Source organism: Taudactylus pleione, unplaced genomic scaffold (genome assembly GCF_031769625.1).
Source record: "Taudactylus pleione unplaced genomic scaffold, aTauple2 ptg001428l, whole genome shotgun sequence".
In the NCBI taxonomy this organism is placed as follows: domain Eukaryota; kingdom Metazoa; phylum Chordata; class Amphibia; order Anura; family Myobatrachidae; genus Taudactylus; species Taudactylus pleione.
Window position 1 is genome coordinate 551,956 of NW_028285827.1, and position 72,089 is coordinate 624,044.

At 45.6% G+C, this 72,089-nt stretch overlaps 1 protein-coding gene across 1 annotated transcript; it reads left to right on the forward strand.

The window, feature by feature from the left end:
* The first annotated feature begins 21,034 nt into the window (after window positions 1-21,034).
* On the forward strand, window positions 21,035-56,077 carry LOC148442635 (uncharacterized). The gene is made up of 10 exons (XM_088463696.1): window positions 21,035-21,207; window positions 23,983-24,031; window positions 27,864-28,013; window positions 30,497-30,562; window positions 32,403-32,492; window positions 33,893-33,943; window positions 50,505-50,546; window positions 51,506-51,580; window positions 53,803-53,845; window positions 55,928-56,077. The coding sequence occupies exons 1-10, from the start codon at window positions 21,175-21,177 to the stop codon at window positions 55,986-55,988; spliced, it is 660 nt and encodes a 219-aa protein (XP_088319822.1). The 5' UTR covers window positions 21,035-21,174; the 3' UTR covers window positions 55,989-56,077.
* Window positions 56,078-72,089: the final 16,012 nt, after the last annotated feature.

Below are 72,089 nucleotides of genomic sequence, written 5' to 3' on the forward strand. Positions count from 1 at the left end.
CCTGGCTGTGCCTCATGCTGCTCCTTATTATATTCCTGGCTGTGCCTCATGCTGCTCCTTATTTTATTCCTGGCTGTGCCTCATGCTGCTCCTTATTATATTCCTGGCTGTGCCTCATGCTGCTCCTTATTATATTCCTGGCTGTGCCTCATGCTGCTCCTTATTATATTCCTGGCTGTGCCTCATGCTGCTCCTTAATATATTCCTGGCTGTGCCTCATGCTGCTCCTTATTATATTCCTGGTTGTGCCTAATGCTGCTCCTTATTTTATTCCTGGCTGTGCCTCATGCGGCTCCTTATTATATTCCTGGCTGTGCCTCATGCGGCTCCTTATTATATTCCTGGCTGTGCCTCATGCTGCTCCTTATTATTTTCCTGGCTGTGCCTCATGCTGCTCCTTATTATATTCCTGGCTGTGCCTCATGCTGCTCCTTATTATATTCCTGGCTGTGCCTCATGCTGCTCCTTATTATATTCCTGGCTGTGCCTCATGCTGCTCCTTATTATATTCCTGGCTGTGCCTCATGCTGCTCCTTAATATATTCCTGGCTGTGCCTCATGCTGCTCCTTATTTTATTCCTGGTTGTGCCTAATGCTGCTCCTTATTTTATTCCTGGCTGTGCCTCATGCGGCTCCTTATTATATTCCTGGCTGTGCCTCATGCGGCTCCTTATTATATTCCTGGCTGTGCCTCATGCTGCTCCTTATTATATTCCTGGCTGTGCCTCATGCTGCTCCTTATTTTATTCCTGGCTGTGCCTCATGCTGCTCCTTATTTTATTCCTGGCTGTGCCTCATGCTGCTCCTTATTATATTCCTGGCTGTGCCTCATGCTGCTCCTTATTTTATTCCTGGCTGTGCCTCATGCGGCTCCTTATTATATTCCTGGCTGTGCCTCATGCTGCTCCTTATTATATTCCTGGCTGTGCCTCATGCTGCTCCTTAATATATTCCTGGCTGTGCCTCATGCTGCTCCTTATTATATTCCTGGCTGTGCCTCATGTGGCTCCTTATTTTATTCCTGGCTGTGCCTCATGCAGTTCCTTATCATATTCTTGGCTGTGCCTCATGCGGCTCCTTATATTATTCCTGGCTGTGCCTCATGCGGTTCCTTATTTTATTCCTGGCTGTGCCTCATGCGGCTCCTTATTATATTCCTGGCTGTGCCTCATGCTGCTCCTTATTTTATTGCTGGCTGTGCCTAATGCTGCTCCTTATTTTATTCCTGGCTGTGCCTCATGCTGCTCCTTATTTTATTCCTGGCTGTGCCTCATGCGGCTCCTTATTATATTCCTGGCTGTGCCTCATGCGGCTCCTTATTATATTCCTGGCTGTGCCTCATGCTGCTCCATATTATATTCCTGGCTGTGCCTCATGCTGCTCCTTATTTTATTCCTGGCTGTGCCTCATACTGCTCCTTATTATATTCCTGGCTGTGCCTCATGCTGCTCCTTATTTTATTCCTGGCTGTGCCTCATGCGGCTCCTTATTATATTCCTGGCTGTGCCTCATGCTGCTCCTTATTATATTCCTGGCTGTGCCTCATGCTGCTCCTTATTATATTCCTGGCTGTGCCTCATGCTGCTCCTTATTTTATTCCTGGCTGTGCCTCATGCGGCTCCTTATTATATTCCTGGCTGTGCCTCATGCTGCTCTTTATTATATTCCTGGCTGTGCCTCATGCTGCTCCTTATTTTATTCCTGGCTGTGCCTCATGCTGCTCCTTATTATATTCCTGGCTGTGCCTCATGCTGCTCCTTATTATATTCCTGGCTGTGCCTCATGCGGCTCCTTATTTTATTCCTGGCTGTGCCTCATGCTGCTCCTTATTATATTCCTGGCTGTGCCTCATGCTGCTCCTTATTTTATTCCTGGCTGTGCCTCATGCTGCTCCTTATTATATTCCTGGCTGTGCCTCATGCGGCTCCTTATTTTATTCCTGGCTGTGCCTCATGCTGCTCCTTATTTTATTCCTGGCTGTGCCTCATGCTGCTCCTTATTATATTCCTGGCTGTGCCTCATGCGGCTCCTTATTATATTCCTGGCTGTGCCTCATGCGGCTCCTTATTTTATTCCTGGCTGTGCCTCTTGCTGCTCCTTATTTTATTCCTGGCTGTGCCTCATGCGGCTCCTTATTTTATTCCTGGCTGTGCCTCATGCTGCTCCTTATTTTATTCCTGGCTGTGCCTCATGCTGCTCCTTATTTTATTCCTGGCTGTGCCTCATGCTGCTCCTTATTTTATTCCTGGCTGTGCCTCCTGCGGCTCCTTATTATATTCCTGGCTGTGCCTCATGCGGCTCCTTATTATATTCCAGGCTGTGCCTCATGCGGCTCCTTATTTTATTCCTGGCTGTGCCTCATGCTGCTCCTTATTTTATTCCTGGCTGTGCCTCATGCGGCTCCTTATTTTATTCCTGGCTGTGCCTCATGCGGCTCCTTATTTTATTCCTGGCTGTGCCTCATGCTGCTCCTTATTTTATTCCTGGCTGTGCCTCATGCTGCTCCTTATTATATTCCTGGCTGTGCCTCATGCGGCTCCTTATTATATTCCTGGCTGTGCCTCATGCGGCTCCTTATTTTATTCCTGGCTGTGTGGAGGATGGTGAATTATTAAGGATAAAGAGGATGATAAATAATTTAGCAGGAATCTGACTGTTCTCTCCGCTACCTGCCAGACAGAGAAACCCCAAACTGTCCTGGCACAGGGTCACTGCATTGGCTATTAACCCTGCAAGGACCCCGCACTGTCCTGGCACAGGGTCACTGCATTGGCTATTAACCCTGCAAGGACCCCGCACTGTCCTGGCACAGGGTCACTGCATTGGCTATTAACCCTGCAAGGACCCCGCACTGTCCTGGCACAGGGTCACTGCATTGGCTATTAACCCTGCAAGGACCCCGCACTGTCCTGGGACAGGGCCAATGCATTGGCTATTAACCCTGCAAGGACCCCGCAGTGTCCTGGCACAGGGCCAATGCATTGGCTATTAACCCTGCAAGGACCCCGCAGTGTCCTGGCACAGGGCCAATGCATTGGCTATTAACCCTGCATGGACCCCACACTGTCCTGGCACAGGGTCATTGCATTGGCTATTATCCCTGCAAGGACCCCGCACTGTCCTGGCACAGGGCCAATGCATTGGCTATTAACCCTGCATGATCCAAGCACTGTCCTGGCACAGGGTCATTGCATTGGCTATTAACCCTGCAAGGACCCCGCACTGTCCTGGCACAGGGTATTAATCCTGCAAGGACCCCGCACTGTCCTGGCACAGAGCCAATGCATTGGCTATTAACCCTGCATGATCCAAGCACTGTCCTGGCACAGGGTTATTGCATTGGCTATTAACCCTGCAAGGACCCCGCACTGTCCTGGCACAGGGTATTAATCCTGCAAGGACCCCGCACTGTCCTGGCACAGGGCCAATGCATTGGCTATTAACCCTGCATAATCCAAGCACTGTCCTGGCACAGGGTCATTGCATTGGCTATTAACCCTGCAAGGACCCCGCACTGTCCTGGCACAGGGCCAATGCATTGGCTATTAACCCTGCATGATCCAAGCACTGTCCTGGCACAGGGTCATTGCATTGGCTATTAACCCTGCAAGGACCCTGCAGTGTCCTGGCACAAGGCCAATGCATTGGCTATTAACCCTGCAAGGACCCCGCAGTGTCCTGGCACAGGGCCAATGCATTGGCTATTAACCCTGCATGGACCCCACACTGTCCTGGCACAGGGTCATTGCATTGGCTAATATCCCTGCAAGGACCCCGCACTGTCCTGGCACAGTGCCAATGCATTGGCTATTAACCCTGCATGATCCAAGCACTGTCCTGGCACAGGGTCATTGCATTGGCTATTAACCCTGCAAGGACCCCGCACTGTCCTGGCACAGGGTATTAATCCTGCAAGGACCCCGCACTGTCCTGGCACAGGGCCAATGCATTGGCTATTAACCCTGCATGATCCAAGCACTGTCCTGGCACAGGGTCATTGCATTGGCTATTAACCCTGCAAGGACCCCGCACTGTCCTGGCACAGGGCCAATGCATTGGCTATTAACCCTGCATGATCCAAGCACTGTCCTGGCACAGGGTCATTGCATTGGCTATTAACCCTGCAAGGACCCCGCACTGTCCTGGCACAGGGTATTAATCCTGCAAGGACCCCGCACTGTCCTGGCACAGGGCCAATGCATTGGCTATTAACCCTGCATGATCCAAGCACTGTCCTGGCACAGGGTCATTGCATTGGCTATTAACCCTGCAAGGACCCCGCACTGTCCTGGCACAGGGCCAATGCATTGGCTATTAACCCTGCATGATACAAGCACTGTCCTGGCACAGGGTCATTGCATTGGCTATTAACCCTGCAAGGACCCCGCACTGTCCTGGCACAGGGCCAATGCATTGGCTATTAACCCTGCAAGGACCCCGCAGTGTCCTGGCACAGGGCCAATGCATTGGCTATTAACCCTGCATGGACCCCACACTGTCCTGGCACAGGGTCATTGCATTGGCTATTATCCCTGCAAGGACCCCGCACTGTCCTGGCACAGGGCCAATGCATTGGCTATTAACCCTGCATGATCCAAGCACTGTCCTGGCACAGGGTCATTGCATTGGCTATTAACCCTGCAAGGACCCCGCACTGTCCTGGCACAGGGTATTAATCCTGCAAGGACCCCGCACTGTCCTGGCACAGGGCCAATGCATTGGCTATTAACCCTGCATGATCCAAGCACTGTCCTGGCACAGGGTCATTGCATTGGCTATTAACCCTGCAAGGACCCCGCACTGTCCTGGCACAGGGCCAATGCATTGGCTATTAACCCTGCATGATCCAAGCACTGTCCTGGCACAGGGTCATTGCATTGGCTATTAACCCTGCAAGGACCCCGCACTGTCCTGGCACAGGGTATTAATCCTGCAAGGACCCCGCACTGTCCTGGCACAGGGCCAATGCATTGGCTATTAACCCTGCATGATCCAAGCACTGTCCTGGCACAGGGTCATTGCATTGGCTATTAACCCTGCAAGGACCCCGCACTGTCCTGGCACAGGGCCAATGCATTGGCTATTAACCCTGCATGATCCAAGCACTGTCCTGGCACAGGGTCATTGCATTGGCTATTAACCCTGCAAGGACCCCGCACTGTCCTGGCACAGGGCCAATGCATTGGCTATTAACCCTGCATGATACAAGCACTGTCCAGGCACAGGGTCATTGCATTGGCTATTAACCCTGCAAGGACCCCGCACTGTCCTGGCACAGGGCCAATGCATTGGCTATTAACCCTGCAAGGACCCCGCAGTGTCCTGGCACAGGGCCAATGCATTGGCTATTAACCCTGCATGGACCCCACACTGTCCTGGCACAGGGTCATTGCATTGGCTATTATCCCTGCAAGGACCCCGTACTGTCCTGGCACAGGGCCAATGCATTGGCTATTAACCCTGCATGATCCAAGCACTGTCCTGGCACAGGGTCATTGCATTGGCTATTAACCCTGCAAGGACCCCGCACTGTCCTGGCACAGGGTATTAATCCTGCAAGGACCCCGCACTGTCCTGGCACAGGGCCAATGCATTGGCTATTAACCCTGCATGATCCAAGCACTGTCCTGGCACAGGGTCATTGCATTGGCTATTAACCCTGCAAGGACCCCGCACTGTCCTGGCACAGGGCCAATGCATTGGCTATTAACCCTGCATGATCCAAGCACTGTCCTGGCACAGGGTCATTGCATTGGCTATTAACCCTGCAAGGACCCCGCACTGTCCTGGCACAGGGTATTAATCCTGCAAGGACCCCGCACTGTCCTGGCACAGGGCCAATGCATTGGCTATTAACCCTGCATGATCCAAGCACTGTCCTGGCACAGGGTCATTGCATTGGCTATTATCCCTGCAAGGACCCCGCACTGTCCTGGCACAGGGTATTAATCCTGCAAGGACCCCGCACTGTCCTGGCACAGGGCCAATGCATTGGCTATTAACCCTGCATGATCCAAGCACTGTCCTGGCACAGGGTCATTGCATTGGCTATTAACCCTGCAAGGACACCGCACTGTCCTGGCACAGGGCCAATGCATTGGCTATTAACCCTGCAAGGACCCCGCAGTGTCCTGGCACAGGGCCAATGCATTGGCTATTAACCCTGCATGGACCCCACACTGTCCTGGCACAGGGTCATTGCATTGGCTATTATCCCTGCAAGGACCCCGCACTGTCCTGGCACAGGGCCAATGCATTGGCTATTAACCCTGCATGATCCAAGCACTGTCCTGGCACAGGGTCATTGAATTGGCTATTAACCCTGCAAGGACCCCGCACTGTCCTGGCACAGGGTATTAATCCTGCAAGGACCCCGCACTGTCCTGGCACAGGGCCAATGCATTGGCTATTAACCCTGCATGATCCAAGCACTGTCCTGGCACAGGGTCATTGCATTGGCTATTAACCCTGCAAGGACCCCGCACTGTCCTGGCACAGGGCCAATGCATTGGCTATTAACCCTGCATGATCCAAGCACTGTCCTGGCACAGGGTCATTGCATTGGCTATTAACCCTGCAAGGACCCCGCACTGTCCTGGCACAGGGTATTAATCCTGCAAGGACCCCGCACTGTCCTGGCACAGGGCCAATGCATTGGCTATTAACCCTGCATGATCCAAGCACTGTCCTGGCACAGGGTCATTGCATTGGCTATTATCCCTGCAAGGACCCCGCACTGTCCTGGCACAGGGTATTAATCCTGCAAGGACCCCGCACTGTCCTGGCACAGGGCCAATGCATTGGCTATTAACCCTGCATGATCCAAGCACTGTCCTGGCACAGGGTCACTGCATTGGCTATTAACCCTGCAAGGACCCCGCACTGTCCTGGCACAGGGCCAATGCATTGGCTATTAACCCTGCAAGGACCCCGCACTGTCCTGGCACAGGGTATTAATCCTGCAAGATCCAAGCACAAGGATGCTGCACTGTACAGACAACTGAACAACAGGCAGTCATTGCACTGCAGTATTAACCATGTGTGAGCCAAACACAAGGATCCCGCACTGTGCAGACAGCCAATCATAAGCCATCAATATACTGCAGTATTAACCCTGTGTGAGACAAACAGAACAATTTACAGAAAAACCATCAAAAGCTGTTGACTAAACTATTAACTAATCTGAGGTAAATATAAATGTTCTGCACTGTAATGCGCTATTGACCCTGCGCTACGCAGGTGCTGAGCCCGGAATACTCGCACTAATAGCGCTGTATTAGCTGTTTGTCATAGTGTCAAGTGACTGATTTTTACATATTTTAATAAAGGTGGAAACATGAGAACCAGCCAAAGTGTTTTTCAGCAAATTAAAGTCAAAATTATATTTCGCTGTGCATTAAACTGTGCTTAATAGGATTTTATACAAGTTTGTAAAATGTTAGAAAAACTCTTTAATTCCTATATGTAAGTAAAAAAAACCTTTCCATCAATACACCTCACCATACATGTCCTACATCATTACACCTCTACATACATGTCATATCATTTACACCTCACCGTACATGTCCTACATCATTACACCTCTACATACATGTCCTACATCATTACACCTCTACATACATGTCCTACATCATTACACCTCTACATACATGTCCTACATCATTACACCTCTACATACATGTCCTACATCATTACACCTCTACATACATGTCATATCATTTACACCTCACCATACATGTCATATCATTTACACCTCACCATACATGTCCTACATCATTACACCTCACCATACATGTCCTACATCATTACACCTCTACATACATGTCCTACATCATTACACCTCTACATACATGTCATATCATTTACACCTCACCGTACATGTCCTACATCATTACACCTCTACATACATGTCATATCATTACACCTCTACATACATGTCATATCATTACACCTCTACATACATGTCATATCATTGACACCTCACCATACATGTCCTACATCATTACACCTCTACATACATGTCATATCATTGACACCTCACCATACATGTCCTACATCATTACACCTCTACATACAAGTGTCATATCATTTACACCTCACCATACTTGTCCTACATCATTACACCTCTACATACATGTCATATCATTTACACCTCACCATACATGTCCTATATCATTACACAGCTACATATATGTGTCATATCATTTACACCTCAGCATACATGTCCTACACCATTACACCTCTACATACATTGTATCATATCATTTACACCTCACCATACATGTCCTACACATAGTTGCCGACTTTCTGGCTGCTCCTTCCGGGAGGGAGCAGCCAGATCGGCAGGGCAGCTTGGGGCGTTGCCTAAAAAGGGGGCGTGTTCGGATGGGTGCCTGACGCTTGTAGGCGTCACAGGGGCGGGGTCACGCGATCGCGTCATTTTGGCCCCGCCCCCGCTACACAATGCCGATAATACAGGCATTGTGAGGCAGGGGGCGGGGCCAAAATGACGCGAATCGCATCACTGGCTGCCCTCGCAGCGGGGGCTAGGACTAAGTTGCGGTGGATGTTGAAGGGATCGGCGGCCGCCGGGAGGCTTGCCTGGCTTTCCGGGGGGGCGGGAGCTGCACCCAATTATTGGGAGGCTCTCGCCCAAATCGGGAGGGTAGGCAACCCTGGTCCTACATCAGTACACCTCTACATACATGTGTCATATCATTTACAGCTCACCATACATGTCCTATATCATTACACAGCTACATACATGTATCATATCATTTACACCTCACCATACATGTCCTACATCATTACACCTCTACATACATGTGTCATATCATTTACACCTCACCATACATGTCCTACATCATTACACCTCTACATACATGTGTCATATAATTTACACCTCACCATACATGTCCTACATCATTACACCTCTACATACATGTGTCATATCATTTATACCTCACCATACATGTCCTACCTCATCACACCTCTACATACATGTATCATATCATTTACACCTCACCATACATGTCCTACAACATTACACCTCTACATACATGTATCATATCATTTACACCTCACCATGCATATCATACACCATTACACCTCTACATACATGTATCATATCATTTACACCTCACCATACATGTCCTACATCATTACACCTCTACATACATGTATCATATCATTTGCACCTCACCGTACATGTCCTACATCATTACATCTCTACATACATGTCTCATATCTTTTACATGTCAAAATACATGTCCTACATCATTACACCTCTACATACATGTATCATATCATTTGCACCTCACCGTACATGTCCTACATCATTACATCTCTACATACATGTCTCATATCTTTTACATGTCAAAATACATGTCCTACATCATTACACCTTTACATGAATGTGTCATATCATTTACACCTGACCTTACATGTCCTACATCATTTCGCCTCTACATACAAGTTTCATATAATTTACCCCTCACCATACACCACACATGTCCTACATCATTACACCTCTACATACATGTGTCATATCATTTACACCTCACCATACATGTCCTACATCATTATACCTCTACATACATTTGTCATATATTTACACCTCACCATACATGTCCTACCTCATCACACCTCTACATACATGTATCATATCATTTACACCTCACCATACATGTTCTACAACATTATACCTCTACATACATGTATCATATAATTTACACCTCACCATACATGTCCTACATCATTACACCTCTACATACATGTTTCATATAATTTACACCTCATCATACATGTCCTACATCATTACACCTCTACATACATGTATCATATCATTTACACCTCACCATACATGTCCTACATCATTACACCTTTACATGCATGTGTCATATCATTTACAGCTGACCATACATGTCCTACATCATTACGCCTCTACAAACAAGTTTCATATCATTTATCCCTCACCATACACCACACATGTCCTACATCATTACACCTCTACATACTTTCTGACCTTTTGGCTGCCCACCCCGTGGTGCCGTGATTACCATCATTGTAAAGCAGGGGGCAGAGCCACAATGACACGATTCAATGCAAATTGCCAGTTTACTCAGGAATTGGTTGGCTCCAGTCTGCGGTGGACTTGTTCACCTTTCTGGGTGTCTGGAAGTGCTATCCGATTTTCAGGAGCCTCCCGGCCATTCCAGGAGGTCAGACAAGTGTGCATGAACTTGCTGAAAGTGACAAAACAGGGAGGAGGTTCCTAGATGGATAACGTCCCTACCTCTATTTAATTTAGCTTTACAAATTTTACATATGGCTTGACAAATGTTATCAGAATTTTTGATAAAGATAATTCCACATGAAAGAGGTGGATTTTTTGTTTTTTTGCCCAGGCATGACAATGACCTTCTTCTTATCATGGGCAAGAACTGCTGCCACTGGTGCCTGACTTATTTTGACACAAACTACATCCTCATCATTAACATTCTCATTAGTGTCAGATGCACAAATGTCAGATGTACAAATGTCTTTCTGTTGCACTTTTACAGTAGCATCCTCAACTTTTATGTTACCATCTTTACTTTTACTGCTTCTCATCCTCACATTAGCAGAGAGTGTGGCAATGGTGGAAGGAGGCTTCTCTAGGAGTACAGTGTCAGAAATATCAGACTTACACATAGCACTCGTGAACACCCTTAGACTCTCCTCAGGGTTTTGTGAAGTTTGTGAACACACAGTTTGTTCTTCTGCCTTAGTTTGTCTTTGTTGAACTGATTTGCCTGCTTTAAAGGCGACACCTCTAGACTCAGAGCGAGAAAGTGGCATGTGAGGTTTCAGGAGAAGCCTGACTATGTTTGGTCCAGGCTTCCGCAATAGGCATTCTAGTTCATGAAGCATTAGTAACAGGACCTACAGTTGTAAAGGAAGGCCATGGCCTGTATGTGGTGTATGAAATATTAACAATATTACATTTTTCAGCAGTAAATTGTCCCTTTATTATTAGAGGGGATGTTTTATTTAACATTGCAAAATATTGTTTATACTTCAGGTGCACTTTCTTAAACTTTGTTTCCCCTGGATGACCTTTAGTAGATGTTAATGTACTACCATGATTGCTTGCAGCAGCCACAGCACTAGTACTAGGTTGCTGCTCCTTCTCATCTATCAACTGATCCATATTGACTCTTGGCACTCCAGAATGTCAACATACAGTTTTTTGGCGTATTTTAGCCTAACCCTAACCCTTAACTGAAACTGTAAGCCTAACTATAACCCCTAAACCTTAACCTAAACTTAACTCTAAAAATAACACATTTTAACAGACCTGACTGATCTTAACCCAGGCTTAATCCCTAGATCAAACTTTAATCAAAGTCCTTCATTTAATCAGCTATAAACCTGGCACAACCTAGGACTATCCAGGCTCCTAACACAGATCCTCTCTTTCTGCAACAAATGAGATAACTGTAAGAAACCCTCACAGTATCATTTGTATCTGTAGAAAATGGTAACTATATTTTCCTTACACTGGTCTCAGGAAACGTGGTACACTCTACAATTTGGGAGTTTTCTCTTTAGGATAATGGTGTAAAACTATAATTTGTAAACAATTTATGAAATAATTTTATACAGTTCTTTATAATCATTTACTTATTTACGTGTAAACATTATTTTATAAAAGTAAAATATTAAAGGAAAATTTACGTTAAAACAAAATTAAATCTTACCTCATAGTGGGGGAGATGTATCAAGGCTTAGATAAAGAGAAAGTACCAACTAGTCTGCAGCTGTCATTTTTCAAACACAGCCTGTTACATGACAGTTAGATGCTGATTGGTTGCTACTTTATTTCTGTCCAAGGCTTGATACATTTCCCCCACAGAGTTTCAAATCTACAGAGACAGTCACAGGAACAATACATGTAAAAACTCTGTAGTCACTTCATTTTTTACATCTGCATTATATATTAGTAAACAGCCAATCATGTGGCAGCAGCAAAATGAATAAAAGCATTCAGGCATGGTCAAAAGGTTCAGTTGTGCTAAACCTAGTAACGGCTGATGTGTGCCCAGCGTGTGTGATCATTATGCCATAAAATATAAACACTTCAAACTTATCTAAGAATAAACACACGGAGACAGTAATGGATTTAAAAACAGGTCAGCTATTTATTAAGAAATTAATTTAATTATTTTAAATATTGTATGGTGGCTGGAAGGACGGCACTTACACAGAGCAGCCCAACAATGCAAACTCAACAACAAAACACGGCATTGCGGGCGGAGTCCGCCCTGTGGATGTCAAACTCTGCACTTGGGTATCAAGCATAGACCTTCTACCAAACACAATCCCATCCTTAGATGGCTGTACTGCCCCCGTAGAGGTGGTACAGTACTTCTCTACAAATAGATAGAAGGTGAGCACACCCAATGCACACACACTACACCCGGGCTGATGATAAGCCGTACTTCCCGCCACCGAAATTATAGCTAACAAACAATGAACCCTAGGGTACGGGAGGGCGGGCAAATGATTCCCAGGAAAGAGGCCTCAGGCTTGTAAGCCTGGCCTTACATAAGCTCTGTCCCTACTCCTCCCTCTAAGGATTTCATAGGTTGGAACCTACACAATGATCACCACCCAGGCCAAAGCCCAGCCTCCTGGTTTAAGTCACTACTGGCACATTCGAGCCCTCCGTTATTCAAACCAAACATCAGACAGACTGAGGATGAAATGTGATCTAAGGCCCTGATTCAGAGCCGGACGCTCTTTCAGAGCGCTCGCTCTGAATTAGGGCGGCATTCTTTTTTTTTGTGTCGGCCTCCTCTCCGCTCACTAAGCTTTTGCGAGTGGCCAGGTGATGGTCGCGATGGTCGTGACCATCGGGCTTGCGACGAGACCCTTGTGGTAGGGTCTCATCCATCGCAAGCCCCAATAGATCCGGAAGCTCACTACTGAGGCTGCCCCAAACGGCAGGCGTTCCTTCCACAAAACAATAAACATCCAGGGTTGAATGTATCATACACTAAAATGTGGATTATTGCAGTGTGTGTGGACTTTTCGTTAAAGTGCTGCCCCGGCCATATATAGACTTCTTGGTTTATGACCTGGGGGACCAAATGCCACCAACTGCGCCAAATATAAAGGGAGCTGAAGAATGATTGTGGGTAAAAGATGCCCCTAGGCTTCTATTGGCAATGCCATCTATTGATGGCATTGAGTTGTGGATACAAGTTACAGAAAGTTAAGCTTTACAGAGTTTGCTGTATGTGGGCAAATCACAACCCCAAAAATTTTTATGGGGACTGCTGTACCACGGGGGAGGAAGGAAAACCATACGGTAAAAATATATTACGGTAAACCTTCAAATGTGGCCACCACAGTCACCGGATCTCAGTACAACATAGCACCTTGGAGATATGGTGGAATAGCGGATTGGCAGCGTGATCTGTGACTGAACGGTGAGGAGCGCCAAAGGTCTGGCCACCGATCCTCTGTAGCTGAGCAAAGCTCCCCCACCCCCCCAGCACAATACTTGTAGATGCCAAAAGGGCCCGTTTGAATGGTGGAACTACTGTTTGTGTAGGTGTAATACCCCAGAGGTAATACGGATCGTCTGGTGCAGGTGAAAGCTGGCGGCAATTCCTAACTCAGGGCTTTACTCACTACAGAACGCAACTGCGAATGCAATTGCGATTATGCACCCAGTTCAACTGCGATAGTATGCTAATCCATTGCAATCGCTATACCGTCGCAGCACAACATAAGGACGCCCGCCTTACCTTACACACATTCGTAACGTTTAAAAAGACTGCGAAACCATCGGTAACATGGAGTACCATCGCAGCCTCACGCGCACTCTTACTCAGAAACTGCTAACTTCAGCGCACGCTATAAGACCTCAGGCTGCATATGGCATCACAGTGGATATTATATGCACGCCCCTGCAACGGTGCTCAAACACATGGCACGCCTGCGTTCGCCCGACCACCCCCCGTTACCACCCACAAACGGCACTTCCTGTCATTCACTCTGTGATGGGTCTGCATAGTCACTGCAATCACAGTCCTGACCTCCATGGCTAGTTCGCTCGCACGCACTGCAATGCATTCTCAGTACGCTACATTCGGCTGATATTATATTCCTTGCTGAAATCAGGCCCTCAGTCCACGGCCGGCAGAGAGGCGAGAATTCACCAACTAGACACCGACTATGGGAGACAAAACTTATGCAAAAGCCTGATCTAGATTTATTTCTAGTTATCCAAAATTACTGCAATGAATCACTGCTTCAGAATATAGGTTTGGTTCAATAAATTCACAATATGTCATATAAATTACAATAACAGAAGCTATTACCCTTTTACTAATTGGCTGATCTCTATACTAAAGTAGCAACGTCCTTCACACATTAGTAGAATGTCCCAATAACCTAATACACAGTGACTCACAGTCACATCCTGCCCACAATGTCCCCACTCTCACAGCAAGATAGATAGGAAGCGGCAGGGACGATACAGGGCTCGTGCTATCCCCCCACGCAGGGGGCCGCTCACAGAGGAGGGGACGATGACTAGGAATAATTCTGTGTGTAATAATGGGTTCCTCTCACCAAATCTAAATCAGAATGTGATGTCCCCTCCAAGAAATAGGTACAGCACACACTTGGACGGGACTCTCAGGGCCTGATTCAACAGGGATCAGTGACGCTATCGCGGCTGCAATCTCGCACGCAGTTCTGCTGTGACAGTATGCTAATAATTGCGATTGCAAAGCTCTCGCACGGACAACATGCAGGCGCCCACTTCCCCTCCCTCACATCCGTAATACCCTGCAATCCATCCAAAACATCGGTAACATGGAAGTACATCGGAGCCTCTCACACAATTACAGCCGGTCAGCCCTCACTTATACATTGCTGACTCTCCTGTACGCAGTGATCACTCAGGCTGTCTATGGCATTGCAGGGGCTAATTTATACACGCCCCTATAATGGTGTCCAAAGGCACTGGCACGCCTGCATTCTCCGACCACCCCCCAGTTACCACCCCCAAACGCTTTCTGCCTGTCAATCACTCTGCGATTGCTCTGCGTGATATCTGTGACCTCCGAGCGATCGTGGTGAAGCATTCGCGCACCGCACTGCCTTTCATACGCATGTGCGGTACGCAATAATTGGCCATCTGCGTACGTGATTGCAATAGTGATCCTTGCTGAGTCTGGCCGCCCTCAGTGAGGTATTGTATGTGGCTCTACAAGTCCCAGACACTCTTCTCTCTCTATCTCTCTTTCTCACAAACAACAATTGCAGACAGTCACTGAAAGATTCACCCGACCTGAAAGCTCATGGGCTGGATAATCTAAGAGCGCCCAGTTAGTCGGTCAGCACTTCTGCCAATTAAGTTTTATTGGCAGAGGTCAGGGGACACCACAATTACTGGGCCTGTGGCCCCCAAAGCTTATTACAGCCACTATTCTGATTCGTGCCTCTGTTATCTCCTTCATTCAGTGTCTGAGGTCATCTCTCTGCCAGCGCACACTGAGACACAGAGCACAGAACGCTGCTTCCATCATCCTCTCTGTCTACGCCCTGCGGCTTCCCCGTTCTGCTGACTTCCTCTTCTTATAACAGGCCCAGACGCTGATCCATGCTGTCCACAGGGGAGAATATAGTGGCACTGGCTAGCACTGTACAGATAAAGGGCCCCATTTACAAACGAAGGGAAATACCAGCGGCAATTTTCGTTTAGTATCACTGTGATACAAATGAAAATTCCACTGGTATTTAGTAATACTTACCCCTCCGGCAAGGTCCCGCGAAGTCCAGCGGAATCCTCGTCCTCAACGAGGTCCTCTGCTGGGCTGCTGGCAGCCTAACGCTGCCTGCGACGGGGCTCCAGGGTCATGCACATGCGCGACGGTCCGTCTGCACATGTGCATGACAGGGAGACCCGGCAGTGCCTGGAAGGTTTAGTTGAAGCCGGAAAGGCATCGCCGGGTCTCCATTGCCGGCAATGGGGCCCGCATCGCTCTCGCCATCTTTTAGATGGCAAGAGCGATGCTGTACAAACAGCGGTAATCTAAGATTACCTAGGTCTACTAAATACAGGAAAATGGTATAACCGCTTTAGCGAGCGCTGAAGGGGTTATACTTCGTTTGTAAATGGGGCCCAAAGTGAGTTCATTCCTCTGCTGAACACACGTCATATTGTACTAAGGCAGGTTATACTTTGTGCTGGTGTACAGCAGCCTTCGCCGCCCCGAGGACCAAACCTGCTACTTATTATCCTAAATTTAGCTCTTCCTGTTTCCTAGCACTGATCGCTGGCATAGGGCCATACCCAGGCTTCCACGTCCCTACCAAATACACAAAGCAGGCCCTAGTGCTGAGCTTCCCGGGTACAGGTGTCTATATACACACTATAGGGATGTAAATTTACTAAGCATTAAGTTTGGGTGAGATGACAATCTCATGTCAGCTTAGTCATGTTTTTTCGCACGCAAATTTACTAAAGACAAACTAAGGTGAGTTTGGAAGAGATTTCTATATTTTCACTGCTAAAACTCATGTGAGATTGCAAACTCGAAAAAACTAGTATTGATCGGCCAAACTTGTGAGTACTCTTCATGAAAAAGATGCAACTCATGAATTTACTAAGATTTGAGTTTACACCCTCGGGTGAGATTGTATCAAACTCCCTGATAAATTGAAGTTTTGAATAGATCACCTCCTGAGCTGTGAGTTTGCCAGAAACATACACAGATCAGTGTGATTTGTGTATGTTTCTGCCTGTATACATAATGTAAAGCTTTTTTTTTTAAATGAAGTAGGGTCCCCCCAAAAGCCATAACCAGCCCCGGACTTTTCAGCCAGTCCTGGTTCCAAAAATTATGGAGAGCAAAACGAGTAGGGTTCCACCGTAATTTAGAAATCAGCACCAGGCTGCAGGGCCAGTCCTGGTTTTAAATATAGGGGGGAAAAAAATGCGTAGGGGTCCCCCTATATTTAAAACCAGCACCGGACCCAAACTAACCGGGGTGTAATGCCACAGCCAGGAGACCCTATTACCAGGTCTTCGGGGCCAAAGCATTCTCACCCCAAGCCGATCAGGCCAAGTCGGGGATCTCAGGGGAGGTGGGGGCCCCCCCACAAGATGGGTGTTCCCCTCTCCCAAAACCCCAGGCTTGGTCTGAAGCCAGGGGCTCTTCCCCACACCCCTGGGCTGTGGGTACAGGGGTAATAAAGTGTAAAATCAAAGTAAATTATTGTATTTTACAGTGGAACTACAGGTGCCAGCATACCTGCCCTTTGGCACTTGTGGAACTACAAGTGCCAGCAGGCGGCCGGCACCCGTACCTCCACTGTAAAATAAATAGTTAAATAAAGACGTAACACACACACACCGTATATGGTGGCCTATTCATCAACACTAAAATAACGTTTTTAAGGACATTTTCCTTAAATAACGTTATTTTGGTATTCATGTAGCCACTTAGCACAGGAGATATCACAGATATCTCCTTGCTAAGTTCCCCTGCATTAATTTCCACACTCCCTATACATTAGTACATTAGTACATTAGTACAGGTATATTAGTACATTAGTACATTAGTATGGGTACATTAGTACATTAGTATGGGTACATTAGTACATTAGTATGGGGATATTAGTACATTAGTATGGGTACATTAGTACATTAGTATGGGGATATTAGTACATTAGTACATTAGTATGGGGATGTGGAAATTGTGGTATTCATCAAATTCCGAAAATTATGAATTTTCGGAATTTGATGCAGTTACTATTCGCCACTTTGAGGTGGCGAATAGCAGAATCGACTTACCTGTATCCGCGTGTGCAGGTCCCCCGACGAGTCCCTCCGGCACTCTGCTCCGTCCTCAGCTGGTCTGTCATGTGTGCTCCCCAGCAGAGCACAAGAAAGTTTAGAAAAAAAAAAAAAGTTTTTTTTTCTTCTAATATGTCATGTGGTCTGCTGGGAAACCACATGACAGACCAGGAGGACGGAGCCGGAGGCTGCTGCGCGGACAGGTAAGTCGGGGGGGAGGTGAGCGGAGGGGGGAGGGGAGTCCGGGGGGGGTACACAAACTTACCGCATCTGTAGGCAGTGCTGCGCATGCGCTGGTTTTACAGATGTAACAGCGCATGCGCAGCACTGTTCCCAGATGTGATAAGGTAGTGTAGAGAGGGAAAAGTATCTACTTCCCGAAAAGCTGTCATCACAAAAATGACAGGTACCGGAATAGACACTTATGGAGAGGAGGAATGATGAATTCCACCTATAACTAGCTAGAACTCCATGAGAGTTCTAAAGCTAATTATCTCCAGAGAATTTTTAGGTTTAATGAATAGGCCCCATAGTACAAGTTTATTACACACATACCTCAATCACAGATACTTACCTGTACCAGCCGGTCGGTTCACTTGTCCAATGTAGAAATCCGTGTGGAATGACCTGCAGAAAATATCCTATACTCACCTACATCCTGGCCCTGCACTCCGTAGCATCCAGAGTCTTGTTAAAACAACAAACCGACTTACCTGAACCATGCAGAAAAGGTGTAAGTACATACTGTTACATACACTTACACCTCGCGAAATGACAGATGACCGAAATCATCTGGAATTTCTCACGGGCCTCTAGCCAATCAGCGGCCGCTCATTGGCTGGGACCTATGTGGATCCAGCCAATGAGCGCCCGCTACATGTAAGGCCTGGTGCTGGTTCCTAAATTACTGTGGAATCCTACTTGTTTTGTTCCCCGTAATTTTAGGAACCAGGACTGGCTGACAAGTCCGGGGCTGGTTATGCTTTTGGGGGGGACCCTATGTAATTTTTTAAATTATATTTTAACCCGTTTTTTACAGTATAACACACAAGCAGGTTACACACATCTCACTGATATGTGTAGGCTGCTTGTTCGTGTGAGTTTGGCTGAGAGAAAACATTGCAATCTCGGGTGAGTAATCTCATCTAAACTCGCAAATAGGGGGAGAAATCTCGATCTACTTCACCATCGGAAAACTCGCTTTTGGCTAAACTCACTTCTTCTTAGTAAATTTGCGAGTTGAAAAACTGAAAATTCACCCGAGTTTCAGTCGAAGTAAAGAGTGTTTAAAAAAACAAAACTTGACCAAACTCGATTCTTAGTAAATTTACCCCTAGGTGTGTATATAGAATATGGTAATGACGCAGGAGGCGTCTTGTGTAGAGAGGCAGCATCGGATCACTCTGCGTGGACATCGGTCATCTGCGTAGCCTTCATGTTACTTTGGATAGGCCGGTGGTTTCACGCAGCTGAAGCCGGTGAAGCTGTGCACACAGATGCACCCAGTGGCTTCAGCGCATCCAAAAAACGGGTCTGACACATTTTTTGGGGTTGCTATCTGATGCCGCCTCCAAATGGGTGCAGCCTGTCGATCACGGGCACTGCGAGCTTGCAGAAAGAGACATGCACATGCGCAGATCTTCAAACATCGGATTTGTGCGCAACTTTGAACCAGGCCCATGGAACCCATTGATTTAAAGGTGTCTGAATGGAACAGCGATGAGCAAGAGGCGGCCCCCCGAGCCTCCTGCTGTGATGTGATAATTGTATGTTATAATAACGTGTAATACTTGTGTAAAGGATCTGCCGATATCTTATTACAGTCAGGAGTCTCTTTCAGTGCTTTTATGTGTATTACGTTAACCTGCTACTGAGATTAAAAGTAATGTTCGGCCCCTTTGAAGGTTAGGTGGCGCCCGGTCTATCAGATTGCCTATCACTGACATAGGGCCCCATTTATAGGCGATGACCGGAATAGCGCTCGCTAAGGGGGTTATGTCATCCTTTTTGTATTCAACAAGCAGCGGTAATCTAAGATTGTCACAGCGGCGTTCTCGCCATCCATTGATGGCAAAGGGGACCCAGCGCTGCCTTTCCCGGCTTTCCAGCTTCAGCGAATCCTATTAGGCACTGCCGGGTCCCCGTGTCATATACATGCGCAGACCGACCGTCTCACGTGCGCATTACACAGGAGCCCGTCGCTGCCAGCAGCCGAGCGGAGGACTTCACTGGATCTCGCCGGAGAGGTAAGCATTGATAAATACCAGTGGCATTTTCATTTGTATCACAGGGATACTAAACAAAACATGTCACCGCTATTCACGATCGTTAATGAATGGGGCCCATAGACAGATGTTCTCAGCCTTGATACCTTAGTATAAAACTGTCTAAACTTCCGGTGTTCCTACAAGACTTGTGGAGAGGGGGTATATTGTAGTATTTGCTACCGCGGATGTATATTCTGTTATAGTGCAGTACATGTGGGGGTAGTGATAAGCTCACTTGTGTTTGTCACCAGGCTGAGTAACCAATGTGCCAGCTTATGTAGGCTGTGGTAAGAAGGGAAGTGGCTGCCCAACATTAGTAGATCAGTTTATTAGCTTGTAATTGTCCTTTTTCGATTTTTACTAACTACATTGCTTTCTGGGTTCCTTCTGTGCTTTTTGGGCATGTGCATATGTCATCGGGCACAGGTGTCTATTCTGATTACCTTACAATGTAATACAGCTTGGGTGCGCTCTATGCAGTTATATCCAAAGAGTCCTATCCAAGGTCGACAAATGAAACAGCTCTGCCTGATGATATAAAGTGATGGCTGAGGGGCACGGGAGCACCATCTGAAAGATAGAGCTATGTATTTAGTAACAGTTGATAGGAGGACACGCTCAGTATATTACAGTTGCATGACAGTGTAAAACCCCTTTAAAGTCACAGTAATTTGGTTTTCCAGCCTCCAGTACTGCGATACCACATCAGGTTTTATTGTTCATTCTGATGAAGGGATGAAAGGACCATGGGACGGTTAGCGAAGCCCCAGCAGAGGGAGGGGTACAAGGTTCAGCCCAAACACTGTAACAACCAGCAGCGACTCTGTCTGAGCACCTCCCTGCTAGTTAGTCATGAGAAGGATGTACTGTACTAGCCGGAGGATATTACACATTGTGGTTACTTCCTCCCAGGCTGCATGCAGAGTCTAAACGTGCTGGGGCCCCCATTTCCATCCACCCATCACAGCCTGTCCGACACCTTCACCCCACTATAACAGCCGCTCACTACAGCTATCTGGGTACTACCCTCATCTCACCCCGGGCATTATGATTTCCTGCCAGCAGCCTCCCATCAGTAAGGTAAGCTGAGATCGCTGCTGTCTGTCCCAGCCCAGGATTAACTCTATGAAAGGGTAGAAAGCAAACTGTCCCTACCTGTTACGTCACATTATAATGTCCTTTTATTATAAGAAGAAATTGTACATTAATGAGTAAGTGTTTACAAGAGTGACAGCTGCCATGCTGCTTAGTGCGTCGATCCAAACTTATCATGGAACAGAGGGGCCTGACTCAGACCTGTCCGCTAGGATGCGTTTGCGCGTAGCTGTCAGCAGACAAAGTATGCAAATCCCGCGATCGCTAGCAAGACATTAGCGCGCCCACTATGTCTTGCCGTGCGATCGCGGTATCTTTTTAGACGCCCACCAGCCTGACACACGACGTCCACTTTCCGTTAGTAACATACGTCATCTCCAGGAAGTGTATTAAACAATCGGTAACATCGGACCATACGCAGCGCTTGAAGCTGACCATACCCAACCACAAGCACTGCGAGTGCCGCTGTGTGTAATTCAGTCATGTGACGTGTACGCTGACGATGCGTCTTCATTATGCATGCCCCAGAAACGCCGTTCAGACTCACAGACTCACCTCCGTTCGCACCTCCACACCCCCATTACCATCGACAACCCCCTGTCACCACCCACAAACAGCTCGTCCTGTCACTCATGCTTGCGGAGCGTCTGTGTACAGGGTGCGACCGCTTCCTGATCGCATGGACTAGTCCGCGCACGGGCACTGCTTCTTGTATGCATGCGCAGATTGCAAGCATTGCCAGGCTACCTGCGAACGCAGCCTTGCGAACGGGTCTGAATCGGGCCCAGAGCCCCTAGTGGATATCGCACATTTACTTTATGATGAATATTTTACCACCAAGGAACCCCATCTCTATACAATGAAAACATCAAGGAACATTACCATGGTACATACTGTACTGTATACTATCACCCTGGGGCCTGCAGACACAGAGAGACCTTTATCCATAGGGAACACACTCATCACCACTAAAGGGGTTACGTCATCCTTTCTGTATTTATTTATTTGTTAATTAACATTTTCTTACATAGCGCAACATATTACGTTTCACTTCACAGTTCTATTTAGCAGACAGCGGTAATCTAAGATGGCCGCTGTTTGTCACTGCACCGCTGTCAGCACCTTTAGGTGGCGAGAGCGATGTGGTCCCCGTTGCTGGCAATGGGGACCCAACAGCAGCCCTTCCGGCTTCATGCGCTGTGCAGTCTGACCGTCTTACATGACAGAGTAGCCCGTCGCTGGCAGCAATAGGCTGAGCAGAGGACACCGCCGATGAGGAGGACGTCACTGGACCTCGCCGGTGAGGTAAGTAGTGATGAATACCTGTAGCATAGACGTTTGTATCACTGCAATACTAAACAAAACATGCCGAATAAATGGGGCCCTCAATATATACAGTATATATACTGAGGCTAAATAACTACAATGCTACTAATGCCCTTAGCGCTCTGCCCTATAGCATCCTGTCTGGGGACGGAGCAGACATGGTGGCTGGTGTGACTATATTATGGTGGGCAGTGGACCCTGACACAATCTTGTGATGGGGTAAAGACCTATTTATTTATTTCATGGAAAGATGTTGAGAAACTGGGGGTTTGACTGTTCTTCCTTTAGGGGCATATTATTAGTGGTAGCGGCATATTCGGCAATAAGAGATTTCTGATGGGTGGAATGTATGATTCTAAAGGGCGCCCGTCCCGGTGACCAGTAAGAAATAAAGTGACAGCATATGACGGGCGTCTCGTTATGACAAGCGTCTTCGCAAATTGATAAGCTCGTTAAGAGTTACACAGGGGTACACCATACGTGCCGACTTTAATTAATTCCTCTCTGGGAGAAGCCGGGGAGGAGAAGCAGCTGACAGCTTTGGGGGGAGGAGGTCCGGCTCTCCCTGTCATTAGGCCCTACCCACGTTATGGCAAAATGCTGCGATTCACGGGCCTGTGAGGAGGGAGCCGGGATAGATGAGGCAGGGCCATAACAAGGAGTGGGCGAGCGGTGCAGTCACACAGAGCGCAGGGCTCCTGGGGCGGTACTGTCGCTGATAAGAAAGCGATAAGGTACCAGCCAATCAGCTCCCAACTATCATTTTTCAAACACAGCCTGTGAGTTGACAGTTGGGAGCTGATTGGCTGGCACCTTATCACTTTTCACTCTGTCTCCTAACATTGCTTAGTAAATAGACCCCTCCACTCTACTGTGCACCAGTGATCCCATTGCCATTGTCAGGGGACATTTTTATATAAAAAAAAAAACACACACCCTAAGCTTCCCCGCTATGTATTATGTATGGGGGGTGGCAGCTGATATCTGAGATACCTGTTATGGTCCCAATATTTAAAATCGCAACCATTCCTGGCAATGTCTGATGACCGCACATGCGCAGCAAGCCCGGGCCTGGGTAATTAGTGCCCTCCCCTCTTGGCGCCCCTGGCGATCAGTATACGTCTACACATCATACAGGCAGGCCCCTACCACAGCCCCCGCCCCAACATTCAATTTTTGTTAAATTCAGGCGATGCGTAATTTCTTATAGTCGAGATTTGCGTCAATAAGAGATTATAAATATAGGGAACAGGTCCTGATAATTAGTAACTTGTGTCTTACTCACTATTACCTGTATATTATTGTCTTACGTCTCCCCCTGGATGTCCCAAAGCTTCCTGCAATGTAATACAGAGTACAGCTGGTTACACTGAGCTTATTACAATCTGTTGGTGTCTTTGTCATTTATTTGCAATGTATATTATCCCCCCTCAGAATGTGCAGAGTCTGCTGATCCTGGCTCTCTCCCTGACAGTAACGCCAGGTAAGTGACATTTACTTACATAAATCACAGGGACAGTGATATATATACCGTCAGGAGGAAGAGAAGACGTCCGGTGCTCCTAGTGCTGGGCTAGAGCTGACATTGTAATAAATTATGTAGAAATACAAATAAACTATAAAGTGGAAATAGTTATATACATACTCGTTTACCTACTTCTATAGGCCAACCTCACAACCACCGCAGTGTAATAACTGTACATTATAAATACAAAAATAAATACAAAATACCTGTTTAATAGTATTTAAGATTACAGCATTGATTAAAAAACTGGGAATCAACTGCTTGAGCTAGAGGTCACTTTGCAGAAAGCAAATGTATTTATTGAATGATGGACAGGCCTGATCCTTACACACCAAACCCATTATAGAGAGAAGCATATTAATGCCAGGTGGGTCATGTAGCGGGTATGCAATCGGGAAGCCTAAATACCGGCAGCCGGCTTCACGACTGTCATATCCCGGCAAGGGTGAAATGCCGGGCATTTAGATGTAGACGCCCGGCATTTCCCCGACGCCGGGAGACCGGCGCCCGGCATCCCGATCGTAGTGATGCCAGGTGCCGCGAGCCGGGAGACCGGCGCCCGGCATCCCGATCGTAGTGATGCCGGGCGCCGCGAGGGGTTAGGTTTAGGGCTCCCGGGGGGGACTTAGAGTTAGGCACCCCCTCGGGAGGGTTAGGGTTAGGCTAGGGGGAGGGAGGGTTAGGATTAGGCACCCCCCCGGGGGACTTAGGTTTAGGCAGCGGGGAAGGGGGTGGTTAGGGTTAGGCACTTAGAGGGGGGATTAGGGTTAGGCACTTGGGGGGGAGGTTAGGGTTAGGCACCCCTAAGGAGGGTTAGGGTTAGTGGGGGTTAGGTTAGATTAGACAATACTTACCTATCCACGATCGGGATTTCCAGCGCTGTCGGGCTCCATGCGGCCGGCGGTATTTCATACCAGTTCCATGTAGCGCCCTCAGGTTGCTTCATCAATACTTTGTATTGTTGGTATATGGGGCGCGTTACTGCACTTCCTCCATGTTTCTTCTTCATACCTGAAGCATTTGTACCTAACCAAGATGGCCACCATCAGTTAATCTGCACATTCGCAGCGCCATCTTGGTTCATTGTTTGAGCGCCGCAGTGGTACAGATGCACGTACTGCTCAGCTCCACGGGGGCACTGCAGATACCAGCATTTGTTCTGTGATCCTGCCTTCATACATGACCGGCTGGTCCTCCGTGTGCCGCCATTGTATGCTCCGCTCCATCACTACGACATCACTATCACTGAGCACTACGATAAACACTAACGCCTGGTTACGTCTATCCACCCGGCATGTCTACAAAACTATCATCCGCTAGTGTCTCCTCCTAATATAACAACTCGTATCAACATGGCTGACAGTTCTAAAGGATGGCGCATTCAATGACTCTGGTAATTATTATTATTATTATTATTATTATTATTATTTTCCTTTATTTATATGGCGCCACAAGGGTTCCGCAGCGCCTTACATAGTACATAGACAAATGAGCACACAAGAAAAACAGTTATTAACAGTACAAACAATACAGGACAAATACACGATTTATACATTTCTGCATAACACTTAGATAAGCAGCATGGTGTCTGTAACCAAGGGTTAGGTGCTGTTGTCAATTAAGGTAGGAGTAAGTGAAGGAGAAGCACATGAGGGAAGAGGGCCCTGCTCTTGGGAGCTTACATTATAAAGGGGAGGGGGCAGACAAACAGGGGTGACACAGGGGCTGGATTGTGAGGAAGGAACATGGAGTAGTGGGTTAGGATGAGAGCTAGAAAGCTTTAAGGAAGAAAGGGGTCTTGAGAGCCCATTTGAAGATTAGGAGCAAAGAAGCAAAGTTAACATGGCATTTTGAGCTAAGTCCAGGGGGACGAGGAAAGTCAGCTACTCGAGGAAGTTGGAAAAGGCAACTGATATGAGCATTGAATGCAAATAATGAAGTGGAGAGTTAGAAGGTAAGAGTTGGTGGGAGTGACAAGATGATAGAAGTACCCCAACACCAACACTGTTGCCAGGGAGTGTGAAAGAATGTGAGGCTCCCAAAGGAGATAGCTGCAGGAGAAATGGTGTCAGATGGGTAAGTCCAGGGTTTGGCGATGGCTAGGAGATTGAAGGAGTTGAATATGAAGCCGTAATGTACAGTGACTAGTTGATTATAGACAGGACTGGCTTTCCAGAGGAGACAGGAGAGGGGGACAGAGTTGGGAGGAGAGAGAAGGAGATTGTTAGGGTTGCTGTAGCGTGGGGTTGAGATTGATTTAGAGCAGGGGGATAAGGAGAGTGTGGGTATGTGGTGGGCTTTTGAGTGGGGAAGGGTGACAGCAGGTGGTGGGCAAGGTGGAGGTTTAGTGTGGTGTGGTTTGAGAAGAAGAAGAGGTGTAACTTGGAGAAAAGGGAGGGTGCAGGGCTTAGGAGTTATGGGAGATGCGGTGGAGAGTACTAGATGGGATGAAGGGAGATAGAGGAGAGGAAGGAGGGAGGAAAAAGTGGAGGAGACTATGGAGGGAGAAAAGAAATGAGAACTGGTGGTAAAGTATTATGTAGCTTCTGAGTGAGGGGGGAGCAGAAGAAAAGAGAGACATTGTGCAGATGAGGGATAAAGGGGGGGAGAAAACAGCAGTAGTAGTAGTGATGAGAGTGAGATACAGGAATAGTACAGTTAAAATGTCTAAAAATTAGATAAAAGGAAGAACAGTGTTAGTAGATGTAAAGGCACAACTACAAGAGTATATAATAAACAAAATGAGTTTAGAGCTGTTAAAGTTGCAGGACTTTAAATTAAGGGTAAAGCATTCTTATAGATGAGAAGGTGTTAAAAAATGGTAGATACTACAGTGGTGTAGAGATAAATTGACAGTGGTATAAGAATAATATGTAGTTGCTTGCAATGCTGAAACAGGCTGATGGCAAAAGGTGTGTTCAGGTTATAATGACAGCTGGTGGCTGAGTTGCAGGGTATCCAGAAGCTCAGAAGATCCTTTTCAATTGTTTTCAAGTTGTAAAGTGTTCTATTTTAAATGTTGTCCTCATGTCTTCCTCCTGTTTAACTCCTGTCTAACTCTTTAAATTATGCTGTGCATATAATATGGTAACATAGGCTTTTGTGTGTCCTGAGATTGCTTTTGTGTTATATCAATAGATATATAGATAAGAATTTAGTTAAGTAGTTAATTTGATGCCATCACTTTCATTATACTCATTGAAATCTTATTCCTCTTTCAGTAAAATAATTGTAGTGGGAGCTTTCAATATTCAGCATAATCAAAGTGTTCACAAGTGAATTTACCACTTAATTAAAAACGTGCAAATATGCATTAGCAGCGTTTATACGGACAGGCACGCCTGCGTTTTTCAGACCACCCCCTTGTCACCACCCCCAAACGCCGACAACATGTCACTCACTCTGTGATGGATTCCTGTGCGCATCCGTGATTGCAGTGCGGCTTATACCCATGTGCGATGGCAAACAATCACTCCATTGCGCGCGTAATCGCCTTTGTGTCCATCTCTGAATCAGGGCCAAAATACAAACCATAATCTGTATGCGTGGTAGAGAATAATAGAGTGTCAGCTCCACTGGGGCAGGGAATGTGAATAACAAAACGTTCTCTGTACAGCGCTGCGGAATATGTGTGCGCTATATAAATAACTGGTAATAAATAATAAATAATTTCCCCAGTCAAATTTAGAAATCCGATAAACTCAATGTAGCTCAGTAATTCAGTAATACACAGGATTGTCTACAGGCGGCTTTAAGTCCTTAATAAATGCTGTATTGTATTTTTGTGCAGGCTCCCTGCAAACCACCGGCTCTCAGCACAGCACCGGCTCTCTGGACAGCACCGGCTCTCTGGACAGCACCGGCTCTCAGCACAACACCGGCTCTCAGCACAGCACCGGCTCTCAGCACAGCACCGGCCCTTCTGCTGGCAGCGGAGCAGGTAAGATAACACAGGAGGGCACACTGTCCATATCCGCCCACCTTCCCTAACGAGGCAGACTGTGTATTTACCCTGTTCATTGTTGTAATGTAGATATGACAAGATGAATGCCCAACAATGTCCTGTAGCAGAAGTTTTCCAACTTTCTCTAGATGTGCAGAGCCAGGGGCGTAACTAGAACTTTGTAGGCCCCATACCAAAATCTTGTAAGGGTCCCCCTCCCATACATTGGTCCCCACATGAAAATTAAAACATAACGAACACTGCAGACAGTTACAGTATATATATATATATATATATATATATACACACACACACATACACACACATATATATGTATATAAAAGTAATGGGACTATCAACTCAAAAGCTATTTCATGGACAGGTGTGGGCTATTCCCTCGTTATTTCATTATCAATTAAGCAGGTAAAAGGTCTGGAGTTGATTCTAGGTGTGACATTTGCATTTGGAAACAGTTGCTGTCGACTCTCAATATGAGCTCCAAAGAGCTGTCACTATCAGTGAAGCAAGCCATCATTAGGCTGAAACATCAAAACAAACCCATCAGAGAGATAGCAAGAACATTAGGTGTGGCCAAATCAACTGTTTGGAACATTCTTAAAAAGAAAGAACGCACCAGAGAGCTCAGCAACACCAAAAGACCCGGAAAACAACTGTGGTGGATGACAGAAGAATTATTTCCCTGGTGAAGAAAAACCCCTTCACAACAGTTGGCCAAATCAAGAACACTCTCCAGGAGGTAGATGTATATGTGTCAAAGTCAACAATCAAGAGAAGACTTCACAAGAGTGAATATAGAGGGTTCACCACAAGATGTAAACCATTGGTGAGCCACAAAAACAGGAAGACCAGATTAGAGTTTGCCATTACAGTTCTGAAACAACATCCTATGGACAGATGAGACAAAGATCAACTTGTACCAGAGTGATGGGATGAGAAGAGTATGGAGAAGAAAAGGAACTGCTCATGATCCAAAACATACCACCTCATCAGTGAAGCATGGTGGTGTTAGTGTCATGGCGTGGGCATGTATGGCTGCCAATGGAACTGGTTCCCTTGTATTTATTGATGATGTAACTGCTGACAAAAGCAGCAGAATGAGTTCTGAAGTGTTTTGGGCAATATTATATGCTCATATACAGTCAAATGCTTCAGAACTCATTGGACGGCGCTTCACAGTGCAGATGGACAATGACCCGAAGCATACTGCAAAAGCAACCAAAGAGTTTTTTAAGGCTAAAAAGTGGAATGTTATGCAATGGCCAAGTCAATGCCCTGACCTGAATCCGATTGAGCATGCATTTCACTTGATGAAGACAAAACTGAAGGGAACATGCCCCAAGAACAAGCAGGAACTGAAGACATTTGCAGTAGAGGCCTGGCAGAGCATCACCAGGGATGAAACCCAGCGTCTGGTGATGTCTATGCGTTCCAGACTTCAGGCTGTAATTGCCTGCAAAGGATTTGCAACAAAGTATTAAAAAGTGAAAGTTAGATTTAGGATTGTTTAGTTTGTCCCATTACTTTTGGCCCCTTAAAAAGTGGGAGGCACATATAGAAAACGTTGTAATTCCTACACCGTTCACCTGATTTGGATGTAATTACCCTCAAATTAAATCTGAAAGTCTGCAGTTAAATCACATCTTGTTTGTTTCATTCCAAAGCCATTGTGGTGGTGAATAGAGGCCAAAATATGAAAATTCTGTCATTGTCCCAATATTTATGCACCTGACTGTATATATATATATATATATATATATATATATATATATATATATATATATATATAATGTAATAATTGTCAGAAACTTTAGATATGGCATTAGATTCAACACTGCCTGCTGTTCATTTCACCTGTAATCAGGATAAGAGCTGGATTTACAGCATCCACTTAGCAATGCTTAGTACATCCCGTCCTGAGTGCAGTCTGCTGTAGCTCCCTTAGTACATATGGCCACATTCTTCCTGCACCTGCTGCTAAATGATAAAAACAGTGTGTCTGATACTTCTTTATGCCTCCAGCCAATCACAAGTGATTACTCTCTTACTGGTTGGTGGATCCCTCTGCTGCAATCATTTATTTATATATATATATACATATTTTGCCCCATTTCATTATGGACATCCTCAGGCAGAGTGTATTTAAAGGTATCTATCTCCTGAGGGGTATATGTGCTAAGCCTTGGAGAGTTATACATTGGAGAGAGATAAAGTACCAGCCAATCAGCTCCTAACTCGCTGTTTTTGAAAAATAACAGTTAGGAACTAATTGGTTGGTAGTTTATCTCTTTTCAGATTATCACTCTGTCACTAAGGCTTAGTACATCTGCACCACTGTCTCTCTCTCTCTCTCTCTCTCTCTCTCTCTGTCTCTCTCTCTCTCTCTCTGTCTCATCTTTATCTCATCTCTCTCTCTCTCTGTGACAATTTATGTATTATTCCCTTTACTGCCTGTTTTCCAGTTTCCATCTATACAACGGCAGCGCTGAGTGTTACCCCGAATACATCAAGGTCAGCAGATACAGCCGGTGAGTGGATCCCGTTGAGCCCTTTCATCTAGTAATAAGATTACCTGCCCCGATGCCTCTTACTAGTATTATCACCACTGTTACCACTGCAGCCCAGAAAAGGGTTTCCACAGTGTTCACTGATAACAAGAGAAATAGTGCCACCTGCAGTTCAGGGAGCAGTACTGCGCTGCACTATGTACAGTACTAGTCACACACGTTTGTAGGCATTTATTTATTGATTATGCGTCTCTCAGGGGTCTATTCATTATCACTTAATTTCTACAAAAGCAGGGACAAATTAAATTTTTTACCTACTTTAGGAGGAATTAAGTTTTGGGGCCGTTCCTCATACAGGTAACGCAGAAGTTATCACAGATATTTCCTGCTTACCTTTATCTCCAGATGTGGCCCGCTGTCCCCATACACTAGCATGGGGACCTAAATTCATCAAGCTCCAAAAATACAATATTTTAGGAGCATGATTGCGGGAACATTCGCTTCAGATGTTATTGGCTCCCGCGCACCTTTCTGATCCCTCCTCCCCTGTGCGGCTCCTTACGCCTGACACCAGGACTTTGTGCGCCAGTGTAAAGTCTAGATCACTAGCACTGATGAGTCAGACTCGGCCGTGCTACATTTCACTGCTCTGAAGTGAAAACATTCTGGGAGGCAGCTGATTTTCGGATCAGCTGTCTCTGCGCCGGAGCAATAATGAATTGCTCCTGGCGCTCGCCATGAGTTAAAATGTTAATTATAGGGGTCTGCCCAGACCCTGATAATTTACATAATGAGTATGATCAGTCAGCATCCTCATTTAAAAAAAACAACAACTATGTATCTAGATTGCAATGATCTGTTATCGCCAACGCCATCACAGCGCAGTCAGCTAGTTTCTGGCACATCCAATAGTGTTTATTATGCAGCCAGTGACATCATGAATGAACTTTGTGCCTCAGTGATGTCATTAGTTTCAACTAGATTTATAGAATGTACCCCAATGATCGCACCATAACTGCCCCCACTGATGCACCGACAGAATGCTTCTAGCGATTTTTAGAAAACTGCGCCTTCGCCGTGCCATGTCCATGCATTGCGTACACTCCCTGATGGAGGCTCCCACAGCGGCCTGTTCACTGGTTCCGTGTAAGTTGGTGTTTTTAGGGAGAAACATGGTGGCTACCTTGGGGACGCACGCAGACTTTTGTTTCATGGGAGTATCGTGGGCTTGTAGCAAGAGTCTATAATGAGGCGTGTGTATGATGAAGGGTCGCCTGTTTCACATGGAGGGGTCCTTCCCCCCCGTTCGTCCAGCGCACCCCCCATCTTTGGTCTGTGGCACATGTAATGTGTGAGATTATCAGATGGTGGTGCACATGCAGACGATGTAAAGGCTCGTGTATCACCTGCACCTGTGCCGCAGTCTCTGGGACGGTGCCAGGATATACTGGGTGCATGCATCAGCACAAGACGAGGGGGGTCCCGTACAAAGACTGCACACAGGCTCCATCAGCCCCTAAAAGGACCCTGCCCATGGGATTGCCAGTCCAGACTGTGATTAGCAGAACGCGCTTCCCATGCCCCTCCCATTCCACCAGTGTTACCTGGCTTCTAGGCGCTGCGGCCAACGCAATCCCTAGAAACAGTTATATTTGTGCGCATGCGTGAATTGGGCATCCGCACCCTTGCAGGACGCCCCCCAATAGAGATGTAGGAGCTGCAGCTGTCACCAATTAATCACAACCGAGGTGGCTTCATCTATCCATTGAAGTTTACAACACAGGCCACCTTCATCCCCATCGTACACACATAATATGTTACTACCAGTGATTTGTGCATTGTGTAATGTTATCTCACGCAGAATACAGTCCCCTCTCCACGCCGCAAGATGGCTCCACGCGACCGAATGTTCAAAGCACAAGAGATTCTCCTCATACCTCAGCAACATTGGGTGAGAATGGACACTGAATGCAGTTGTGTTGCTTGTATACTTCATGTGTAATATAAACGTAATCCGTAAGACGAGTTCTCTGTGTATAATAAAGAACCTACAGTATTACTCTGACATAATTCCGTACATTTACAGTACAAAAAACAAAGTAGGATAAAATAAGTCCCTCCCCTGAGCCGCTCAAACCCCACCCCCAAAACAGATCATTTTGAATAAGCCCCCCCCCCTTAATTCAGTACAGTTATGAGGTGCAGTATGACGGAGGTAGAATAATAGACTGCTTAGGAAATATCTGCATTAGAGACAAGTATGAATTACACTGACAAATCCAAGTTATCCATATCTGAGCCTTGGCCGTGACTCTATATTACCTGCGTCCCTCTGATTGGTTCCTGTAAGGTTTGGTTGCCACCTGCACAGGTTCCTGACTTTCTGGGTATTGTAGTTCTACTCCCGTCTCTGTGCATAAGGCTACTTCAGAGGCATACAGATGTGTCCTTCTATTCTGTGGCTTCAGTCATGCACAATAGTTACCGTTGGCGTGTCTGGTCCCAGGCGACGCGGCCTTGGTGACCATATTCTGTGCTCAAAATGTGACTGGAAGTAACAAAACTACTTTGCTAGCGTACACTGACCCTTACATACCTACCCTCCTGGAATTCGCGGGAGGCTCCCGATTTTTTGGATAACTCCCCCTCCTCCCTGGAAGGGTAGGCACTTCTCCCGCATTCTGACCACTTTCTAGTGAATTCTCATGAGGGGGCGGGGCTTTATGACATGATCTGTCTGGCCCCACCCGCAACTCCGCCCACCTGCTGCACCTCCCCGGGCTTCTCCCAGGGAGGAAACTGTAATAGTCGGTAAGTTTGCACTGACCATTGGGGCGACATTGGTACATCTGTGTGTGACTGCGTCTAAATCTGTGTATAAAGTGCTTCAATGCGAACAGCGGCGGCTTTTCCTCACGCCAAGTCCTGTTGTGCTTCACCTGCGACTCTGTACACGTGTATAACGCCAATTCCTGTGCGGATAAAGTTACAGCCCAGAATCTCTAGAACTCTGTGAGCGGCTTCTCGCTGCATCTCCAAAGACACTAAGATGCAAGACGTAAAGTAAAATAAGACACGTTACCCGACTTTTGTAGCGCTCTACTCTGCATTAGTATTCTTTACACTTATATTTAGTGCCTGGGAGTAATGTACACATTTGTGCATCAGACATATGCAGAAAAGACGTATGCAAATAATAACACCTCCATACTGTACATGGGTATGTTGGGTCAGACGGGCATTACGATTTGACCTAGGGAAGTATATGCTGTAGAACCTTCACACATCGCAGACACGGTCTGTACTGCTCACACTACTGTATACGCCACTAAGACGGTTTTCTTGTTTCAGGACCCGTTAAAAGTGAGACAACAAGATCTGCCATCCACAAAGCTACAAAAGGTAAGACACAGATTATGTTGTGTGTACAGTTATGGTTACAATCATTTAAGAAGTTTACATTTCAATGATACATGAAGACTGTTTGGAAGTGGAACATAATAAAGACTTTGCTATTAGTTACTGGTCTACAGGGCTGTAACTAGGGTGGTGCGACCTCTGCCATGGCACAGGGCATAGCAGGGCAGGGGTTGCTGTGCAGGCCTGTCAAATTTCTGTTTATAATCATTCTCACTTTTAGCTGCTTCTTCAATCCCCAGCATTTCCTGGCCGCCCCTATCTTCTCCCTAGCCGACTCCCACTTCATCTGGCCACCTCCCCAAGCACCTTCAGTCACATACACTTTTATTTTACATACACATTTCAAAATACTGTCATACCCGGGACTCGAATACCCGGCACCTCTCACATGGCAAGAGACACCTTACACATGGAGCTATCTGCCCCACAATTTCTGCTGGTGATTTCAGCTGCTCATGGATGTCTATTGTGCTCCAAAACTACAGCCATGGCCAAAAGTTTTGAGAATGACACAAGTATTGGTTTTCACAAAGTTTGCTGCTTTAGTGTTTTTAGACCTTTTTGTCAGATGTTATTATGGTATACTGAGGTAACATTACAGCATTACATAAGTGTCAGATGTTACTATGGTATACTGAGGTAACATTACAGCATTACATAAGTGTCAGATGTTACTATGGTATACTGAGGTAACATTACAGCATTACATAAGTGTCAGAGGTTACTATGGTATACTGAGGTAACATTACATAAGTGTCAGATGTTACTATGGTATACTGAGGTAACATTACATAAGTGTCAGATGTTACTATGGTATACTGAGGTAACATTACATAAGTGTCAGATGTTACTATGGTATACTGAGGTAACATTACAGCATTACATAAGTGTCAGATGTTACTATGGTATACTGAGGTAACATTACAGCATTACATAAGTGTCAGATGTTACTATGGTATACTGAGGTAACATTACAGCATTACATAAGTGTCAGATGTTACTATGGTATACTGAGGTAACATTACAGCTTTACATAAGTGTCAGATGTTACTATGGTATACTGAGGTAACATTACAGCATTACATAAGTGTCAGAGGTTACTATGGTATACTGAGGTAACATTACATAAGTGTCAGATGTTACTATGGTATACTGAGGTAACATTACATAAGTGTCAGATGTTACTATGGTATACTGAGGTAACATTACATAAGTGTAAGATGTTACTATGGTATACTGAGGTAACATTACAGCATTACATAAGTGTCAGATGTTACTATGGTATACTGAGGTAACATTACAGCATTACATAAGTGTCAAATGTTACTATGGTATACTGAGGTAACATTACAGCATTACATAAGTGTCAGAGGTTACTATGGTATACTGAGGTAACATTACATAAGTGTCAGATGTTACTATGGTATACTGAGGTAACATTACATAAGTGTCAGATGTTACTATGGTATACTGAGGTAACATTACATAAGTGTCAGATGTTACTATGGTATACTGAGGTAACATTACAGCATTACATAAGTGTCAGATGTTACTATGGTATACTGAGGTAACATTACAGCATTACATAAGTGTCAGATGTTACTATGGTATACTGAGGTAACATTACAGCATTACATAAGTGTCAGATGTTACTATGGTATACTGAGGTAACATTACAGCTTTACATAAGTGTCAGATGTTACTATGGTATACTGAGGTAACATTACAGGATTACATAAGTGTCAGATGTTACTATGGTATACTGAGGTAACATTACAGCATTACATAAGTGTCAGATGTTACTATGGTATACTGAGATAACATTACAGCATTACATAAGTGTCAAATGTTACTATGGTATACTGAGGTAACATTACAGCATTACATAAGTGTCAGATGTTACTATGGTATACTGAGATAACATTACAGCATTACATAAGTGTCAAATGTTACTATGGTATACTGAGGTAACATTACAGCATTACATAAGTGTCAGATGTTACTATGGTATACTGAGGTAACATTACAGCATTACATATGTGTCAGATGTTACTATGGTATACTGAGGTAACATTACATAAGTGTCAGATGTTACTATGGTATACTGAGGTAACATTACATAAGTGTCAGATGTTACTATGGTATACTGAGGTAACATTACATAAGTGTCAGATGTTACTATGGTATACTGAGGTAACATTACATAAGTGTCAGATGTTACTATGGTATACTGAGGTAACATTACATAAGTGTAAGATGTTACTATGGTATACTGAGGTAACATTACAGCATTACATAAGTGTCAGATGTTACTATGGTATACTGAGGTAACATTACAGCATTACATAAGTGTCAAATGTTACTATGGTATACTGAGGTAACATTACAGCATTACATAAGTGTCAGAGGTTACTATGGTATACTGAGGTAACATTACATAAGTGTCAGATGTTACTATGGTATACTGAGGTAACATTACATAAGTGTCAGATGTTACTATGGTATACTGAGGTAACATTACATAAGTGTCAGATGTTACTATGGTATACTGAGGTAACATTACAGCATTACATAAGTGTCAGATGTTACTATGGTATACTGAGGTAACATTACAGCATTACATAAGTGTCAGATGTTACTATGGTATACTGAGGTAACATTACAGCATTACATAAGTGTCAGATGTTACTATGGTATACTGAGGTAACATTACAGCTTTACATAAGTGTCAGATGTTACTATGGTATACTGAGGTAACATTACAGCATTACATAAGTGTCAAATGTTACTATGGTATACTGAGGTAACATTACAGCATTACATAAGTGTCAGAGGTTACTATGGTATACTGAGGTAACATTACATAAGTGTCAGATGTTACTATGGTATACTGAGGTAACATTACATAAGTGTCAGATGTTACTATGGTATACTGAGGTAACATTACATAAGTGTCAGATGTTACTATGGTATACTGAGGTAACATTACAGCATTACATAAGTGTCAGATGTTACTATGGTATACTGAGGTAACATTACAGCATTACATAAGTGTCAGATGTTACTATGGTATACTGAGGTAACATTACAGCATTACATAAGTGTCAGATGTTACTATGGTATACTGAGGTAACATTACAGCTTTACATAAGTGTCAGATGTTACTATGGTATACTGAGGTAACATTACAGGATTACATAAGTGTCAGATGTTACTATGGTATACTGAGGTAACATTACAGCATTACATAAGTGTCAGATGTTACTATGGTATACTGAGATAACATTACAGCATTACATAAGTGTCAAATGTTACTATGGTATACTGAGGTAACATTACAGCATTACATAAGTGTCAGATGTTACTATGGTATACTGAGATAACATTACAGCATTACATAAGTGTCAAATGTTACTATGGTATACTGAGGTAACATTACAGCATTACATAAGTGTCAGATGTTACTATGGTATACTGAGGTAACATTACAGCATTACATATGTGTCAGATGTTACTATGGTATACTGAGGTAACATTACATAAGTGTCAGATGTTACTATGGTATACTGAGGTAACATTACATAAGTGTCAGATGTTACTATGGTATACTGAGGTAACATTACATAAGTGTCAGATGTTACTATGGTATACTGAGGTAACATTACATAAGTGTCAGATGTTACTATGGTATACTGAGGTAACATTACATAAGTGTAAGATGTTACTATGGTATACTGAGGTAACATTACAGCATTACATAAGTGTCAGATGTTACTATGGTATACTGAGGTAACATTACAGCATTACATAAGTGTCAAATGTTACTATGGTATACTGAGGTAACATTACAGCATTACATAAGTGTCAGAGGTTACTATGGTATACTGAGGTAACATTACATAAGTGTCAGATGTTACTATGGTATACTGAGGTAACATTACATAAGTGTCAGATGTTACTATGGTATACTGAGGTAACATTACATAAGTGTCAGATGTTACTATGGTATACTGAGGTAACATTACAGCATTACATAAGTGTCAGATGTTACTATGGTATACTGAGGTAACATTACAGCATTACATAAGTGTCAGATGTTACTATGGTATACTGAGGTAACATTACAGCATTACATAAGTGTCAGATGTTACTATGGTATACTGAGGTAACATTACAGCTTTACATAAGTGTCAGATGTTACTATGGTATACTGAGGTAACATTACAGGATTACATAAGTGTCAGATGTTACTATGGTATACTGAGGTAACATTACAGCATTACATAAGTGTCAGATGTTACTATGGTATACTGAGATAACATTACAGCATTACATAAGTGTCAAATGTTACTATGGTATACTGAGGTAACATTACAGCATTACATAAGTGTCAGATGTTACTATGGTATACTGAGATAACATTACAGCATTACATAAGTGTCAAATGTTACTATGGTATACTGAGGTAACATTACAGCATTACATAAGTGTCAGATGTTACTATGGTATACTGAGGTAACATTACAGCATTACATATGTGTCAGATGTTACTATGGTATACTGAGGTAACATTACATAAGTGTCAGATGTTACTATGGTATACTGAGGTAACATTACATAAGTGTCAGATGTTACTATGGTATACTGAGGTAACATTACATAAGTGTCAGATGTTACTATGGTATACTGAGGTAACATTACAGCATTACATAAGTGTCAGATGTTACTATGGTATACTGAGGTAACATTACAGCATTACATAAGTGTCAGATGTTACTATGGTATACTGAGGTAACATTACAGCATTACATAAGTGTCAGATGTTACTATGGTATACTGAGGTAACATTACAGCATTACATAAGTGTCAGATGTTACTATGGTATACTGAGGTAACATTACAGGATTACATAAGTGTCAGATGTTACTATGGTATACTGAGGTAACATTACAGCATTACATAAGTGTCAGATGTTACTATGGTATACTGAGGTAACATTACAGCATTACATAAGTGTCAAATGTTACTATGGTATACTGAGGTAACATTACAGCATTACATAAGTGTCAGATGTTACTATGGTATACTGAGGTAACATTACAGCATTACATAAGTGTCAGACGATACTATGGTATACTGAGGTAACATTACAGCATTACATAAGTGTCAGATGTTACTATGGTATACTGAGGTAACATTACAGCATTACATAAGTGTCAGATGTTACTATGGTATACTGAGGTAACATTACAGCATTACATAAGTGTCAGATGTTACTATGGTATACTGAGGTAACATTACAGCATTACATAAGTGTCAGATGTTACTATGGTATACTGAGGTAACATTACATAAGTGTCAGATGTTACTATGGTATACTGAGGTAACATTACATAAGTGTCAGATGTTACTATGGTATACTGAGGTAACATTACAGCATTACATAAGTGTCAGATGTTACTATGGTATACTGAGGTAACATTACAGCATTACATAAGTGTCAGATGTTACTATGGTATACTGAGGTAACATTACAGCATTACATAAGTGTCAGATGTTACTATGGTATACTGAGGTAACATTACAGCATTACATAAGTGTCAGATGTTACTATGGTATACTGAGGTAACATTACAGGATTACATAAGTGTCAGATGTTACTATGGTATACTGAGGTAACATTACAGCATTACATAAGTGTCAGATGTTACTATGGTATACTGAGGTAACATTACAGCATTACATAAGTGTCAAATGTTACTATGGTATACTGAGGTAAAATTACAGCATTACATAAGTGTCAGATGTTACTATGGTATACTGAGGTAACATTACAGCATTACATAAGTGTCAGACGATACTATGGTATACTGAGGTAACATTACAGCATTACATAAGTGTCAGACGATACTATGGTATACTGAGGTAACATTACAGCATTACATAAGTGTCAGATGTTACTATGGTATACTGAGGTAACATTACAGCATTACATAAGTGTCAGATGTGACTATGGTATACTGAGGTAACATTACAGCATTACATAAGTGTCAGATGTTACTATGGTATACTGAGGTAACATTACAGCATTACATAAGTGTCAGATGTTACTATGGTATACTGAGGTAACATTACAGCATTACATAAGTGTCAGACGATACTATGGTATACTGAGGTAACATTACAGCATTACATAAGTGTCAGACGATACTATGGTATACTGAGGTAACATTACAGCATTACATAAGTGTCAGATGTTACTATGGTATACTGAGGTAACATTACAGCATTACATAAGTGTCAGATGTTACTATGGTATACTGAGGTAACATTACAGCATTACATAAGTGTCAGATGTTACTATGGTATACTGAGGTGACATTACAGCATTACATAAGTGACAGATGTTACTATGGTATACTGACATAACATTACAGCATTACTTAAGTGTCAGATGTTACTATGGTATACTGAGGTAACATTACAGCATTACATAAGTGTGAGATGTGACTATGGTATACTGAGGTAACATTACAGCATTACATAAGTGTCAGATGTTACTATGGTATACTGAGGTAACATTACATAAGTGTCAGATGTTACTATGGTATACTGAGGTAACATTACATAAGTGTCAGATGTTACTATGGTATACTGAGGTAACATTACATAAGTGTCAGATGTTACTATGGTATACTGAGGTAACATTACAGCATTACATAAGTGTCAGATGTTACTATGGTATACTGACATAACATTACAGCATTACATAAGTGTAAGATGTTACTATGGTATACTGAGGTAACATTACAGCATTACATAAGTGTCAGATGTTACTATGGTATACTGAGGTAACATTACAGCATTACATAAGTGTCAGATGTTACTATGGTATACTGAGGTAACATTACAGCATTACATAAGTGTCAGATGTTACTATGGTAAACTGAGGTAACATTACAGCATTACATAAGTGTCAGATGTTACTATGGTATACTGAGGTAACATTACAGCATTACATAAGTGTCAGACGATACTATGGTATACTGAGGTAACATTACAGCATTACATAAGTGTGAGACGATACTATGGTATACTGAGGTAACATTACAGCATTACATAAGTGTCAGATGTTACTATGGTATACTGAGGTAACATTACAGCATTACATAAGTGTCAGATGTTACTATGGTATACTGAGGTAACATTACAGCATTACATAAGTGTCAGATGTTACTATGGTATACTGAGGTGACATTACAGCATTACATAAGTGTCAGATGTTACTATGGTATACTGACATAACATTACAGCATTACATAAGTGTCAGATGTTACTATGGTATACTGAGGTAACATTACAGCATTACATAAGTGTCAGATGTGACTATGGTATACTGAGGTAACATTACAGCATTACATAAGTGTCAGATGTGACTATGGTATACTGAGGTAACATTACATAAGTGTCAGATGTTACTATGGTATACTGAGGTAACATTACATAAGTGTCAGATGTTACTATGGTATACTGAGGTAACATTACATAAGTGTCAGATGTTACTATGGTATACTGAGGTAACATTAGAGCATTACATAAGTGTCAGATGTTACTATGGTATACTGACATAACATTACAGCATTACATAAGTGTAAGATGTTACTATGGTATACTGAGGTAACATTACAGCATTACATAAGTGTCAGATGTTACTATGGTATACTGAGGTAACATTACAGCATTACATAAGTGTCAGATGTTACTATGGTATACTGAGGTAACATTACAGCATTACATAAGTGTCAGATGTTACTATGGTATACTGAGGTAACATTACAGCATTACATAAGTGTCAGATGTTACTATGGTATACTGATGTAACATTACAGCATTACATAAGTGTCAGATGTTACTATGGTATACTGAGGTAACATTACAGCATTACATAAGTGTCAGATGTGACTATGGTATATTGAGGTAACATTACAGCATTACATAAGTGTCAGATGTTACTATGGTATACTGAGGTAACATTACATAAGTGTCAGATGTTACTATGGTATACTGAGGTAACATTACATAAGTGTCAGATGTTACTATGGTATACTGAGGTAACATTACAGCATTACATAAGTGTCAGATGCTACTATGATATACTGAGGTAACATTATAGCATTACATAAGTGTCAGATGTTACTATGGTATACTGTGATAACATTACAGCATTACATAAGTGTCAGATGCTACTATGATATACTGAGGTAACATTACAGCATTACATAAGTGTCAGATGTTACTATGGTATACTGAGGTAACATTACAGCATTACATAAGTGTCAGACGATACTATGGTATACTGAGGTGACATTACAGCATTACATAAGTGTCAGATGTTACTATGGTATACTGACATAACATTACAGCATTACATAAGTGTCAGATGTTACTATGGTATACTGAGGTAACATTACAGCATTACATAAGTGTCAGATGTGACTATGGTATACTGAGGTAACATTACAGCATTACATAAGTGTCAGATGTTACTATGGTATACTGAGGTAACATTACATAAGTGTCAGATGTTACTATGGTATACTGAGGTAACATTACATAAGTGTCAGATGTTACTATGGTATACTGAGGTAACATTACATAAGTGTAAGATGTTACTATGGTATACTGAGGTAACATTACAGCATTACATAAGTGTCAGATGTTGCTATGGTATACTGACATAACATTACAGCATTACATAAGTGTCAGATGTTACTATGGTATACTGAGGTAACATTACAGCATTACATAAGTGTCAGATGTTACTATGGTATACTGAGGTAACATTACAGCATTACATAAGTGTCAGATGTTACTATGGTATACTGAGGTAACATTACAGCATTACATAAGTGTCAGATGTTACTATGGTAAACTGAGGTAACATTACAGCATTACATAAGTGTCAGATGTGACTATGGTATATTGAGGTAACATTACAGCATTGCATAAGTGTCAGATGTTACTATGGTATACTGAGGTAACATTACAGCATTACATAAGTGTCAGATGTTACTATGGTATACTGAGGTAACATTACAGCATTACATAAGTGTCAGATGTTACTATGGTATACTGACGTAACATTACAGCATTACATAAGTGTCAGATGTTACTATGGTATACTGAGGTAACATTACAGCATTACATAAGTGTCAGATGTGACTATGGTATATTGAGGTAACATTACAGAATTACATAAGTGTCAGATGTTACTATGGTATACTGAGGTAACATTACATAAGTGTCAGATGTTACTATGGTATACTGAGGTAACATTACATAAGTGTCAGATGTTACTATGGTATACTGAGGTAACATTACAGCATTACATAAGTGTCAGATGCTACTATGATATACTGAGGTAACATTACAGCATTACATAAGTGTCAGATGTTACTATGGTATACTGTGATAACATTACAGCATTACATAAGTGTCAGATGCTACTATGATATACTGAGGTAACATTACAGCATTACATAAGTGTCAGATGTTACTATGGTATACTGAGGTAACATTACAGCATTACATAAGTGTCAGATGTTACTATGGTATACTGAGATAACATTACATAAGTGTCAGATGTTACTATGGTATACTGAGGTAACATTACAGCATTACATAAGTGTCAGATGTTACTATGGTATACTGAGGTAACATTACAGCATTACATAAGTGTCAGATGTTACTATGGTATACTGAGGTAACATTACAGCATTACATAAGTGTCAGATGTTACTATGGTATACTGAGGTAACATTACAGCATTACATAAGTGTCAGATGTTACTATGGTATACTGAGGTAACATTACAGCATTACATAAGTGTCAGATGTTACTATGGTATACTGAGGTAACATTACAGCATTACATAAGTGTCAGATGTTACTATGGTATACTGAGGTAACATTACAGCATTACATAAGTGTCAGATGTTACTATGGTATACTGAGGTAACATTACAGCATTACATAAGTGTCAGAGGCTTTTTAGTGACAATTACATTAAGTTTATGCAGAGAGTGAATATTTGCAGTGTTGACCCTTCTTTATCAAGACCTCTGCAATTCGCCCTGGCAGCTGTCACTCACCTTCTGGCCACATACTGACTGATAGCCGCCCATTTTTGCCTAATCAATGCTTGGAGTTTGTCAGAATTTGTGGGTTTTAGTTTGTCCACCCGCTTCTTGGGGATTAACCACAAATTCTCAATCAGATTAAGGTCTGGGGAGTTTCCTGGCCATGGACCTAAAATTTAGATGTTTTGTTCCCCGAGCCACTTAGTTATCACTTTTTGCCTTATGGCAAAGTTCTCCATCATAGTGGAAAAGGCATTGTTCATCACCAAAACAGTCACCAGGAGGGATGAAACGCATTGGGACACTTACCTACCTGCCTATGTTTTTATATTAATCCATCACCCCACTTGAATAGGGGTGAATTTGTCCTTGTACTATTATTACAATTTACATTAAATCAGCTGTTTAAAGCAAGTCACACTGAGTCAGTCTCCCTGCTGCACATATTGGGCCCCTCATCATCCACTCAGCTCACTGGGACGCAGGGAGGAGATGGACCAGCAAACACCGTAACTGGGTAAGTAGATTCAACCTTCCTTAGACTGCATTATAGTGTCCGAAATCTCCCTGATACTGCGTTCCTTGTTCCCGAGGTGGTCTCACAACATCTACATTTTGCTCATAGAAAACTCTGCCTAAAGTTATTGCCGACCTGGTACATCTTTATAGACTCACATTATTGACTATCTATACAAGACTTACCTTATCCTTTGTGGTTAAACCAGCTTATCTGCACATGCCTGTTTAAACCATTTAAGACTTTATCTAAGATACCAGCATTCAACTCCCAGCCTCAAGTTTTTGCCTACCTGACGTCACCCTGGTCACCTAGACAGAAGGACTTATAATAGAACATCTAGAGATTTAAATACGAATAGGCCATAATATAGACAGACACTATAGTCCATTATGACTATATATACATAACAATTTCATTCACATATTCCATTACCACACAGCGCTTTCCCCCTCTTGTTTTTGTATTTATTATTGTTCGTCACCAAACTGTTCTTGGATGGTTGGGAGAAGTTGCTCTTGGAGGATGTTTTGGTACCATTCTTTATTCATGGCTGTGTTCTTAGGCAAAATTGTGAGTGAGCCCACTCCCTCTTGGCTGAGAAGCAACCCCACACATGAATGGTCTCAGGATGCTTTACTGTTGGCATGACACAGGAATGATGGTAGCGGTCACCTTTCCTTCTCCGGACAAGCGTTTTTACAGATGCCCCAAACAATCTGAACGGGGATTCATCAGAGAAAATAAATTTACCCCAGTCCTCAGCAGTCCAATCCCTGTACCTTTTGCAGAATATCAGTCTGTCCAGTGGCGTCACAAGGGGGGTGCGGGGGGTGCGGCCCGCACCTGGGTGTCACCCGCCGAGGGGTGACACCAAGGTGCAGGCTCCCCCTCAGTGACAGCAGCCGGGTGCTGCACTTTAGTATTAAGTGCAGCACTCGGTTCCTGTCAGTGAGGGAGCCAGCACCGCACATGCCCGCGCCTCCTGCATCCCCCACCGGCACCACGCCATTCATTGATTTTGGTTACCACGGCCACGGGCCGGGCCGCGGGACCACGCCCCTCGCTCAGTGTCACGCCCCTTCCTTGAAGACCAGGGCCGTGATGTCACGCCCCTTGCCTATTGTCACGCCCCTCCCAAAGGCCACGCCCCCTTTTGTCAGGTGCCGCGCGCATAGCGTCTCTCCCCGCACCGGGTGTCACCGCGGGGAGAGACGCCACTGAGTCTGTCCCTGAGAGAAGTGGCTTCTTTGCTGCCCTTCTTGACACCAGGCCATCCACAAAAAGTCTTTGCCTCACTGTGCGTGAAGATGCACTCACACCTGCCTGCTGCCATTCCTGAGCAAGCTCTGCACTGATGGTGCCCCGATCCCGCAGCTGAATCAACTTTAGGAGACAGTCTTGGTGCTTGCTGGACGTTCTTGGGCACCCTGAAGCCTTCTATTGAGCCTCTCTCCTTGAAGTTCTTCATGATCAGATAAATGGTTGATTTAGATTAGGGGTGTGCACCGGCCACTTTTCGTGTTTTGTGTTTTGGTTTTGGATCTGGATCTTTCTTCGTGTTTTGGATCTGGATTGGTTTTGCCAAAACCACCCTTCCGTGTTTTGGGTTCTGGGTTTTGTGTTTTGGATCTGTATTTTTTTTAAAAAAAGCATAAAAACAGCTAAAATCACAGAATTTGTGGGTTTTTATGCTCCTATTCAATTATTAACCTCAATAACCTTCATTTCCACTCATTTCCAGTCTATTCTGAACACCTCAAACCTCACTATATTGTTTTTATGGCCAAAAGGTTGCACCGAGGTAGCTGCATGACTATGCTAAGCGACACGAGTGGGCGGCACAAACACGTGACCCATCTAGGAGTGACACTGCAGTGGCAGACAGGATGGCAGTTAGAAAAACTAGGCCCCAAACAGTACATACTGCAAAGAAAAAAAGAGGTGCAAGATGGAATTATCCTTGGGCCCTCCCACCCACCCTTATGGTTGTATAAACAGGACATGCACACTTTAACAAACTAATCATTTCAGCGCCAGGGTCTGCCACATGACTGTGGCTGAAATGATTGGTTCGTTTGGGCCCCCACAAAACAAGCTGGCAATTAATGTGTCCCTGCACAAACTGGCTCTACGGAGGCAAGATGTCGTTCTCATCCTCCTCATCCACCGATTCCTTGGATAAAACAGGAAAAAGGGATTTAGGTGTCCCTGGACTGCTTACGGTCTTAGCCAAAGTTTCTGAACTTGACAGTAACTTTTTATGAACGCGCTGCAGGTGCCGTATAATGGAGGATGTTCCTAGGTGGTTAACGTCCCTACCCCTACTTATTTCACCTTTACATATGGTACATAAGGCAAGACAGTTGTCCGGATTTGGATAGAAATATTGCCAGACCAAAGAGGTGGAATGTTTGGTCTTCTGCCCAGGAATGACCGTGATGGGCTTTTTCATCCCACGGACAACAACTGTCTCCCCCGGAGCCTGATTTAAACAAACCACATCACCATCAGAATCCTCCTCGCCAACTTCCTCCTCAGCGCCAGCTACACCAGTATCCTCATCCTGTTGTACTTCAACAGTGACATCTTCAATTTGCATATCAGCAAGAGGACTGTGGGTGCTCCTTTCAGCACTTGCAGGGGGCGTGCAAATGGTGGAAAGAGCCACCTCTTCCCATCCAGTGCTGGGAAGGTCAGGCATCGCAACCACCACCACACTTGGACTCTCCTTGGGGATTTGTGATATCTTCTTAGAACGCACAGTTCTTCGCTGTGCTTTTTCCAGCTTAACTCGTTTGATTTTTTTAGCGGGAGGAGGGCTTCCATTGTTATGTGAAGCTGAACCACTAGTCATGAACATAGGGAAAGACCTTAGCCGTTCCTTGCCACTCCGTGTCATAAATGGCATATTGGCAAATTTACGTTTCTCTTCAGATGATTTAAATGTTTTTTTTAAGGTCATTTTCCTGAACTTTGTCGTTTGGGATTGTATGTGCCCTCTACTATGACATTGGGCATCGACCTTGGCAGATGACGTTGATGGCATGTTCTCGTCTATGTCATGACTAGTGGCAGCAGCTTCAGCACTAGGAGGAAGTGGTTCTTGATCTTTCCCTATTTTATTTTTATCGGAGAAAGTTTGGTCCTCCATTTATGTTATATTGATATATACGTGCGGCTAAGGTGCACACAAACACAGAAAATAATTTTTTATTTTTGTTGGAGACTAGTGCACTTTGTGGGTTACACCACCCTTTAAGAAATGAGCCAGCCGGCCCTTTACTTATGGGACACAGGCGCACGCTTGGCGCTGCTCCTTTGTTGATGCACGTGCAGCCACAGTGCACACAATTCACAAACACAGAAACATTTTTTTAATTTTGTTTGTAGTGCCCTTTGGGGGTTACAGCACCCTTTAGCGGTCAATCCAGCTGGCCCTTTATTTTATGGGACACAGGCGCACGCTTGGCACTACTTTGTTGATGTACGTGCGGCTACTGCGCACACAATTCACAAACACAGAAAATATTTTTTTATTTGGTTTGGAGTGTACTTTGGGGGTTACAGCACCCTTTAACGGTCAAGCCAGCCGGCCCTTTACTTATGACACAGGCGCACGCTTGGCACTACTTTGTTGATGCACGTGCGGCTACTGCGCACACAATTCACAAACACAGAAAATATTTTTTTATTTGGTTTGGAGTGTACTTTGGGGGTTACAGCACCCTTTAACGGTCAAGCCAGCCGGCCCTTTACTTATGACACAGGCGCACGCTTGGCACTACTTTGTTGATGTACGTGCGGCTACTGTGCACACAATTCACAAACACAGAAAATGTTTTTTTATTTTGTTTGGAGTGTACTTTGGGGGTTACAGCACCCTTTAACAGTCAAGCCAGCCGGCCCTATACTTATGACACAGGCGCACGCTTGGCACTACTTTGTTGATGCACGTGCGGCTACTGTGCACACAATTCACAAACACAGAAAAAATATATTTTTTTTAGCACTTGGGGGGAGCACCCCTGATGGACAGAGCACTCCCTGGACAACACTACAGCACCCCTTTAGGACTGGGACACTTAACAGTACTTTGGAGTGGACACAGCCCCTACGGACAACTGACTGCACAACACAGTCCAGCCAGCCCCTATGGACTTTGAAGTAGTGGACACAGCCCCTATTAACAACAGCAGCACAGCACAACACAGCCAGCCCCTATGGACTTTGAAGTAGTGGACACAGCCCCTATGGACAACAGCAGCACAGCACAGCACAACACTACTCTGCACTACACTACACTACACTACACAGCCCAGCCAGCCCTAACTCCCACCCTCCCTCTTCACTGTCCACAGCCGAGTGAGAAAATGGCGCCGACACGGGTACCTTATATAGGATCCAAAACTCGCGAGACCCGGAAGGCGGGATGATGACGTTTTGCCTCGATTTCAGATCCGAGTCAGGCGGGAAAAGTCGAGCCTGACTCGGTCGGCCTCGGATCGGGGTGGCTCGGGGGGTTCGGATTTCAGAAATCCGAACCCGCTCACCCCTAATTTAGATGCAATCTTGCTAGCAGCAATATCGTTGCCTGTGAAGCCCTTTTTGTACAAAACAATGATAAGTGCACGTGTTTCCTTGCAGATAACCATGGTTAACAGAGGAAGAACAATGATTTTAAGCTCCACCCTCCTTTTAAAACTTCAAGTCTGTTATTCTTACTCAATCAGCATGACAGAGTGATCTCCAGCCTTGTCATCAACTCTCATAGCAGAGTTAACGAGAGAATCACTGACATGATGTCAGCTGGTCCTTTTGTGGCATGGTTGAAATTCAGTAGAAATGCTGTTTTTGGGATTAAGGGTCTGATTCAGACCCGCTAGCTAGATGCGTTCGCATGCAGACGTCAGCTACCAAAGTATGCAAATCCCGCGATCGCACAGCAAGACATTAGCACACCCACTATGTCTTGGCGAGCAATCGCAGTGTGTATTTAGACACCCACCAGCCTTTCTTAAGACACCCATTTTCCCTTAGTAATACACGTCATCTCCAGGAAGTGTATGCAACAATCGGTAACACCGGACCCATACGCAGGACTTGTGGCCGACCATACCCTACCACAAGCACTGCAAGTGGTTCAGTGTGTAATTCAGCCATGTGACGTGTATTATGACGCTGTGTCCTAATTACGCACGCCTCCGTAACGGCGATAAGATGCACAGACACGCCTGCGTTCACACCACCACAACCCCGTTTCCATAGACCAACCCCTGTCACCCCCCACAAATGGCTCGTCCTGTCACTCATTCTAGCGAGGTGTCTATGTACAAGGGGTGATTCCTTTGCAATCGCATGGACTGGTTCACGCACACGCACTGTGTTTTATACGCAGATTGCAAACATCGGCAGGCTACGTGCGAACGCAGCCTAGCGAGCGGGTCTGAATCAGGCCCTAAGTTCAATGTCATAGCAAAGAGGGACTTTGCAATTAATTGCAATTCGTCTGATCACTCTTCATGACTTTGTGAAAACCAATACTTGTCAAAACTTTTGGGCATGGCTGTAAATACAGCATTTTACAATCTCCCATGAAACAGTGCCCTCTTGTGGCTGAATAATAGAACACTTGCTAAGTCTTTTAAAACTACACCTTTAGTTTTTTGGCAATAAAAGTTTTATTAATCAAATATAATGTTTTGCTGTAATGTTCTTTGATCACATCTAAACAACAGTTTGCTTGTATACTGGATTATGCCTATCATGTGGCACAGATGTGACGGATCTTAGTGTAACTTTGTATAAGAACTCTACAGGTGACTGACTGCAGCGTACAGATAATGCGTGATCTGAGTAATGTACATTTTCTGTTCTGTCTATTTCAGACAAGGCTGTAGGTAGCCAACACGAGCAGATATTCCACTACGGTGAGTAAAACTTTTTCTTACAGTACAGGAAATATGACCCAGATTGAGCAGGAGCAGTTTTACACTGAATTACTATCAGGCCAAGAAACTAAGGGCCTGATTCAGAGCCGTTCGCTATTTGCGGTCGTTCGTTCAAAAACAAGGGGTGGCTATTCAAATGATCCGTTCGCAAATTGCAGTCTGTTCACACCTCTAAGTCTGAACGAGCGAGCAAAACATACGCTCGTTTATTTGTTAAAAACGCCCCCTGGCCGCTCGCACCATACGTCATGTCCGCTATTTATTAGATTAATCGAGTACATCGACCAGCGTATGAACTGCTCGCTATTCTTGTGGTTGGTTTTTGCTACCACAATCTTGCGAGCAGTTCTGGCTATAAAATAACCCAGTGATGTGGTCAATGACGCTGCTGTATTAATTATGCACACCCATAAAACGCCCGTTTTGACCTTTAAGCACGCCTGCGTTCGGATCTCCACTCCCCATTTTCAAGCACCTTCCCCTGTTACCACCCACATACGCCTCATTCTGTCACTCAAAATAGCAGGCATTCGCTATATTGCGAGCACATGAATTTCGGCTGCACTGACTGGTTCGCGCATGCGTATAACGATCCGTACGCATGCGCAGATGTGCGAACATCGCTCGGAACGAGCGTACTGCCGCTAGCGAGTGGCTCTGAATGAGGGCCTAAGACATAATCAGAATCTACAGCAGCAAAGCTCTGAGATCACTTCACGTCTTCAGGTCATTGTTAAGGTTACAGCCAACTTCCAAGATCTGCTCCATTCCAAAGCAACACTGCAACAAACTATCTACATCTTTATCTACCTGTGCAATATCTCTGTATGCATTAAACAATATGAAGTGGAAATATGGCAGAGGAATTTGGTGTAGAAGGGAATTCAAATTAATTGTAAAGAAGCCTAATACTAATTTAAGGAAAATATTTTTTGCAGATTATTATGCACTGAGAAAATATGGCTTGATCTGCGCACTGATACTGTCTATCATTGGGATCCTAGTGCTGACAAGTAAGTAGAGCTGTGCGCTGACCACCGTATTTTGGATCTGGATTCATCCTTGTGTTTTGGTTTTGGATATGTTTTTTATTTTATTTTAATCGATAAAATGAAAATAAAAACCGCTAAAATCATGTAATCTGCAATCTAAAACTCAAAATTTGGATTTATAATATGAATTCCAAACCACGGGAAGATCTCTCCGGATTCACAAAATCCGGATTAATTTGGATTTCTGGAGAACCGAAACGCTCTGGGGATGATTCAAAATAATAGATGGTTTATAGCCGATGTCTAATACTTCTACCATCAATGGCAGAGAACCAGATGGTTTCCTGCCATCGATGGCAGCTGTATACCCGATGGTTGTTCCCCCCCCCCTCTGTTGGTTTCACAGCTGCTGCTGCTGCACAGAGCTGCCAGACTGACAGCCAGCAGCCCTGCGCCGCCCCAATATCTTAGTAATTAGGCTGTCATTGATCCTATCCACCACAATAGGAAAAATGATCAGTAAGAATTCTGGTGTTTCCTGTGGTGTAAGACACATTTATACAAATGACCAATTCCTTGTAATGGGATTGTCTGACATTGAAATGAACAGACCATTGAAGTAAACAGCACATTGTCCTGATTTAATTTTTTTAAACTGTACCAGAAACATTACATCTAGAACAGGGGTGTCAAACTCGTGGCCACTCAGCTGCAGTGGGACTACATATCCCAGCATGCCCTGCCACAGTTTTAGCATGCCCTAATAGCAAAACCGTGGCAGTGCATGCTGGGATTTGTAGTTTCACTGCAGCTGGATGGCCGCAAGTTTGACACCACTGATCTAGAATGGCCATGTCATAATGAATATGTCGACATCATGCATGTCGACATGTCAACATAACATCCATATCGACGTTCAGACCGTGTTGACATTACGTAACACCTCAAGTGCTTTGTAACAACCAATCAGAGCTTTGTGTACATTTCTTCACTTGCAGTAGGTTGATATAAGCTAACTGCAGATTGGTTACAATGGGATAGCGCACATGACCAATGACTAACCTCATGTGATATACAGTAGGGCATGGCTCGGACGCACGTTCGTATCTGTGTCTATTGGCGGTCGCACATCTAATGCTGCTACAAGCCCTCCCCTGGTGTACATTCATACATATAAATGTGCAAGGGCTGAGACCCCCACTGTCAGCATCCATAGACGCCGTAATACCAACTGGTGCATCTGTAGACACCACCATCAGTTGCATCATCGAAACTTGCACCAGCCCTATATTTGGTGCAGATTATCCGTCTGAGTGTGCCCTCCTATGAGAGCAATGAAGCCCCTGTGTATGCAAACACTTCAGTGACACGCCCACTACACACCCACAAGGCGGACCATGTCCAATGGCCACTTCCCAGTCACCGCCTAGCACTTTTCCAATACATTCTTGATACCGTGCTCAATTGCAGCCGCGTCTCTGTGTACACACAGGACATGATTCAGACCTGTTCGCTAAGATGCGATTGCTCGTAACTGGCCGATATTTGCATTTTGCGCATGCGTATACGCAAACCACTGCGACAAATCGGGAAGCGCTCGCTCGCCCAGCATAGGCAGCTGAGTTGAATGAGTGACAGAAGAGGCCATTTGTGGGTGGTAACAGGGGCAGGCCACTAGCAATGGGGGAGTGGAAGTACGAACGCAGGCGTGCCTGAGTGTTTCAACGCCGTTTCATAGGTGTGCATAATTAACAGGCAGCGTCATAGAACACGTCACCTGGTTGTGTTTCACACTGAAGTGATCGCAGTGCTTGCGGCCAGGTATAGTCAACCTCAAGCGCTGCGAGCACATCCGATGGTGCTCGATGTACCGATGTTTTCATGCTCTTCCAGGAGATGATGTGCGCAAGTGGGCGTCTTTTGAATGGCTGATGGGCGTCTGCATACTGAAAGTGATCGCTCGCTAAGACATAGTGTGTGTGCTAATGCCTTGCTATGCGATCGCCTGCCTTGCTGGGCGTGCGTTGGATTTGCATACGCTGGGAGCGAGTGATCGCATCTAGCGAGCGGGTCTGAATCAGGTCCACAGTTCAACACATGTGGCGTATGTGTTTTTAAATTTTTTACACATGCACAGCGTGCGCTCAACTACAAAAATCACCATCGTGACTCTGAATTACGCCCCTTGTATGAACACCATTGACGTGAGGGATAGAATAACAGGAACTGGTCTTTCCTTACAGGTGGGAAGTGCAGAGGACTCTCCTGCAGACGGCGGCAAGGACGGTAAATGATGGATTTCTATCTTTCTTTGTTATAAGGATGTTAAAGGAAACAAAGGCCCTCATTCAGAGCCGTACGCTCTGAGCAGAGCGCACGCTCTGAATGAGGGCCGGGCTCCATTTTCATGGAGCGTCCTCCTGGACGCTCGTATAGCTGTGGGTCACCACCCACAGGCTATACGAGCGTGCTTTTTGATGGCCGCGATGGTCGAGACCATCGCGACCATCGAAATTGCGAGCCGGAGCCTGCGGTTGAGGTTTTCAACCACAAGCTCCGGAGTGATTTTGGCTCTATCAGAGCCAAAATCACTCCCACTGACATCACTAGTGATGTCAGTGGGCCGGCTTCTGACGGGAGGCGTTCCCGTGGGAACGCCCCCGTCAGGGAGGCACGCCCCCGGCACGCCCACCAAAGGGGGCGTGCTGTCAATCAACATTGACAGCACGCCCCCTTTGATCGGACACAACGAGCGAAGGACTTTCCTTCGCTCGTCGCGTCTGGCGCATGCGCACGACGGATGCGCATAACATCGACCCACTTGCGAGCGGACAGCCGCTCGCGAGTGGGTCTGAATCAGGCCCAAAGTTACCTATACCAATCCCATCTGGTGATACAATTGTATCCAGTGCACATTCCCCACCTTACCTATCGCTCAGTACCTGCAGGCATAAAGCTATACAGCTGGACAGTAGTTTTCTCTAAAGTGGGACGTAACCTCTAAAGGCTTATTCACATCTAGGCGCTATGAGTGCGTTTATCAGCTCCTAAACTATTAATAATATGACAGATGGCGCCTAATATCCTTGTTCCTGACAAAGGGCTGTATTCAATTAGAAGCGAAAAGTCCATTTCCGCTATAATTTTTCACCGATGACGTCATTTTCGCCAATTTCATTTATCCCCGTATTCAATTTCAGCATCTTTTTGCCGGTGCGAAAACACAATGCAGTGTAATAGGCGAAAAAGTTTTGCCTACAGTATGAATACCCGGCGGAAAAAAGTGCAGAATTGGGGTTTTGGGGTGCAAACTTGCGGGAACCACCCTGAACCCTTTGGACACCCCCCCCTGACACTAACTGCTTCAAAAAAATGCAAAAAACCCCACAAGGGACACCCCAAAAAAGCAATTTGAAAAAAAGGGCGAAAAAAAATCAAAGTGGGGTACAAAATCTAAAACTAGCGGAATAGCCTTTGAGGGGTGTCTGGAAGTATGGGGGAAGTGTATTTTGGATTGCAGGTATTTGCTGAATGTGCGTTTTTGGCGCGTTTTAATGCTTGACTTTAGCAACTTCAAAATATGCCTGCACCCATATTCATGTACCCCAAATTTACTGGGAATACTCATTCCCCCCCCAAAAAAGTAACAAAATGCCATTCTTCACCACTTACTGAAAGACACTAAATAGCGCCTATTGAGACCATTTAAAAACCCCAAATACCTTCAGCAGGGCTATTCGGGGGTACCCATAGTGATCCCCCATGTCAGTGCATCTTTAGGGGGGTGTTAGGCTGATTTCCCAAAACTGACAGACCTTTTTGGCGATTTCAGTTTCGCCGGGTCCCGTTTTCGACGATTTGGAATTAAAAACGGTGATAAGTGGGAACGAGCGCGGTACTTTTTCGCACCAAAAACCAGCGATGACGGCGAAAAGTCCGGCAATGGACTTTTTGCTCCAAATTGAATATGGGCCAAAGCGTCATAAAATGAAAAAGTCTCCTGCGGATCATGTGTATTACCTGTAACCTGGATCGCATTGGTACAGGCAAAACACATGGAAAACAGGTCAAAATACATTTAAAGGGGATGATTCCGTGGTGACAGCACAGCCAAAAAAGCCAGTAACTCTCTATCTACACGTGAACGGACGTTCTCTACAATGGACTTAAATGTAAAAAGTTGCAGCAGACTGACGGGTGGAAACTGCTCTGCAGAATATTGTTGTGTCATTTCCTGTCTTACCACAATAGCTCGTCCTCCTCATGTACACGGGCTGTAATCTGCCCCTCTCTATCTGACAATTCATGAAACGGTTTGGTAAATGTGTACGAGTGAAGCTCATCTCGGCTCTTTTCTGCGTCTTTCAGGAAATATAACGTGACGGTATATAACCACACGGAGAGCTCGCAGACTGCTGAGGATGGGTGACGGGACATTTCCTGTGTAAGAATAACCAGCCCGAATGTGCAACAGACCTTCACTTACTGTATAATAAATAATCATTTTTATCTGGAAAAGTTGGTTGTGTTTTATTACGTCTTATACAGTATTTAAGAATGATCCTATTACAGCGCCTGTGGTTAAAAAGATAAGGGGCCTATTCATCAACACTAAAGTAACATTTTTATGGTCTTATTCCTTTACTTTACCTTTCCCTTGTGTTCATTAACACACAGCAATACATGGGCCTGATTCAGAGCCGCTCGTAAGCGGCCGCTCGTTCGTTCCGAGCGATGTTAGCCCAACTGCGCATGCGTACGGATCGTTATACGCATGAGCTAACCAGTCAGTGCGGCCGAAATTCATGTGCTCGCAAAACAGCGAATGCCTGCTATTTTGAGTGACAGAAAGAGGCGTATGTGGGTGGTAACAGGGGAAGGTGCTTGAAAATGGGGAGTGGAAATCAGAACGCAGGCGTGCTTAAAGGTCAAAACAGGCGTTTTATGGGTGTGCATATTTAAAACAGCAGCGTCAATGACCACGTCACTGGGTTATTTTATAGCCAGAACTGCTCGCAAAATTGTGGTAGCAAAAACCAACCCCAAGAATAGCGAGCAGCTCATACCCTGGTCGATGTACTCGATTAATCTAATAAATAGCGGACATGACGTAGGATGCGAGCGGCCAGGGGGCGTATTTTTCCAAAAAACGAACGCAAGTTTTGTTCGCTCGTTCAGACCTAGAGGCGTGAACAGACCGCAAACAGCGAACGGTTCATTTGAATAGCCACCCCTTGTTTTAGAACGAACGACCGCAAATAGCGAGTGGCTCTGAATGAGGGCCCATGTCAGTAGCTGCTCAATCACGTCAGTAATATCACTCAGGTGCATGTAAGGGAGGGGAGGGTCTATACAAGAAACAAAAAAGTGATCCCCCAGCGCTCAGAATGATATCAGCAATAAGATTTTGAAAACTACTGTACATGGTGGTAGAGATTTCAGAGATCTCAGTTACATATATTTGCAAAGATATGGCTAAGCCCCCAGGCCGCATCACGGCGTCTTTGATACCGGAGGTCCCTATCACTTGGTCAGAGTCTGGGGTGCAGAACCTAAAAAAAGCCGGTGAAGACCACCAGTGACAGACTAAAGTGTTACTATGTTTTAATAAGAATAAAGCAAAAGCGAACACTTTAGTCTGTCACTGGTGGGCTTCACTGGCTTTTTTTAGGTTCTGCACCCCAGACTCTGACCAAGTGATAGGGACCTCCGGTAATTTGTATTTTTCAAGCTTGATGAATTATGCCATTCCGGGAGAGGAAGGTAAGCAGGAGATATCTGTGATACTAGTGTATGGGGACAGCGGCCATTCCGGGAGAGAAAGGTAAGCAGGAGATATCTGTGATACTAGTGTATGAGACCAGCGGGCCATTCCGGGAGAGGAAGGTAAGCAGGAGGTATCTGTGATACTAGTGTATGGGGACAGTGGGCCATTCAGGGAGAGGAAGGTAAGCAGGAGATATCTGTGATACTAGTGTATGAGGACAGCGGCCATTCCGGGAGAGGGAGGTAAGCAGGAGATATCTGTGATACTAGTGTATGGGGACAGTGGCCATTCCGGGAGAGGAAGGTAAGCAGGAGATATCTGTGATACTAGTGTATGGGGACAGTGGCCATTCCGGGAGAGAAAGGTAAGCAGGAGATATCTGTGATACTAGTGTATGGGACAGCGGGCCATTCCGGGAGAGAAAGGTAAGCAGGAGATATCTGTGAAACTATTATATGAGGACAGTGTCCATTCCAGGAGAGAAAGGTAAGCAGGAGATATCTGTGATACTAGTGTATGAGACCAGCGGGCCATTCCGGGAGAGGAAGGTAAGCAGGAGGTATCTGTGATACTAGTGTATGGGGACAGTGGGCCATTCAGGGAGAGGAAGGTAAGCAGGAGATATCTGTGATACTAGTGTATGAGGACAGCGGCCATTCCGGGAGAGGGAGGTAAGCAGGAGATATCTGTGATACTAGTGTATGGGGACAGCGGGCCATTCCGGGAGAGGAAGGTAAGCAGGAGATATCTGTGAAACTATTATATGAGGACAGTGTCCATTCCAGGAGAGAAAGGTAAGCAGAAGATATCTGTGATACTAGTGTATGAGACCAGCGGGCCATTCCGGGAGAGGAAGGTAAGCAGGAGGTATCTGTGATACTAGTGTATGGGGACAGTGGGCCATTCAGGGAGAGGAAGGTAAGCAGGAGATATCTGTGATACTAGTGTATGGGGACAGCGGCCATTCCGGGAGAGAAAGGTAAGCAGGAGATATCTGTGATACTAGTGTATGGGGACAGCGGCCATTCCGGGAGAGGAAGGTAAGCAGGAGATATCTGTGATACTAGTGTATGGGGACAGCGGCCATTCCGGGAGAGAAAGGTAAGCAGGAGATATCTGTGATACTAGTGTATGGGGACAGCGGCCATTCCGGGAGAGAAAGGTAAGCAGGAGATATCTGTGATACTAGTGTATGGGACAGCGGGCCATTCCGGGAGAGAAAGGTAAGCAGGAGATATCTGTGAAACTATTATATGAGGACAGTGTCCATTCCAGGAGAGAAAGGTAAGCAGGAGATATCTGTGATACTAGTGTATGAGACCAGCGGGCCATTCCGGGAGAGGAAGGTAAGCAGGAGGTATCTGTGATACTAGTGTATGGGGACAGTGGGCCATTCAGGGAGAGGAAGGTAAGCAGGAGATATCTGTGATACTAGTGTATGAGGACAGCGGCCATTCCGGGAGAGGGAGGTAAGCAGGAGATATCTGTGATACTAGTGTATGGGGACAGCGGGCCATTCCGGGAGAGGAAGGTAAGCAGGAGATATCTGTGAAACTATTATATGAGGACAGTGTCCATTCCAGGAGAGAAAGGTAAGCAGAAGATATCTGTGATACTAGTGTATGAGACCAGCGGGCCATTCCGGGAGAGGAAGGTAAGCAGGAGGTATCTGTGATACTAGTGTATGGGGACAGTGGGCCATTCTGGGAGAGGAAGGTAAGCAGGAGATATCTGTGATACTAGTGTATGGGGACAGCGGCCATTCCGGGAGAGAAAGGTAAGCAGGAGATATCTGTGATACTAGTGTATGGGGACAGCGGCCATTCCGGGAGAGGAAGGTAAGCAGGAGATATCTGTGATACTAGTGTATGGGGACAGCGGCCATTCCGGGAGAGAAAGGTAAGCAGGAGATATCTGTGATACTAGTGTATGGGGACAGCGGCCATTCCGGGAGAGAAAGGTAAGCAGGAGATATCTGTGATACTAGTGTATGGGACAGCGGGCCATTCCGGGAGAGAAAGGTAAGCAGGAGATATCTGTGAAACTATTATATGAGGACAGTGTCCATTCCAGGAGAGAAAGGTAAGCAGGAGATATCTGTGATACTAGTGTATGAGACCAGCGGGCCATTCCGGGAGAGGAAGGTAAGCAGGAGGTATCTGTGATACTAGTGTATGGGGACAGTGGGCCATTCAGGGAGAGGAAGGTAAGCAGGAGATATCTGTGATACTAGTGTATGAGGACAGCGGCCATTCCGGGAGAGGGAGGTAAGCAGGAGATATCTGTGATACTAGTGTATGGGGACAGCGGGCCATTCCGGGAGAGGAAGGTAAGCAGGAGATATCTGTGAAACTATTATATGAGGACAGTGTCCATTCCAGGAGAGAAAGGTAAGCAGAAGATATCTGTGATACTAGTGTATGAGACCAGCGGGCCATTCCGGGAGAGGAAGGTAAGCAGGAGGTATCTGTGATACTAGTGTATGGGGACAGTGGGCCATTCAGGGAGAGGAAGGTAAGCAGGAGATATCTGTGATACTAGTGTATGGGGACAGCGGCCATTCCGGGAGAGAAAGGTAAGCAGGAGATATCTGTGATACTAGTGTATGGGGACAGCGGCCATTCCGGGAGAGGAAGGTAAGCAGGAGATATCTGTGATACTAGTGTATGGGGACAGCGGCCATTCCGGGAGAGAAAGGTAAGCAGGAGATATCTGTGATACTAGTGTATGGGGACAGCGGCCATTCCGGGAGAGAAAGGTAAGCAGGAGATATCTGTGATACTAGTGTATGGGACAGCGGGCCATTCCGGGAGAGAAAGGTAAGCAGGAGATATCTGTGAAACTATTATATGAGGACAGTGTCCATTCCAGGAGAGAAAGGTAAGCAGGAGATATCTGTGATACTAGTGTATGAGACCAGCGGGCCATTCCGGGAGAGGAAGGTAAGCAGGAGGTATCTGTGATACTAGTGTATGGGGACAGTGGGCCATTCAGGGAGAGGAAGGTAAGCAGGAGATATCTGTGATACTAGTGTATGAGGACAGCGGCCATTCCGGGAGAGGGAGGTAAGCAGGAGATATCTGTGATACTAGTGTATGGGGACAGCGGGCCATTCCGGGAGAGGAAGGTAAGCAGGAGATATCTGTGAAACTATTATATGAGGACAGTGTCCATTCCAGGAGAGAAAGGTAAGCAGGAGATATCTGTGATACTAGTGTATGGGGACAGCGGCCATTCCGGGAGAGGAAGGTAAGCAGGAGATATCTGTGATACTAGTGTATGAGGACAGCGGCCATTCCGGGAGAGGAAGGTAAGCAGGAGATATCTGTGATACTAGTGTATGGGGACAGTGGCCATTCCGGGAGAGGAAGGTAAGCAGGAGATATCTGTGATACTAGTGTATGGGGACAGCGGCCATTCCGGGAGAGGAAGGTAAGCAGGAGATATCTGTGATACTAGTGTATGAGGACAGCGGCCATTCCGGGAGAGGAAGGTAAGCAGGAGATATCTGTGATACTAGTGTATGGGGACAGCGGCCATTCCAGGAGAGGAAGGTAAGCAGGAGATATCTGTGATACTAGTGTATGGGGACAGCGGGCCATTCCGGGAGAGGAAGGTAAGCAGGAGATATCTGTGATACTAGTGTATGGGGACAGGGGGCCATTCCGGGAGAGGAAGGTAAGCAGGAGATATCTGTGATACTAGTGTATGGGGACAGTGGCCATTCCGGGAGAGGAAGGTAAGCAGGAGATATCTGTGATACTAGTGTATGGGGACAGTGGCCATTCCGGGAGAGGAAGGTAAGCAGGAGATATCTGTGATACTAGTGTATGGGGACAGCGGCCATTCCAGGAGAGGAAGGTAAGCAGGAGATATCTGTGATACTAGTGTATGGGGACAGCGGGCCATTCCGGGAGAGGAAGGTAAGCAGGAGATATCTGTGATACTAGTGTATGGGGACAGGGGGCCATTCCGGGAGAGGAAGGTAAGCAGGAGATATCTGTGATACTAGTGTATGGGGACAGTGGCCATTCCGGGAGAGGAAGGTAAGCAGGAGATATCTGTGATACTAGTGTATGAGGACAGCGGCCATTCCGGGAGAGGAAGGTAAGCAGGAGATATCTGTGATACTAGTGTATGGGGACAGTGGCCATTCCGGGAGAGGAAGGTAAGCAGGAGATATCTGTGATACTAGTGTATGAGGACAGCGGCCATTCCGGGAGAGGAAGGTAAGCAGGAGATATCTGTGATACTAGTGTATGGGGACAGGGGGCCATTCCGGGAGAGGAAGGTAAGCAGGAGATATCTGTGATACTAGTGTATGAGGACAGCGGCCATTCCGGGAGAGGAAGGTAAGCAGGAGATATCTGTGATACTAGTGTATGGGGACAGCGGCCATTCCAGGAGAGGAAGGTAAGCAGGAGATATCTGTGATACTAGTGTATGGGGACAGCGGGCCATTCCGGGAGAGGAAGGTAAGCAGGAGATATCTGTGATACTAGTGTATGGGGACAGGGGGCCATTCCGGGAGAGGAAGGTAAGCAGGAGATATCTGTGATACTAGTGTATGGGGACAGTGGCCATTCCGGGAGAGGAAGGTAAGCAGGAGATATCTGTGATACTAGTGTATGAGGACAGCGGCCATTCCGGGAGAGGAAGGTAAGCAGGAGATATCTGTGATACTAGTGTATGGGGACAGTGGCCATTCCGGGAGAGGAAGGTAAGCAGGAGATATCTGTGATACTAGTGTATGAGGACAGCGGCCATTCCGGGAGAGGAAGGTAAGCAGGAGATATCTGTGATACTAGTGTATGGGGACAGGGGGCCATTCCGGGAGAGGAAGGTAAGCAGGAGATATCTGTGATACTAGTGTATGGGGACAGTGGCCATTCCGGGAGAGGAAGGTAAGCAGGAGATATCTGTGATACTAGTGTATGAGGACAGCGGCCATTCCGGGAGAGGAAGGTAAGCAGGAGATATCTGTGATACTAGTGTATGGTGACAGCGGCCATTCCGGGAGAGGAAGGTAAGCAGGAGATATCTGTGATACTAGTGTATGAGGACAGCGGCCATTCCGGGAGAGGAAGGTAAGCAGGAGATATCTGTGATACTAGTGTATGGGGACAGTGGCCATTCCGGGAGAGGAAGGTAAGCAGGAGATATCTGTGATACTAGTGTATGAGGACAGCGGCCATTCCGGGAGAGGAAGGTAAGCAGGAGATATCTGTGATACTAGTGTATGGGGACAGCGGGTCATTCCAGGAGAGAAAGGTAAGTAGGAGATATCTGTGATACTAGAGTATGGGGACAGCTGGTCATTCCAGGAGAGAAAGGTAAGCAGGAGATATCTGTGATACTAGTGTATGGGGACAGCGGGACATTCCAGCAGAGAAAGGTAAGCAGGAGGTATCTGTGATACTAGTGTATGGGGACAGTGGGCCATTCAGGGAGAGAAAGGTAAGCAGGAGATATCTGTGATACTAGTGTATGGGGACAGCGGCCATTCCGGGAGAGGAAGGTAAGCAGGAGATATCTGTGATACTAGTGTATGGGGACAGCGGGCCATTCCGGGAGAGGAAGGTAAGCAGGAGATATCTGTGATACTAGTGTATGGGGACAGGGGGCCATTCCGGGAGAGGAAGGTAAGCAGGAGATATCTGTGATACTAGTGTATGGGGACAGTGGCCATTCCGGGAGAGGAAGGTAAGCAGGAGATATCTGTGATACTAGTGTATGAGGACAGCGGCCATTCCGGGAGAGGAAGGTAAGCAGGAGATATCTGTGATACTAGTGTATGGGGACAGTGGCCATTCCGGGAGAGGAAGGTAAGCAGGAGATATCTGTGATACTAGTGTATGAGGACAGCGGCCATTCCGGGAGAGGAAGGTAAGCAGGAGATATCTGTGATACTAGTGTATGGGGACAGGGGGCCATTCCGGGAGAGGAAGGTAAGCAGGAGATATCTGTGATACTAGTGTATGAGGACAGCGGCCATTCCGGGAGAGGAAGGTAAGCAGGAGATATCTGTGATACTAGTGTATGGGGACAGCGGCCATTCCAGGAGAGGAAGGTAAGCAGGAGATATCTGTGATACTAGTGTATGGGGACAGCGGGCCATTCCGGGAGAGGAAGGTAAGCAGGAGATATCTGTGATACTAGTGTATGGGGACAGGGGGCCATTCCGGGAGAGGAAGGTAAGCAGGAGATATCTGTGATACTAGTGTATGGGGACAGTGGCCATTCCGGGAGAGGAAGGTAAGCAGGAGATATCTGTGATACTAGTGTATGAGGACAGCGGCCATTCCGGGAGAGGAAGGTAAGCAGGAGATATCTGTGATACTAGTGTATGGGGACAGCGGCCATTCCAGGAGAGGAAGGTAAGCAGGAGATATCTGTGATACTAGTGTATGGGGACAGCGGGCCATTCCGGGAGAGGAAGGTAAGCAGGAGATATCTGTGATACTAGTGTATGGGGACAGGGGGCCATTCCGGGAGAGGAAGGTAAGCAGGAGATATCTGTGATACTAGTGTATGGGGACAGTGGCCATTCCGGGAGAGGAAGGTAAGCAGGAGATATCTGTGATACTAGTGTATGAGGACAGCGGCCATTCCGGGAGAGGAAGGTAAGCAGGAGATATCTGTGATACTAGTGTATGGGGACAGTGGCCATTCCGGGAGAGGAAGGTAAGCAGGAGATATCTGTGATACTAGTGTATGAGGACAGCGGCCATTCCGGGAGAGGAAGGTAAGCAGGAGATATCTGTGATACTAGTGTATGGGGACAGGGGGCCATTCCGGGAGAGGAAGGTAAGCAGGAGATATCTGTGATACTAGTGTATGAGGACAGCGGCCATTCCGGGAGAGGAAGGTAAGCAGGAGATATCTGTGATACTAGTGTATGGGGACAGCGGCCATTCCAGGAGAGGAAGGTAAGCAGGAGATATCTGTGATACTAGTGTATGGGGACAGCGGGCCATTCCGGGAGAGGAAGGTAAGCAGGAGATATCTGTGATACTAGTGTATGGGGACAGGGGGCCATTCCGGGAGAGGAAGGTAAGCAGGAGATATCTGTGATACTAGTGTATGGGGACAGTGGCCATTCCGGGAGAGGAAGGTAAGCAGGAGATATCTGTGATACTAGTGTATGAGGACAGCGGCCATTCCGGGAGAGGAAGGTAAGCAGGAGATATCTGTGATACTAGTGTATGGGGACAGTGGCCATTCCGGGAGAGGAAGGTAAGCAGGAGATATCTGTGATACTAGTGTATGAGGACAGCGGCCATTCCGGGAGAGGAAGGTAAGCAGGAGATATCTGTGATACTAGTGTATGGGGACAGGGGGCCATTCCGGGAGAGGAAGGTAAGCAGGAGATATCTGTGATACTAGTGTATGGGGACAGTGGCCATTCCGGGAGAGGAAGGTAAGCAGGAGATATCTGTGATACTAGTGTATGAGGACAGCGGCCATTCCGGGAGAGGAAGGTAAGCAGGAGATATCTGTGATACTAGTGTATGGTGACAGCGGCCATTCCGGGAGAGGAAGGTAAGCAGGAGATATCTGTGATACTAGTGTATGAGGACAGCGGCCATTCCGGGAGAGGAAGGTAAGCAGGAGATATCTGTGATACTAGTGTATGGGGACAGTGGCCATTCCGGGAGAGGAAGGTAAGCAGGAGATATCTGTGATACTAGTGTATGAGGACAGCGGCCATTCCGGGAGAGGAAGGTAAGCAGGAGATATCTGTGATACTAGTGTATGGGGACAGCGGGTCATTCCAGGAGAGAAAGGTAAGTAGGAGATATCTGTGATACTAGAGTATGGGGACAGCTGGTCATTCCAGGAGAGAAAGGTAAGCAGGAGATATCTGTGATACTAGTGTATGGGGACAGCGGGACATTCCAGCAGAGAAAGGTAAGCAGGAGGTATCTGTGATACTAGTGTATGGGGACAGTGGGCCATTCAGGGAGAGAAAGGTAAGCAGGAGATATCTGTGATACTAGTGTATGGGGACAGCGGCCATTCCGGGAGAGAAAGGTAAGCAGGAGATATCTGTGATACTAGTGTATGGGACAGCGGGCCATTCCGGGAGAGAAAGGTAAGCAGGAGATATCTGTGAAACTATTATATGAGGACAGTGTCCATTCCAGGAGAGAAAGGTAAGCAGGAGATATCTGTGATACTAGTGTATGGGGACAGTGGGCCATTCCGGGAGAGGAAGGTAAGCAGGAGATATCTGTGATACTAGTGTATGAGGACAGCGGCCATTCCGGGAGAGGAAGGTAAACAGGAGATATCTGTGATACTAGTGTATGAGGACAGCGGCCATTCCGGGAGAGGAAGGTAAGCAGGAGATATCTGTGATACTAGTGTATGGTGACAGCGGCCATTCCGGGAGAGGAAGGTAAGCAGGAGATATCTGTGATACTAGTGTATGAGGACAGCGGCCATTCCGGGAGAGGAAGGTAAGCAGGAGATATCTGTGATACTAGTGTATGGGGACAGTGGGCCATTCCGGGAGAGGAAGGTAAGCAGGAGATATCTGTGATACTAGTGTATGGGGACAGCGGGTCATTCCAGGAGAGAAAGGTAAGTAGGAGATATCTGTGATACTAGAGTATGGGGACAGCTGGTCATTCCAGGAGAGAAAGGTAAGCAGGAGATATCTGTGATACTAGTGTATGGGGACAGCGGGACATTCCAGCAGAGAAAGGTAAGCAGGAGGTATCTGTGATACTAGTGTATGGGGACAGTGGGCCATTCAGGGAGAGAAAGGTAAGCAGGAGATATCTGTGATACTAGTGTATGGGGACAGCGGCCATTCCGGGAGAGAAAGGTAAGCAGGAGATATCTGTGATACTAGTGTATGGGACAGCGGGCCATTCCGGGAGAGAAAGGTAAGCAGGAGATATCTGTGATACTAGTGTATGAGGACAGTGTCCATTCCAGGAGAGAAAGGTAAGCAGGAGATATCTGTGATACTAGTGTATGGGGACAGTGGGCCATTCCGGGAGAGGAAGGTAAGCAGGAGATATCTGTGATACTAGTGTATGAGGACAGCGGCCATTCCGGGAGAGGAAGGTAAGCAGGAGATATCTGTGATACTAGTGTATGGTGACAGCGGCCATTCCGGGAGAGGAAGGTAAGCAGGAGATATCTGTGATACTAGTGTATGAGGACAGCGGCCATTCCGGGAGAGGAAGGTAAGCAGGAGATATCTGTGATACTAGTGTATGGGGACAGTGGGCCATTCCGGGAGAGGAAGGTAAGCAGGAGATATCTGTGATACTAGTGTATGGGGACAGCGGGTCATTCCAGGAGAGAAAGGTAAGTAGGAGATATCTGTGATACTAGAGTATGGGGACAGCTGGTCATTCCAGGAGAGAAAGGTAAGCAGGAGATATCTGTGATACTAGTGTATGGGGACAGCGGGACATTCCAGCAGAGAAAGGTAAGCAGGAGGTATCTGTGATACTAGTGTATGGGGACAGTGGGCCATTCAGGGAGAGAAAGGTAAGCAGGAGATATCTGTGATACTAGTGTATGGGGACAGCGGCCATTCCGGGAGAGAAAGGTAAGCAGGAGATATCTGTGATACTAGTGTATGGGACAGCGGGCCATTCCGGGAGAGAAAGGTAAGCAGGAGATATCTGTGAAACTATTATATGAGGACAGTGTCCATTCCAGGAGAGAAAGGTAAGCAGGAGATATCTGTGATACTAGTGTATGGGGACAGTGGGCCATTCCGGGAGAGGAAGGTAAGCAGGAGATATCTGTGATACTAGTGTATGAGGACAGCGGCCATTCCGGGAGAGGAAGGTAAGCAGGAGATATCTGTGATACTAGTGTATGGTGACAGCGGCCATTCCGGGAGAGGAAGGTAAGCAGGAGATATCTGTGATACTAGTGTATGGGGACAGTGGGCCATTCCAGGAGAGAAAGGTAAGCAGGAGATATCTGTGATACTGGTGTATGGGGACAGCAGCCATTCCAGGAGAGAAAGGTAAGTAGGAGATATCTGTGATACTAGAGTATGGGGACAGCGGCCATTCCAGGAGAGGAAGGTAAGCAGGAGATATTTGTGATACTGGTGTATGGGGACAGCGGCCATTCCAGGAGAGAAAGGTAAGCAGGAGATATCTGTGATACTAGTGTATGGTGACAGCGGCCATTCCGGGAGAGAAAGGTAAGCAGGAGATATCTGTGATACTAGTGTATGGGGACAGCGGCCATTCCGGGAGAGAAAGGTAAGCAGGAGATATCTGTGATACTAGTGTATGGGACAGCGGGCCATTCCGGGAGAGAAAGGTAAGCAGGAGATATCTGTGAAACTATTATATGAGGACAGTGTCCATTCCAGGAGAGAAAGGTAAGCAGGAGATATCTGTGATACTAGTGTATGGGGACAGTGGGCCATTCAGGGAGAGAAAGGTAAGCAGGAGATATCTGTGATACTAGTGTATGGGGACAGCGGCCATTCCGGGAGAGAAAGGTAAGCAGGAGATATCTGTGATACTGGTGTATGGGGACAGTGGGCCATTCCGGGAGAGGAAGGTAAGCAGGAGATATCTGTGATACTAGTGTATGGGGACAGCAGCCATTCCGGGAGAGAAAGGTAAGCAGGAGATATCTGTGATACTGGTGTATGGGGACAGCGGCCATTCCAGGAGAGGAAGGTAAGCAGGAGATATTTGTGATACTGGTGTATGGGGACAGCGGCCATTCCAGGAGAGAAAGGTAAGCAGGAGATATCTGTGATACTAGTGTATGGTGACAGCGGCCATTCCGGGAGAGAAAGGTAAGCAGGAGATATCTGTGATACTAGTGTATGGGGACAGTGGGCCATTCCGGGAGAGGAAGGTAAGCAGGAGATATCTGTGATACTAGTGTATGGGGACAGCGGGTCATTCCAGGAGAGAAAGGTAAGTAGGAGATATCTGTGATACTAGAGTATGGGGACAGCTGGTCATTCCAGGAGAGAAAGGTAAGCAGGAGATATCTGTGATACTAGTGTATGGGGACAGCGGGACATTCCAGCAGAGAAAGGTAAGCAGGAGGTATCTGTGATACTAGTGTATGGAGACAGTGGGCCATTCAGGGAGAGAAAGGTAAGCAGGAGATATCTGTGATACTAGTGTATGGGGACAGCGGCCATTCCGGGAGAGAAAGGTAAGCAGGAGATATCTGTGATACTAGTGTATGGGACAGCGGGCCATTCCGGGAGAGAAAGGTAAGCAGGAGATATCTGTGAAACTATTATATGAGGACAGTGTCCATTCCAGGAGAGAAAGGTAAGCAGGAGATATCTGTGATACTAGTGTATGGGGACAGTGGGCCATTCAGGGAGAGAAAGGTAAGCAGGAGATATCTGTGATACTAGTGTATGGGGACAGCGGCCATTCCGGGAGAGAAAGGTAAGCAGGAGATATCTGTGATACTAGTGTATGGGACAGCGGGCCATTCCGGGAGAGAAAGGTAAGCAGGAGATATCTGTGAAACTATTATATGAGGACAGTGTCCATTCCAGGAGAGAAAGGTAAGCAGGAGATATCTGTGATACTAGTGTATGAGACCAGTGGGCCATTCCGGGAGAGGAAGGTAAGCAGGAGGTATCTGTGATACTAGTGTATGGGGACAGTGGGCCATTCAGGGAGAGGAAGGTAAGCAGGAGATATCTGTGATACTAGTGTATGAGGACAGCGGCCATTCCGGGAGAGGGAGGTAAGCAGGAGATATCTGTGATACTAGTGTATGGGGACAGTGGGCCATTCCGGGAGAGGAAGGTAAGCAGGAGATATCTGTGATACTAGTGTATGGGGACAGCGGGCCATTCCGGGAGAGAAAGGTAAGCAGGAGATATCTGTGATACTAGTGTATGGGGACAGTGGGCCATTCCGGGAGAGGAAGGTAAGCAGGAAAGATCTGTGATACTAGTGTATGGGGACAGCGGGACATTCCAGGAGAGGAAGGTAAGCAGGAGATATCTGTGATACTAGTGTATGAGGACAGCGGCCATTCCGGGAGAGGAAGGTAAGCAGGAGATATCTGTGATACTAGTGTATGGTGACAGCGGCCATTCCAGGAGAGGAAGGTAAGCAGGAGATATCTGTGATACTAGTGTATGGGGACAGTGGGCCATTCCGGGAGAGGAAGGTAAGCAGGAGATATCTGTGATACTAGTGTATGGGGACAGCGGGACATTCCAGGAGAGGAAGGTAAGCAGGAGATATCTGTGATACTAGTGTATGGTGACAGCGGCCATTCCGGGAGAGAAAGGTAAGCAGGAGATATCTGTGATACTAGTGTATGGGGACAGTGGGCCATTCCGGGAGAGAAAGGTAAGCAGGATATATCTGTGATACTAGTGTATGGGGACAGCAGGCCATTCCGGGAGAGGAAGGTAAGCAGGAAAGATCTGTGATACTAGTGTATGGGGACAGCGGGACATTCCAGGAGAGGAAGGTAAGCAGGAGATATCTGTGATACTAGTGTATGAGGACAGCGGCCATTCCGGGAGAGGAAGGTAAGCAGGAGATATCTGTGATACTAGTGTATGGGGACAGTGGCCATTCCGGGAGAGGAAGGTAAGCAGGAGATATCTGTGATACTAGTGTATGGGGACAGCGGCCATTCCGGGAGAGGAAGGTAAGCAGGAGATATCTGTGATACTAGTGTATGAGGACAGCGGCCATTCCAGAAGAGAAAGGTAAGCATGAGATATCTGTGATACTAGTGTATGGGGACAGCAGCCATTCCGGGAGAGAAAGGTAAGCAGGAGATATCTGTGATACTAGTGTATGAGGACAGCGGCCATTCCGGGAGAGAAAGGTAAGCAGGAGATATCTGTGATACTGGTGTATGGGGACAGCGGCCATTCCAGGAGAGGAAGGTAAGCAGGAGATATTTGTGATACTGGTGTATGGGGACAGCGGCCATTCCAGGAGAGAAAGGTAAGCAGGAGATATCTGTGATACTAGTGTATGGTGACAGCGGCCATTCCGGGAGAGAAAGGTAAGCAGGAGATATCTGTGATACTAGTGTATGGGGACAGTGGGCCATTCCGGGAGAGGAAGGTAAGCAGGAGATATCTGTGATACTAGTGTATGGGGACAGCGGGTCATTCCAGGAGAGAAAGGTAAGTAGGAGATATCTGTGATACTAGAGTATGGGGACAGCTGGTCATTCCAGGAGAGAAAGGTAAGCAGGAGATATCTGTGATACTAGTGTATGGGGACAGCGGGACATTCCAGCAGAGAAAGGTAAGCAGGAGATATCTGTGATACTGGTGTATGGAGACAGTGGGCCATTCAGGGAGAGAAAGGTAAGCAGGAGATATCTGTGATACTAGTGTATGGGGACAGCGGCCATTCCGGGAGAGAAAGGTAAGCAGGAGATATCTGTGATACTAGTGTATGGGACAGCGGGCCATTCCGGGAGAGAAAGGTAAGCAGGAGATATCTGTGAAACTATTATATGAGGACAGTGTCCATTCCAGGAGAGAAAGGTAAGCAGGAGATATCTGTGATACTAGTGTATGGGGACAGTGGGCCATTCAGGGAGAGAAAGGTAAGCAGGAGATATCTGTGATACTAGTGTATGGGGACAGCGGCCATTCCGGGAGAGAAAGGTAAGCAGGAGATATCTGTGATACTGGTGTATGGGGACAGCGGCCATTCCAGGAGAGGAAGGTAAGCAGGAGATATTTGTGATACTGGTGTATGGGGACAGCGGCCATTCCAGGAGAGAAAGGTAAGCAGGAGATATCTGTGATACTAGTGTATGGTGACAGCGGCCATTCCGGGAGAGAAAGGTAAGCAGGAGATATCTGTGATACTAGTGTATGGGGACAGTGGGCCATTCCGGGAGAGGAAGGTAAGCAGGAGATATCTGTGATACTAGTGTATGGGGACAGCGGGTCATTCCAGGAGAGAAAGGTAAGTAGGAGATATCTGTGATACTAGAGTATGGGGACAGCTGGTCATTCCAGGAGAGAAAGGTAAGCAGGAGATATCTGTGATACTAGTGTATGGGGACAGCGGGACATTCCAGCAGAGAAAGGTAAGCAGGAGGTATCTGTGATACTAGTGTATGGAGACAGTGGGCCATTCAGGGAGAGAAAAGTAAGCAGGAGATATCTGTGATACTAGTGTATGGGGACAGCGGCCATTCCGGGAGAGAAAGGTAAGCAGGAGATATCTGTGATACTAGTGTATGGGACAGCGGGCCATTCCGGGAGAGAAAGGTAAGCAGGAGATATCTGTGAAACTATTATATGAGGACAGTGTCCATTCCAGGAGAGAAAGGTAAGCAGGAGATATCTGTGATACTAGTGTATGGGGACAGTGGGCCATTCAGGGAGAGAAAGGTAAGCAGGAGATATCTGTGATACTAGTGTATGGGGACAGCGGCCATTCCGGGAGAGAAAGGTAAGCAGGAGATATCTGTGATACTAGTGTATGGGACAGCGGGCCATTCCGGGAGAGAAAGGTAAGCAGGAGATATCTGTGAAACTATTATATGAGGACAGTGTCCATTCCAGGAGAGAAAGGTAAGCAGGAGATATCTGTGATACTAGTGTATGAGACCAGCGGGCCATTCCGGGAGAGGAAGGTAAGCAGGAGGTATCTGTGATACTAGTGTATGGGGACAGTGGGCCATTCAGGGAGAGGAAGGTAAGCAGGAGATATCTGTGATACTAGTGTATGAGGACAGCGGCCATTCCGGGAGAGGGAGGTAAGCAGGAGATATCTGTGATACTAGTGTATG

Excerpts from the sequence above, each read along its gene's own strand:
- LOC148442635 (XM_088463696.1), top strand. The coding sequence starts at position 21,175 with ATGATTTCCTGCCAGCAGCCTCCCATCAGTAAG. Across the intron at positions 28,014-30,496 it reads TTCTGCTGGCAGCGGAGCAG|TTTCCATCTATACAACGGCA; the intron begins GTAAGATAACAC and ends CCTGTTTTCCAG. Across the intron at positions 30,563-32,402 it reads AAGGTCAGCAGATACAGCCG|AATACAGTCCCCTCTCCACG; the intron begins GTGAGTGGATCC and ends TATCTCACGCAG.